The sequence below is a fragment of the Erigeron canadensis genome, chromosome 5, assembly GCF_010389155.1.
Source record: "Erigeron canadensis isolate Cc75 chromosome 5, C_canadensis_v1, whole genome shotgun sequence".
Lineage (NCBI taxonomy): Eukaryota > Viridiplantae > Streptophyta > Magnoliopsida > Asterales > Asteraceae > Erigeron > Erigeron canadensis.
Window position 1 is genome coordinate 9,277,874 of NC_057765.1, and position 72,089 is coordinate 9,349,962.

Consider the following 72,089-nt stretch of genomic DNA (forward strand, 5'->3'; position numbering starts at 1 on the left):
GAAAATTGATGAGGCAATGAATGACCCAAGCTGGGTGATAGCTATGCAAGAAGAGCTTCACTAGTTCGAACGAAATAAAGTTTGGAATCTGGTTCCTCCTCCAGTTGGCAAGAAAGAACCAATTGGAACTAGATGGGTCTTTAGGAATAAGGTTGACGAAGATGGTCATGTGATCAGAAATAAGGCCAGATTGGTGGCACAAGGGTACGTCCAGACAGACCTTGAAGAATCATTTGCACTAGTAGCAAGGTTAGAAGCCATCAGAATGTTTTTAGCCTTTGCTGCTCATCATAAGTTCAAGGTCTACCAGATGGACGTAAAAAGTGCATTTTTGAATGGAGAATTAGAAGAAGAAGTTTTTGTCAAGCAACCTCCAGGCTTCATTGATGAAAAGCATCCACATTGAGTATATCGTCTAGACAAGGCACTGTATGGCCTCAGACAAGCCCTTCGAGCCTGGTATGATACTCTGACCAAACACTTATCAGAAAATGGTTTCAAAAGAGGTGCAATTGACAATACCTTATTTATTCTTCGTGAAAGAGGTAATGTTCTGTTGGTACAAGTTTATGTTGATGATATTATTTTTGGTTCTACTGATGAATCTTTGTGCAAGAAATTTTCAAAAATCATGTCTTCAAAATTTGAAATGAGTTTAATGGGTGAATTAACATTTTTTCTTGGACTCCAGATTAAACAAACCAGTGATGGTATTTTTATTAATCAAGAAAAATATGTTAGAGATATTTTAAGAAAATTCGATATGAATTCTTCACCTTCAAAATCAACTCCAATTTCTGCACCTTTAACAATAGATTCAGATCCTGATGGGAAGCCAGTGAACACCACTGCCTATAGAGGCATGATTGGTTCACTAATGTATTTAACTGCCAGTAGACCAGATATAATGTTTGCAACATGTCTTTGTGCCAGATATCAGTTTAACCCTAAAGAATCTCATCTGGCGGCTGTAAAGCGCATTTTGAAGTACCTTAAGGGTACTCCCAGTTTGGGTCTTTGGTATCCCAAAGGCTCAGGCTTAGATCTAATGGGTTATTCAGATTCAGATCATGCAAGTTGTAAGATAGACAGGAAATCCACTACTGGTGGATGTCATTTCCTTGGTGGCAAACTGGTGAGCTGGACCAGTAAGAAGCAAACTTCAGTTTCTTTATCCACTGCTGAAGCAGAATATGTGTCTGTAGCCAGTTGTTGTGCTCAGATACTCTGGATGAAGCACTAGTTGCTTGATTATGGTATTAAGTATTCAAAGACTCCTATCTTTTGTGACAATACCAGTGCCATTGCTATCTCAAACAATCCAGTCATGCATTCCAAGACGAAAACATATTGATGTCAGGTATCATTTTATTCGCGATCATATAATGAAAAATGATGTTGAAATCCACTTTATTCCTACTGATAAACAACTTGTTGACATTTTTACAAAACCTTTGGATGAGAAAACTTTTCAAAATCTTGTCAGTGAGTTAATCTGGAACCTTGTTATGAACGCCTTTGTGACACTGGCAGGGTTCTTTGATTCCAGATTTATAAATCTATACCAGTAAAGCTATCGAACGCCTTTGTGATACTATCTTTGCACTGATAGATTTATGGATCACCATTCTAGGGGGAAAGACTCAGACTACATTTTTATATATATCTAAGTTTCAGGGAGAATTTGTTAATTTATTTTCTCACTGGACAAATTTTTCTGAAAAATGTTTCTAGTACCTTGTAAATGTGTCCCTCTCATTAATACTGGATAAGTTGATGTGCATGTTTGAGGTGAGTACTCTGTAAATACAACTCATTTTTCAATGTGGAATATCTGAGGGACCTCAACCAGTTGACCTCATCTCCTACTGAGGTCGACATTCCATCGGTGATGCTTTATCAATTTAGAATTCAAGAAGATGCAATTGCATCATCACTTGATGAGGAGATTGCTGGTGAGCCTCATAACGATGAGGAAATTGCTGATGATGTTACTGCTGAAAGGGTGCAACCTATTTCCCAGATCGCCCCAGATCTTCAGCAGCCTGGTGTGAATATTGTTGAAATTCCACGTAATCCCACTAGGCCAAAGAATAGAACTCTTCGTCTTAGGAGAGACGGAGTTCTGGTATCAACCCTTCCAGAATCTACTCATCAAGATTCTGGAGAAATTGTTCAGGAAATTGCCCCAGCAACCACTTCCCCAGTACAAGTAGAAGGAAGTGGTGAAGAAGAAAGAGGGTCTGGATTACCTCTTGTCATTCCAGTGGCAACTGCTGAAACTGGGGACATCATGGCTGCTGATGGGTCCCTAATTGTTGAAGAGGTTGAGGGGGAACAAGTTAGGCAGGTTGAAGGAGATGATCTGGAGCAGGTGGCTCAGATTGATTTAAATGTTGGGGTGGAGAATGTACAAGTAGAGGACCAGGCGGGTGGAACCGGCCCAGATTGGGATATGGTTGATTCTCCACTGTTTGAGGATAATGATTTTGATGTGAATATGAGTTTTCTGGAAGAAGAAGAAATTGATCGCACCATCCACTCTGTCTCCCAGTCAATTCTATCTGATATGCCTTCTCCACCCCCAGAAAATACACCAACACCTCTTCCAGAACAAACAACAACAACACTTGAATCACCGTCTGCACCAGATATTCAACATTCTGAACCACTGGTAGTCACCTAACCAACTGAAAATATCACAAGGGTGTTTCCAGTATCATCAATCACCAGAATCACCAATCCTTCCAGTGGTCTCTCCTCTTCTTCTTCAACCGAGGTCCAAGGCCTTTTTGATAAGGTGGCGGACCTGGAGAGATCACTTCAGGCTGCTTCTCAGGTTATTTCTGACTTCAAAACTCTAATTTCCAATAATCTTATGTCAGAAATGAACATTTTTGCTGGAAATGAGAAGATAGTCTTTGAGAAGCTGGATGAACTTGTCATGGCAACAAATAGAAATTCTGAATCAATACAAGTTGCAGTCCAGGGAATCAAGGGGGAGTTGGTGAGAAGTGTTCAGACTGCCATTCAAATTGAAGTTGCTTAACCTCTGGCAAGTCTGACTGGTGATGTTCAGAATTTGACCACCAGAAGAAGCTCTCCGTAGAGCAGGCCAACCCTGGAGAAAAACTCAGTGGTCAGCACCCTCAGTGATGAAGTTGTTAGAAAGTTCAGAGGCGATATGTTGAAAGAAATCACTGAGGAGGTGTCTGAAACTCTCCTTAGAAATCTTCGTGATGGGTTGTTGCCTGAAGTAATGAAGATGATCGACGCCCAGTTGCCTTGCCACTTTCCTCATGATCTTGAAATAATTAAAAAGGAAGTGATGCAGTTGAGGAAAACTGTGAACAACATTGCTCCAGTGTCTGGTCGAACTTTTGACTCTGCTGACAGACATAAGCTGGATCAGGTGTGGAATCATCTTCAATCTGGAGATGCTTCCAAGGGGAAGGTTCTGGTTCTGGTACAGAGAAGGTTGTTGATCTTAAGAAGAAGATTGAAGTATGGAAGAAGGTTATTGGAGAAGATGTCACTGGTACTGAAGCCAGTAGACAAGTTGAGGAAGAGGCTGCTAGTACTGATGCCAGTGAGCCAGTTTTTGAAGAGTTCTCAGACATTCCTAGCACAATGAAAAGTCTCAAAAGAAAGAAAGTGGTGTCTGGGGAACCAACAAATGAAGCAGAAAAGGAATATGTGTCTGCTGATGAGGCCAAGGCAAAAAGACTGGAGCAAGAGTGCATCTTAATTGAAATTTTCAAGAAAAACTTAAAAGATGACTTGATTGCTCACCAGTTAGATATGGCCAGGCGTGGGACTCTGATTCTTACAACGCTGGCAGGTTGGGCGTACAAATTGAAGTTTACAAGAAGATGAAGGATGATCCCAGGCTGAAGAAGTGTCTGGATGCCTTGGATGACGTCTATATTCGATCCATGTATGCTTAGGATGAACAAGTATATGATTCTGAAATTTATGGTGTGAGCATACTGGATCTTATTGTCCAGAGAAGAGAAGAATTGAAAAATCTCCAGTAACAAGTAAGGAGTAATGCAACTGCTCTGGAGCATGAATATAGGAAGAAGGTTAAGGGTTTGCCCAAGGCACCAGCCAGAAAATCCAAAGCTGCCAGAGATGCAGATCTTAGCACCTTCATTCCCTTGAACACAACTGAAAGGATAAACAAAGAAAAATTTCAACAAGTTGCTGAACAGAGAAAAGTGTCCAGAGAAGTGGATGAAATGGTGAAAAAGGGCTCAAACAAAAGAAAAGTATGAACATTTGTCACAATTTAGAGTTGATGTCCGATCAATACTAGGTGCCGAGATCCATCTGGCAGAAAATCATGACAACTTCTCTAAGTTCCTTGTCAAACTCTTCAGAGAAGGGAACTTTACTGATGAAAGAAAAGACACTTCAATCAGGGCTTTTGGGTGGTCAGAATTAAGAGAGATTGGTCTTTCATTCAGGGGTAAAGATGTCTCCCAGGATGTTAAATACTTTATGAAGAGGATTGGGAATGGATGAGGAAGGAGTTGATGGAGATGGAGTTGGGCCTAAGGACTTCTCTTACTTTGTCTTCATCTCCAGGTGTAAAGAGGAAGGCCACTGAAGAGCCAGCTGGGCATGCTGAAAAGAAACAGGCCTGACTCTGATATTGTACTTGTATTTATTTTAATGTTGATAAAATTGTAACTTTCCTCCAGTTGATGTCTGTAAATATAAGTTGCAATTCCTATTTTTTTTTACAAGTACTTATCCAGATTAAGTCTATTAAATAATATGTACAAACTGGGAACACTAATGATCTATAAAGTGGCTCTCCAGAAATTCAAATTAGACTTAGTCAAATTTTTCAAGGATTCTTCAAGAACAAACTTGTATAGATAAAAGCTTGAAAATTCTTGCATAATTTCTAAACAAATAGGGGGAATTTGTTAGGTCCAGATTTACTGGACTCGCTCCAGACGTAACTACTGGAGCCCTATGAAGATTTGTCCAAAAACTATGTGAAGACCAGTGAACAACTTACTTGTATAGAAATCTGGATTCCACCAGATTTGTTCACTGGACTTCACTCTAGTCAAGATCTTTCCACTGAAGAACATTCTCACTGAAGTCGAAGACTGAAGTCTGAAGAAAGAAGTCTGACAAATAGTGGAGCTCACTGGAAGACTTACCAAATATCCTGACTGGAGTCCTTGTCAGTGTGTTCTAGACCTTACAAGTCTGAACACGGATTACGAGGAATTGACTTTATGCCTTTACATGCCTTTAACCGGACAATCCATTTGTCTTTTCCTAAAAGCCTTACACGCATGTAAAGGTGGTTGGTTAATTAGAAGACAAGTCACTATCATGTGACTTTATTCTTGTACTTTAATCAATGCTTTTAAGGAATTAAAGTAATTTCCTTAAATGTATGTAACCATATTTGTACGGCAAAAAGAATATTATATTTATTCTTTTTGCCTATAAATACCAAGTCACTTCCTCGTTCAAATTACATACTTTTACAATTTGGTGTCTTTGCTCAAAAACTCTCGATCTAAACAGTCATACTTCACAACTTTAAGTATTTCGATCAAAGAGTTTATTTAGCAAAGATTAGATCACTTGTAATTCATAGGTTGTTTAGATACTTACTTTGTAATATCTTGTTCCGCAACAACCTTGTATTTTATCTAACATCAATAAATAAAATACACTTGAAAATTACATTGTGTCTCACTATTTACTTACTTGCTTATCTTTATATTGTTTAAGTACGTATTACTTTATATATATTATTGCATTTATATTTATCGTAATACTAGTCCAATCTAGTGCTTACTTGACTTGTTATTCTACACTTGTGGGTTAAACCATCGAGTGAGGGACTTCACATAAATGTCTGAATACCTGGGAGGAAAAGGCGTTGAAACTTATAATCGGTCCAACAATATAAAGCGGTGCGTAAAGCAAATAACACAGGTATAAAGCGTATGAGAACTTGTCGATGCCCACACTTCTCTCCTGATAAAAGAAACAATATATTTAGAACAAAAATGACATCGATATAGATATATGATTTCCATAACCATTATTTACTTGCCTGTAACATTCTGTAGCATATTTTTCCTGAAGAACAAGTGGTGCATTTTCGAATGTGCTTCTACAATCATCAGAAATACCAGCTACTAAAATCATCAAAATTTAAATGGTTGTTCCCAATTAAGGTCACATGATTAAAGGGAGAGTCCTGCAGGAAAAGAAAACTTGCTAACACAACAAATATACCTCATGATCAACATAAGCATTATGATCTGACCAATGATAGTCATACCCAAAGCTTATCATGTGCAAAACAACTGCCATAAATAAATTAAAAGGAAGTTTGTGATCATTAAAAATTTTGGTGGAATCTGTAACAGGCGGCGGTGGTGCTGCAGGAGGGTGGTGGCCGGAGGATGGAGTAGAAAGGGGGAGAAGAAGATGAATAGTTGTTTTAGTAATGCCACGTAAGCAAATTAACGATTTTAACGGCTGAATGGCGTCTAAAACTAACGATCTTCCCCTTATTAGGAAATTTATGAAAACTGTATTCTTTAAATAAAAGAAAACAAAATAGGTTCCCTTTTTAGAAATTTTAGATAAATAGGTTACCTTTTTATGTATTTTGCCCTATATATAATAACAAATAGATTTGCTTTATTTGTTGGGTTAGTTTGTTCGACAACAACAAAAGTTTTTTCACAACGGGTTTGTGAGTTCGTGATCGGGTACTAGCATACATCAAAGAGGTGTCTAGTGTGCGATCGTAGAGGGATTTACTTTAAAGCCTTTTAAAGGTTCTTTATTTTATCATCTACATCAAGAGGTATTTTTGAATTCTATTTCAAGGTTAATTATTTGATTACATGGTTTTATTTGCTTCCGTTGCGTACTCGTGAATAATGATATTTAGTTATATATTCCAACATATACGACTATAAGATAAGAAGAGGGTTTGGTAACCACTCGTCTCGTGACACACAAATTTTACGATACCTACTCGTGACCCACAAAAAGGATTGAGAAACAATGAGGTCGAACAGGACGTCCATTCTTTAAGAACCCGGAGCGAAAACTTGTTCATTACGATGTTTTCAAACTGCCCAAAGCATACAAAAAATGATGGCCTCGATACATGGTTTCTTGGAGATTTTAATATGCATATCATCAATGGATTTGAAAATATCCCCCAAATTTTCTAGCTCCACAATAGGGAGATCCAACCAAGTAGAAATTAAATCCCATAAATTAATCGCCACTCTACACCTTAGTAAAAGATGAGTTGTAGATTCCACCCCACTTGTACATAAAGGACAAAGAACAGAAGGAATGTCAATTCCTTTATTAGATAAATTGCAATGAGTAGGAATTCGATCAAGAATCATTCTCCACACTAAAATATTAACCTTTTTAGGGACCAAGTTATTCCATCTAGATTCAACCAAGGGATCGGTCAAAGATTTTTTGTCAATAAATAATCTAGTTTCTTTGACGGAAAAATCAATAGAGTCTGATAAAATCCACTGCCACATATCCTCACTTTCAACCAGGGCGACGTTATTAATGATAGATCGAAGATCCATCATGTTTTTGTCAAAAATCACCTAAGATAATCTACGTCGAAGACTTAGATCAATTAAGTAACCAAACTTTCGTTCGTGAGGTTGTGCTTGTAAAATATGTTGAGTTACAAAGATGCGTTGATAAAAAAACTTTTGAAAACAGATTATGTCGACTAAACAATAAAGAAGGACAATGTAATCGCAAACTAATGTAAATAATGCAAGATATGTTAAGATAAACAAGATATTGAGCAAGAATCAAATAAATAATGCGTAAAGTAAAGAGTAAAAAGCAAGAACATCGATATTTGATGACAAGGAAAAGCCCTTAATCCTTAGAGGATCGCCGGCATAAAAACCCCGAGAGGAAACAATCGTTCCTGCCTTGTTTTTTTATTAATTATCGTTGAAATGAATACAATTGGTGAAAGCAGGTTGATCGATCTTTCTAAGTGTGTGAGTAGCGAAAAGAGTAAAATGCAATGTGTGTGAATACAAGTGAGTGATAGCAGGTGAAAAGTAAGTGCCCAGGATCGATCAAGCCTCTTCTATTAATAACGTTTGAGATAAACTAACTATCCGATATTGTAGGGATCTTCCACGTCTTCAGTTCTTGAATGTTGGTGAAGATCTTGACTGGTCAAGTGACCGTTAGTGTATATTGCCTCATGCTGAATTCAACTTGAAGTCCGATTATGTTGGGGACTAAGTCTTCTTTGCGTGTTGAAGAGATTCTTCACGTGTATTCTTGATTTCATACCGTTAGAGGTATTTCTCCATGTGAGATATTGAATAATATCAACCCTGTATGTATAAATCAAGAGAAAATAATAATAACATATGTAACAATACGTTAGTAATCTTCCAGATGTTCCGCTGTGTCAAGATCCTGAGATGTCAAGATCTTAGGCTTTCAAGATATTGGTACTTGAAATTTTCCAGGCATAACACTTCCATTGGGACTCCTCAACCCCCCCCCCCCCTAACTGGGCGGCGCCATGAATGAACAAAGGTTGACCCATTCCATCGATCAGAATAAGTCTCCTTTTAAGCCTTCATCTATTCTTGCCATAAAAATTTCTCCATCACATCAACTTTTCTTTCTCCTAGACTACCCCAAGAACACCTCACTCCTTATAACCCCCTATTCTTCACATTTTCTTTTAATATTTTATTATTTCCATTTTTTACACAATATTAAATAACCAAATTTTTTTATTAAATTAAAAACATAAAACGCCCCAACCATTTTAAACCAAAAATCATAAAACAAGTTGCCACATTTTATACTTAGAAAAATACGGCCATTTTTCGTGAAAAATCAAAATATTCCAAATCAACAAAAGACACTTGAAATGTTATTAAAATGATATAATAAGACTATTATACAAGTTTCAGGACTCAAAAAGGTCAAATGAAAGCTCCGGGAAAAAAGTAAGGGTCAAGGTCAGAAGAGCACGACACTTGCAGTTTGCAAGAGTCGTGCTCTATGACAGAGAAGTCGTGCTCCTAGCTGCACCCCAAAAGTTACCCCTTTAACGTTTTTCAGCTTTTCGACTAAATTTCAATCTATGACAGAGCACTTGATCAAGGAGAATTATCCACCAACATTAATCATAACAATCACCTACCAAAAGATATTCAAATCACTTCACTTCAAATACTAGCTTTACCCTTAGAGCTTGATCCTCCTATAAAAAAAAAAAAAAACATAACAACTAAACGTATAAGTGAAAAGCTTAACCAATACTAAAATCCTTAATTTTTCCTTTACACAAGAAGCCAAATCTCATTACATGAATTCTAGGTTAAATTCTCACATTAATCGGAGAAATTAGATTTAAAGGACAGGAAATTCACAATTTTCATCTTTCTCTTCTTGTCCAAATCAAGTCGCCCACACCTTCTCACACCCCCGACCTAAAACTTTTATGAATTTGCTTGAGATGATTGAATGATAATCTTGATTTTTGATAAGAACCATAGACACTTGCATGCTAAAAGATTTGAAAAGACATGAGTGGGAGAGGTTGGTATTAATGGAAAAGGATGAACCATAAGAAGAGGTTGGCTAGCCTTTCTTCCCTTTAGCCACGTTTTTTTTTTTAAAAATAATAAAAAAAGTACTATACTCGCTAGCCACTAAAGTTTCATCTAATTTAACTCCGTTTTTGAAATAAAAGGCTAGGAAATTATTTTATTGCTAAAACTACAATTGTGTTAATTTAATTTACCATGTTGGAAAAAAAGGTGTTATAAAATAATATTTTATTACAAAACAAATAAAAATATTGTAAAAAACAAAAAAATAAGTGTAAAACATTAACCTCAAGAAATAAAGTAAGACGTTTTCAAAACTAATACATTTATTTCATAAATTTGATATTATTTCAGGGGCTAAATTGAAATATATATATATATATATATATATAGACACACACACATAAAACCCTGACCTACCAAATACATCATCATCTTCAACAATGAGATACCTGCAAACTTGAGTGAGTAATAAAATAGGAAATTCACTGATATAGACTTAACATATAACTTTTTTTGTCACTTTAGTCACCTACCTTTTATATTTGTTAAATGAGATGCAATCTTTCACCACCACTTTAGTCATTTATCTTTCAAATTTTTACCACTTTAATTACTCAACTTTTATTTTTGTTAACATGGGATGTAACATTTAGATAAGTTTTTACATGAAACACTCACATTGTAATAAAATGTTGAAAAACGGTATTCAAGTATACTTAAACACCAACATGTAACTAGATAACCTACAAATAGTTCATCTTAGCTTCCACGTAACTTGTCATGTCACTTAAAAGAGCTATTTTAGTCATCAAAACTTAGGATGACACATCAACACCATTATTAAATTCATCCATACCCATTTACCTTTTTCTATTTTTAACCTAAAATTCCTTTGTAACTAAAGAAATCTAAAACCTTTTAAATATCCCAGGATATAAAGTCATTGTTGTTGTTGTTTTTTATATAATATCTTTTAACTTTAATTAATGAATAAATGAAATAAAGTAGGTATTAATTTCATGTCAAAGAGAATAAATAATGGGTAAATATTGGTTATCATTTTTATAAAAATAAAATTTGGGTAACTAAAATGTTAAAAAGGTGAAAAGTTGCATCATATTTTAACAGAAGTAAAAAATGAGTGATTATAGTAGTAAAAATAATGAAAGGTTATGTCATGTTTTAATAAAAATAAAAGATGAGTAACTAAAATGACAAAAGGATAAAAGGTTGATTCTATACGAGTCATTATTCCCTAAAAAAACAACAAACAAGCTTGAATATTATATTATATATATAAACATAATGAAATTATAGCTTTTCTACAACAACGAGAAACCTGCAAATTTGGATTTTTTACTTTACAACGGCTATTACTAAAAAGGACCCCACAAGTTCACTTCCGACGTGAATCCCGCATTGGAATAAACACCTCGGACACCACCTAGGACACATACTCTGCTAATAATTTCTTCTTCGAGCTCGACGTCGGATGATGTCAGATGCGAACATGAATTCCTTATAAGGAGCGGCCTTGATGATTTGAAATCTAAAATTACTTATTTATTCGATGTAATAGTTTTTTTATGGCCTTTACAAAAAATAAGTTATGATAAAGAGTAATAATAGACTACAAATTATAAAAATCAAAAATAAAAAGGGGTAACAAATTACAAGTTAGTTTACGGTTAAAGTTTGAAATACCAACGTGATTTTCAGTTTATACACAGTTTCACAAGGATTTTTTATAGACTTAGATGACGGATGTAATTGGTTTTTTTTTCGGTTCTTCTAATTGCCTCTTTTTGGTACAGGCGATTAGGTCATCTACCACTTTTCGCTACTTTTTGGTTTTGGAAAACAAAAAAAACAAATTTGCTAATGAACTTTGGAATCAATGAAACAAACAAAAAAGGACATGTGCCTTTTGTTATATGATTTATTTAAAAACAAGCAAATGGACTTTCTTTGATTTAAGTAAACCACACCCTTAAAATTGGAAAGCGATTCCCTCAACTTCCCATAGGCTGCATTCTTGAGTTTTTTTTCCAAAGGAAAAGAAAGGGAAAGATTAGAAAAATCACCTTTTTGCATTCTTGAGTTTTTTTTCTAAAAGAAAAGAAAATGAAGGGAAGGAAAAATCAAGGTTTTTTTCCCCAAAAGTTTTCTGGTCATTTTGGCCTGATTTGGAATGAAACTCGTGGAAGTGGTGGTTGCAGGTGGTAGTTGCAAGTTTCCGGTGGTGGTTGCGTTGCAGGGGGTGGTTGCAGGCGGTGGTTGCAGGCTTCCGGCAGTTGTTGCAGGTGGTGGTTGCAGGTTTCCAGTGGTGGTTGCGTGGAAGGGGTGGTTGCAGGTGGAAAGGGTGGTTTCCGGCGGTGGTTGCAAGTTTCCGGTGGTGGTTGCAGGTTTCCGGCGATTGTTCCGATTATTTTTCTTTCACTTTCCTTTCAAACTCAAGAATGACTTTTATAAATCTAATCTTCTATCCTTTCTTCCCCTATCCAATCTTCCCCTTTCTTTTCTTTTAACAAAAACTCAAGAATACACTCTTAGGGAAATCTTAACCATTGAATTAAATTCAATGGTCAAGATTTAATGTTAAATTTTAAATCATGACCGTTGAATTTAAACCAAAGGTTATGATATTTCTAACTTGACCCCTCAAGTTAATTAAAAAATAAAAACAACTTGAGGGTTCTCCTTCCCTTGAAGTAGTTAGCACATTTCCTTAACACATATCTAAATAGGCGACAAACATCGGTATGTATGAGTCCAAGTAGGTCTTTAGCCCTCTCTGGTTTATGCAGAAAAGGTTCCTCCACGTTGAAAAACACCGGAACCACAAGACACACATTTTTCAAATGATTCTTCATCATTTGATAGTAAGATTCCTCCACGTTGAAGTTTTTCAATGCGTTTCTTGCCAACATGAGCAAAACGACAATGTCAAGGATAGGTAGAGTCCAAGTTAGGCTTGACTCTTTTGCTAATATTATACATTGAATTATCATTTAAATCACAACCATGCATATCAATTTCATAAATACCATTACAAGCAATAACATTAAAATAATGAACATTATTTTTAGAAACTAAAATACCAGAATCATTAAAAACATTAATGAATCCGTTTACACCCTAGTATATATTCCTCGACAGTCTTTCAACAATGAAACTGAAATTACAACTCTAGTAATAGATGGTGCATAATGACAATTGTCTAACACAATAACTAAACCAGTAGGTAAAACTAAATGAAAGTATCATATTTCTTCCATAACTGCCAATAGTCCATTGCCCATGAATGGTTGTAAAGTTCCTGGCTTCAGTTTCTTCCTTCCTCTAAGCCCCTGTAAAGTATTACAGATATGAGTTCCACAACCAGTGTCATAACCCACGAATTACGCTTAGAAAAGGAATATAATTCAATTGTGAAGATACCTGAAGAACTGGCTAAACCAACTTGTTTCTTCTTCTCGTTCAACTTAGCTAGATCTTAAGATAAATTCTCTAACAGTGTCCCACTTCAGTACAATGATGGCAAGCCTGGTCCTTAGCCGGATGCTCCTTTTTCGCCGGAGGGGTCTTTTCAGGTTTGGAGATTGAAGCACTTTGCTTTCCCTTACCAACGTTCTTGCCCTTAGCATTCGGTTGTTTTCCTTTCTAAACCTCCCCCCTGATTATAAGAACTTGGGGTGTCTCGGATTTCTTAGGAAGGTTTTTCTAATACTCAATTAACATGGCATGAAGTTCAGCTATGGTTTTGCTCATGCTGTGCATATTGTAATTGCACACAAACCTCTGAAAATCCCTTTTAAGAGACTTAAGAATCATGCCAATAGCTATAGGCAGAGGATACGCATAGTTTAGCCTTTCCAAGTGCTCAAAGTAACTCTTCATCTTGAGTACATAAGGACTCATTGGTTTCCCATACTCGTGTTTCAAATCATGGAGTAAATCAACAAGTTCAAATAATTCAACTCCAGCTTGCTTTTCGTATATAGACTTGAGTTCTCTGATCATATCATACGAATTATACGTCCTGAATTGCTTTTGAAGCTTGGGAGTCATGCTCCCTAGCATCAAACAAGAAACCTTATTATGTCTATCGTTGAGTATTAAATTTTGCCAACTGTGCAACAGTGGCACTTGCATCTAGGATAGCGGGCATCTGATTTTCAAGGACATCGGTTTTCTTTTCAAATCTTAGGACAATCCTCAATTGACGATACCAGTCATGAATATGGTTCCAGAAATTTTTCTCTTTCTAGCATCGATCTGAAGACTGATAGGTGTATGTTTTGTGAAGGATTTGTTGTCATCCACAAAACAGATATAAGTTCAAAAATCAGTATTTTTGATAATAAATCCTTAATGAATATAATTACCCAATGTTAAATCATTAAACAATTAATTTCATTAAGGCTAAGATCCAATTGACATACCATCATTTCATCAGTTGATCAGCTAGAAATGACAAACTCAAATAGTAACTGACAATCAGTAATTGCATTACAAGTACAATTCCTAGATTTATGGGACTTACAATGACACTTCTAGGGGTATTAAGTGTTTTGTAATCATGTTTTGTCTCATCTTATGCCACGGGTCAAGGTCTCACCGCTTAACTCGTTTGAAGTCACCCAATTAATAACTTGTAAATAGTCTACCACCGTCTCACGATGAGTAGTAATTTACCTTGGAGTTTCAATTCACATACGTCTAACGTAGAGCAAAAAGTACTTCCAAGTGTTCTTAGCAAAGTAAAGGCTTGCGATATACGCAATTAAGAACCCACTTCTTAGAGGATGTTCAAATGGGTGAGCCGGTATATCTTTTGATTGTAAGACACCAATTTTATTAAAACAAAATAATATTTTGATATTTATTAGTCAAGTTTATTCTTTTCTTAAAACAATTTTGTATTACCATTTACAATAATAGCAAAATAATATGGGGGAAGCGAATATGAGGCTGTTAGGTACTTAAGTTGGGTGAAAAACCTCTCACATAATTTTTTTTAAACCATAAAAATTATGGGGGCTAAACATTTATTCAAAATATTAAAATATTAGTATGTGAAGGGTCTTTCATTCAAGTTGAGTGCATAACAGCCTCATACTCACTTTTCTCAAATAATAAATTTAGTAACTAGTAATAATTAATCATGCAATGATTTATGGTGGGCAACCTAAATCATGGTCACTATGGTTAATGTACATGTTTAACAATGGTTCCCCCTTCAAAGAAGAGGATCACATACATCAAGTTGTCTTGGTTGCATAAGCCCTTAAACAATATACCAACATATTATACCAACATATTATCAATTAAACACATAGACGCTGACTGGAAATTTTCAGCAGCCTCAAGACCAGATTCGGCCTGTTTAACAAGAGAATTGTCCTTCGAGCAGAACTACAAAGTTGTAGCCCTACGAATCGTGCATCTACAGTCCAAAGGAGAGCTCCTAACTCATTACGGTTTATTTTATATGAATTTCTTAGTGAACAGGTGTTAAACTGGAAAAATCACACTAAATATTCACATAGTCATACAATTATCAAATAATTAACCCTTATTATGGACCATTAAACTAAGCAATTCACATTTATATATCAAAGCAATAATGATAAAGAATTTGCATGAATTCCTTATGATTTTACTTCTATTTAACAACATTAAATTGAAAGATACATAAAACATGCAATTTATCATATAAACATGTCAATTCACATAATCAAAACTTGCTTAGAGGGTTAAATTTAACCATTAACATTAAGTGGGTTTAATTAATGATAAAAAAACAAACCCTAATCTTATATTTTATGTTTTTCAATTTTATTTAAAAAATAAATAATGAAAACAAATTTTATTATTTAATTAATTAATTAAATCGAACCAACCATAAAACCCCGCTCAAGTTTTGAACTTTGTAACTAATATATCACATATTAAGCTCGTGATACCACTATTAGGATTCATAACTATTATCAAGAACAATTACACGAGTACGCAACGGAAAAATCATATGTAATATAATTAATTACCAAAGTAAGAGTGAATGTGTAGCTTTTAGCTTAGCTTCCAATAAGTAAATAATAATGAGAATTATTATTATTTAGGGTTTAAAGTAAAACCCTTCAATAATCGCACACTTGACACCCCTATGAATGTATGCTAGTACCCGATCACGAACTCACAACCCCTTGTGTTTATCCATTGAAGTCGAAAACCAAGAAACCCTAAACCCTTTTTCTTTTTGTTGTTGTCGAACGAAAAAAGAAGAGAGAGATAGAGAGAGGAGAAAAAATAGTTAGAATTTTCACAAATCTAATTGTCCTGTATTGAATGAAAAACGCTTAACCCTTAATCCGGATTAATTGTAAGGGTTTTAAACTTGCTGAACAAGTTTAGTCAAGGCCCTAAAAAGCCTTTAAAATTTTCGGCCCCTCACCCTAATGTAATTAGGAAACAATTTCAATTCCTAATTTACATTTAAGTCATTCTCTTTTAATTAATTAATAAACATATATAATTAACTTTTAACAAATATTTATTAATCATTTCGTGACCATATTTGCATAGAGTATACGTGTCATTTCGTATGATCCCGAAGGGTTAAATATTTTATGGACATACGTTTATATTAACGTGATCACATACCAACAACTAGAAGGTGTCCAATTAACAAAACTTCCTATATTTATGTTTTCAATTATACGAACGACCTCTTTAACGTCAATTTTTTGTTCTGTTATTGATGTTAAGTTAATTTTAATACTCCATATTGGTGAATTTATCTATACATCACGTTGTGATTTGATCGATATCTCATAGGTTCATAACATAAGTCTTTATTAATTTGTGTATTTGTAACACCGACTTTGTATAAAAGTTTACTTGTAATGATATGTGGTTCAAATTTTAGTTGCTAAATCATTCAGCAAATAAGCTGTGTATGTATTCCCAGTCACAACAAAGTCAAGCGGCTTTGAGTTGTATCTTTTGCCCTTTTGTATTGACTCGACCATATTAATATATGGGGTTAACTAATAGGTTTTGATCATTTGAAAACTAAATTTTTCGTGAAAACTAAAAAACTGTCAAAACACATTGTGTTCTGAATTTAATACAATGTGTTTTTAATATGTTTTTCGAAAACACATTGTGTTAAATTCATATCACAGCGTGTTTGAACAATTTTCTGATTTACAACACTATAAAAAATATACTGTGATTTAAAACTTAACACAACGTATTTTAGATTACACAATAAAAACACGTTGTGTTTTATAAAAACACAATTAAAACACAAGTAAAAGACATTGTGTTAAATTCAGATCACAGTGTGTCATGGCAACTTTCTAGTTTTCACAGAAAATTTAGTTTTCAAATGAACATTTCACGTTAACTAATATGTTGTTAACAGCATTTAGTTGGTTGCTCTTGCCCTCACATTCAGGGGGATGATTATTTATTTATCATGTGGGAAATTTAGGGGGGAGGTGTTTGTAAGAGTAACATGAATGATGTTAACTAACATTTTATATTTTCCCTTAATATATATGTTCTTAAACAACTTTCGAATCAACTCATCAAGGTTATCTATCTACCAATAAACTAAAACAGAATTGCAAGGCCGGTTTAGGGGTAGGCCAAAGTGGACGACGGGCTGAGGCCCGATTTTTTAAGGGGTCTGTTTTTTTTTCCCCTGTATCTATATAAAAAAATGTTTATGTAATCAACTTAGCTTATTACAAATCCTAATAATTAACCATAGACTAAACCATATAATTTAACTTACATAAAAAGTCCACTTACATTTTTTTATGGATAAAAAAATTTATATTTTTCAATCTTAGAATGTAGCTCCAAGCTACTTAATGTCCTTGTAGACTAGACTCATCTTCAATAAAGTAACAATAAAAAATGCTATTACATCTTTTAGTTTGATGTATACAGTGTATAAGTGTATCTAACTTATATGTATAAATGTATTCAACTTGTAATATTTTATTGTTCCGTTAAATATGATTTATAAAATGATATATATTTTTGAAGATTATAATCCTTATAAAATACAAAATGATGACATATGTTTTCTACTAAATCTTATTATTGATTTTATTTCTTGATTTTTTCACATGTCAATAAAAATTAACTTTTGTTATATATGTTTATTAATATATAACTTTTTTTCGTTATTTTATAAAAATAGTTAATGTACAATAGACCGTATATAAATTTATACTCGATAACTTAATAACCTCAATAAAATTAATAATACAAATTGTTGTGTCTAATTTAGGGATCCTGTTTCTGGCTCGTCCGTGGTCTATAAATATTCTCAGAGGTGGCACTGCAGGAGTGTAATATTGTTTAAACGACATATAGCGTATTTTTTAATCGACACGTGTCTTTTTTATACATTAAATAATGTATTATTTTGAGTTAATTTATATGTCTATCGGATATATATTCATTATTTAATTAAACAAGTTTGAGATAATTGATCAAGTTTGGTTTTCTTTTTCTATTTTGCCGTCAACACTGAAAAATAAAAATAAAATTGTTATGAATATTTACGGAATGGATGTCCATATATGGTAATTATATTTGTGTAATATAATAGAGAGATTTATTTCTTTGGGAATAATCCATCTTGTATCTATATATACCTGTTTATGAGATGAATTAAATAACTTTCTCCATTCTCCCTACATTCTTGTTCTTTCATATTATTCTTGTTTTATAGTTTCATAACACGTTATCAGCACGCTCTTTTAACAATCTGTTAGAATATGAGCACACAAACATACATAATCACGAGTAAGCGCAACGGAAGAAATCGAAACAAATATGCAATCAAATTATTTAACAAATAATAGAATTGAGTTGTGTACCTTATGCAAAGCTCCAATAATATAATAATAATAATGATATTATTATTGCGTAGGGTTTAAAGCAAAACCCCTCTACGATCGCACACTAGACACTCCGAATAATGTATGCTAGTACTCCGATCACGAACCAAAACAACCATTTGTTTAACCCCAGAACTTAGAACCGAAAATCCCTATGGAAAGGGAGGTTCGGCCGAAACAAGAAAAGGGGAGAGAAAAGGAGAGAATTGCTATGTGAAAGAATGAGTTAAAACCTGGAATTAAGTCCTCTATTTATAGGGGATAATTAGGTTAAAATTAGCTTGGAAAACAAGTCACATTAAAGCTTACAAAGCCTCATTATGACCGGCCCCCTTAGATTTAGGGTCCAATTTTTTTTCTTCCAATTTTCACATCTTAATCCTGCTCTTCAATTAATTAAATACAATTAACCCTTTAATTATGTTTAATTAATCATTTCGTGATCTAACTAAATAATATATTACTTTAATATATCAATTAATATTATCGAGTTATCGTGTTATTTCGTGTGACCACGTAAGCTTAAACTATTCCCGGACATGCGATTTATAATAAAATGATCACACTCCAACAGCTCCCACTTCAGCATATTATTATAAAGGCAATAACATTGGTTGGCGTCTAGCAACACTACAATGCTCCCGGAAATATTTAATAATAGATTCATAAATTTCCAAGTTGAAATGATTTAGTCTTTAATATCCCTTTGTTTAGATACCCTTGTTCATTATGAATATGAATCAATGTCATTTCATAATTTAACGATTATGTTTCTCATTTCTACAATTAATTAAGATTACCAAATTAGTCAAGACAACTTCTTGAGTTCATTTGGGTGTAGCCACTTAAACATCTTCAATTAATTAATGAGGGCGCCAATTGGTATCATACTTCAGTTGCAAATTGAAAGAACAAATCCTGTATTGACTACAAGTGTCTGGCCATGTCATTTCTCAACATTTCTGAAAATAGCCCTTTATTACTGCCTTGTTCAGGACAGTTATGAACTATATCAAGAAGTGCAATCCACACATGCATAACTCACTTGTATCTCAAGTCAAAGGATAAATAAAGTAACTATTTCACGAATTTCATTTAATGATGCCGATCCATAAAATGATAATTCGTTCTGTGGGGTAAGTCCAATATTCAGCTTTTGAATATCATATGAGTTTGGTACGATCCACTATCTTCAAAATATTCCCTTAAATATTTTCACTAATCTCTCACAATTGCCTTACTTGAATTATATTCTCATATAATTAATCGACAATAAACGTTTAGAATATTCAACTAATATTCATGGATTTAAACACGCAAATATAGGACACAATTATCATAAAATGAAATTACTTATACCGCATATAAAAATTCATTTACTAAAATAACAATTATTTAACATCCCATTATCCAAATACCAATCACAGATTTACATGATATAACTTAGTAATAACCTATGCTAATGGCATACTTATTGAGCTTTTCTTTTGACAATGCTTTTGTAAAAGGATCCGCTAAGTTACAATTTGTGTGAACTTTGAGTAATTTGATTTCACGCGATTCGTTTTGCTCACGAACGTAGTGATATTTTCTTAGGTAATGTCTGGCACCTTTTTGAACCCAGGTTCATTGGCAATGACAATATCTCCCGTATTATCACAGTACAGATCCATAGGTGTGTTATTTAAAGATTATTATATTAAAATCCAAAAATAGACTTTCTAATCCAGACAACCTTCATGTCGTCTTCTCTAAGACGGCAATATACTCAGATTCTGTTATATACATAGCAACTGTGGTTTGCTTTTAACTCAAAGCATTCCACCGTGTCTTCATTTAAAATGAAGACATATCCCGACTAATATTGAAAAATCTTTATTAGTCCAGAAATCCAATACCACAAATTCTATTACCATCGAATTTTGGATCGGGACTTCAACCATACACCAAGAATAATTCTTTAGTAGCCTACATGTACTTAAGAATATTTTTCACAGCAGTTCACTGATCCACTCCGAAATTTTGCTGATATCGGCTAACAATACTTTGAGCAAACACAACATCAGGTCTAGTGAATCTAACCGCATACATGATAGATCCCACCGCCGAAGCATAAGGAATTCTTTTCATATGCTCCACCTCTTCAGGTGTAGAAGCACCGTTCTTGCTAGATAAATTAAGTCCTTTTTGCATAGGCAAGTTCCCGCGCTTAGAGTTTTCCATCTTGAATCTCCTCAAGATCTTATCTATATAAGCACTTTGACTTAATCCAATCAACCGTTTACTTCTATTTCTATAGATCTTGATTCCAAGTATGAATGTCACTTCACCCAAGTCTTTCATAGCGAAACACTTTCCAAGATAAGATTTAACGTCTTTCAGCATTGGAATGTGATTTCCTATTATCAATATGTCATCGACATACAAGACAAGAAAAGTAACATTACTCCCACTAGCTTTGCGATATACACATGGCTCATCAGTATTCTGAGCAAAACCAAACTTTTTGATCTTCTCATTAAAACCTTTTATTCCAACTCCTTGATGCTTGCTTCAATCCATAAATGGACCTTTGAAGTTTGCACACTTTATTGGGATATTTGGGAAAGACAAAACCTTCTAGTTGTACCATATAGACTTCCTTGTCTATAAAACCATTCAAGAAAGCGGTTTTGACATCCATTTGCCATATCTCAAAGTCATAGTACGCTGCTATGGCTAAGATGATCCTAATAGCTCTAATGTCCGCAACCGGATAAAAGGTTTCCTCATAATCAACTCCAAAAAGTTGAGTATAACCTTTCACCACAAAATGAGCTTTATAGGTGTGTACATTTCCATCCATGTCAGTCTTCTTCTTAAAGATCCACTTACACCCAACGGTTCTACCATTTGGTGGAAGATCAACCAAGCTCTGTACTTGATTATCTTTCATGGATTTCATTTCCACATTCGCAGCTTCAAGCCATTTGTCAGATTCCAGATCTGATAATGCAGCAGTGAAATTAGGAGGTTCATTTAAATCTCCTACTACGTGTTCTTTAGACTCAATCATAAGATTTAATCTTTCATGAGCACGTATTGTCCTTAAGGACCTACGAATTGGAATTGCTTCATCTTATAATCTTCAACTTGTAGTTCATCTAGAGATTCATCTCTTTGAACATTTCCGCCCCCCCCCCAAGTTGAAGATTGCTAGTATCTTTAGAAGTTGACACATCTTCTTGATGCTCATCAAGTTCAACAATCCTCCCACTGTCTTCTTCAGATATGAGTTTCTCTTCAAAGAACTCAACATATCGTTGGACCTTGATAGTGTTTTCCATAGGAAAGTAGAAGTAGTAATCCATTGTTTCCTTTGGGTATCCTACAAAGATGCACTTGACAGATCTGGATTCAAGTTTGTCAGGCGTGTCTCGTTTCACGAGTGCCTCACATCCCCAGACCTTTAAGTAAGACAACTTAGGAACACTTTCCATGCCACAATTCATGCAGTGTCTTGTCAACCTTCTTGGTTGGAACCATATTGAGAATGCATGCAACAATCTCTTAAGCATAATCCCAAAATGAAATGGGAAAGTCTTAAGGTTCATCGTTTTATCTCACCATGTTCAACAAGGTTCGATTCCTCCTTTCACATATACCCTTATATATAGGAGTAAGCTCTTGGATAAATCCACAAGCTTTTAGATAATCCTTAAACTTTTAGCTTAAGTATTCTTCATCTCGATCCGAACGAAGAATCTTGATGGTTCTATTGACTTGATTCTCTACTTCACTTTTAAATTCGTTGAATATTTCGAAGACTTCATGTTTATGTTTAAGAAAATAAACGTAACCATAATGACTGAAATCATTCTTAAAATAAAATGAAGTAGCTAGTACCTTTCCTTGACACAAGCCTAAACATCCAAAGTATTAGTCCAAGTAGTTTCTTAGCCCTTTCCGGTTTTATGCGGAAAAGGTATTCTTGTCATCTTGCCGAAAATACAAGGCATGCATTTGTCAAATGATTCATCATTTGATTTAACGATCTCTTGTCAAATGATTCATCATTTGGCTTTAAGATCCCTTCAATTTGAAGTATGCATTTCTTGCTAACGACAACACATTTACCGAATGATTCATCATTTGATTTCAAGATCCCTTCATTATGAAGATTTCCAATATGTTTCTAACGACAATCCCAAAAACACGCATTTTATCAAATGATTCATCATTTGATTGTAAGATCTCTTCATAATGAAGATTTCCAATGCATTTCTTGCTTATGATAATGTCAAAACCATGCATTTATCAATTGATGAACATTTGATTGTAAGATCTCTTCATAATGAAGATTTCTAATGCGTTTCTTGCTTATGATAATGTCAAAACCATGCATTTATCAAATGATGAACATTTGATTGTAAGACACCGTCCCTTTGAAGTATTTAAATGCCTTTCTTGACAAAATTAAACAAGATGACAATGTCAAAGATAGTTAGAGTCCAAGTTAAACTTGACTCTTTTGCTATTAAATTATTATTTGTGTAACAACACACATAGTTCAATTATGAAGATATTTGAAGCACTGGCCGAACCAGCTTGCTTTCTCTTCGCATTCAACTCAGCTACATACTTTAGCATTATGCTCCTATTGCCAAAAAAGGTCTTGTAAGGTTTTGAGGCAAACACAACTTGTTTTCTCTTACCAAAATTCTTGCCCTTAGCTTACGATTGTTTTGCTTTCTGGACCTTTCCCCCTTGATCATAAGAACTCGGGGTATAGCAGATTTCCTTGGAAGCTATTTCTCATACTCAATTAATATGACATGAAGTTTAGCTATGGTTTTACTCATGCTGTGCTTATTATACTTTCACACAAACTCCTCAAAATCCTTTGGAAAAGATTATAGGATTTTCCCAATTGTAATAGTCGGATAAGCATAGTACAACCTTGTAACACCCTGCTTATAAAAATGTGGATTTCAAAAATTTTTCCAAAATAAAACATAACTCCGTTAAGTAAAGTGCGGAAGCGTCGTTCAAAAATCCCATTTGATCCATAACGGAATCAATAAAAACATATGAAATGTCTTAAAAGGTGTTACTAACAATATCATCACAATAGCCCAAATGAAATCCACAATCAACGTAAAAGACAACCGACATAATAATGGCCAAACGGCTAAATAATAAGTCTACTTAAATAAATGCAACTATGGGTAACTAAAGCCACAATCCTCAAGCTCCATAAGTAGCTACCCATCTCACCATCTACTGATCAGCTTCAAGTCCTAACCTGAGGGCACAACATTTTTCCACAAAACACAAGTGTCAGCTTAAAAGCCGAGTAAGATAACAGGTTAGTACAAAACAAGGATTGCCAATTAAAACATTTTTATAAAGAAATATATCTCACACATATGTATAGGCACAATCACCCAATTCCACGTTCACAACATCATAAGGATATTTGATCCTATTAGCAATCCTTATTATTCCACGTTACAACACAATTTCCACGTTCCACGTTATTCACGTATAGTTATGCCATTATAGTCAACAATAAAATATTTGTGTGTAGGCGGTCATAAGACCTTGAGGAACCTCACACCCGACATGATGGGTAACCTTTTGGGGTCCATTGGCGTCGTTATGGATAGGCATAACCAAATCCATGAGCAAACCGTTTCCGCACGTATGGTGGTCAATCACTCCACCCGGTATACTCTTTCCACGATGATTGAGTCACACGGGAAGCATGTACATTGCCCCCGAGTGATCCACGTACACAAGAGTCCGTAGGACTAATGTGGGTTAAGCTTAACACTTTTCCACGTTGTGCTCGAGACTTAAACACACGATAAATTCCACGTTAACACACGATAATTCCTCGTTAAATTATTAGGGCCCTTAATGTGCTTCGTGACATGGCAACTTAAATAAGTCTAGTGTACTATGTGTACAGGCCAACAACAAACAACTATCACACAACAAACCATTTATCACAAGCATAAATACATAATCATGCATAAAATGTCCACATGTAACCCCCACGAACATCCCATACCCAACATACGCATGAGATAGTTAAACATCATAAAATGGGGAGTGATCATCCCAAGCACCACCGAACTCAATCACACAAGATCTCAACATATCCTCTAAAGTCTGAATGGTCCTTTCACTCTGTCCATCAGTCTGAGGATGATAAGCGGTACTCAAATGAATTCTAGTGCCCAACTCTCGATGTAAACCCCTCCAAAAGTTAGAATTAAATTGACTGTCACAATCTGAAACAATAGATAATGGAACCCCATGCTTCGACACAATCTCATCTACATATAACTCGGCTAACTTATTCAGCGAAGCTGTCTCACGTGTAGCTAAGAAATGAGCACTCTTGGTCAATCTATCCACTATGACCCATATCATATCATTACCCTTAGGCGTCCTAGGTAATTTTGTTATAAAATCCATGGTAATGTGATCCCACTTCCACTCTGGAATCTCTAATTGCTGTAACTTACCATAAGGCTTTTGGTGCTTAGCTTTGACTTGAGCACAAGTTACACACCTCTGAACAAACTCCGCCACATCTAACTTCATAACTGGCCACCAATACAACGGCTTAAGATCACGATACATCTTAATTGCACCCGGATGAACGGAATATCTCGACCTGTGAGCCTCCTCAAGAATCAGTTCTCGAATACCCCCGAGTTTGGGCACCCAAATCCTACCATTCAAGGTCTGAAAACCACGACTATTCACCTCCATTTCAATTCTATTCTTTTTACCTATTCCTTCATCATCAACGTTAGCCGGTAATAAAGCCTCAACTTGGGCTGACTTGATACGCTCAAGCAACCCAGATTTCACCTCGGTAATCATGGAATGAAGTCGACATATTGGACCCTGTCCTTTTCTACTCAAAGCATCAGCAACCACATTAGCTTTCCCTGGATGATATTTAATTTCACAATCATAGTCTTTCAACAACTCCATCCAGCGCCTCTGTCTCGCATTCAAGTCTTGCTGGTTAAAGACATATTGCAAACTCTTATCATCAGTAAATAAAGTATATTTTGTGCCATATAGATAATGCCTCCATAATTTCAAAGCAAAAACAACTGCTGCAAGCTCCAAATCATGAGTCGGATAATTCTTCTCATGTGGCTTCAACTGGCGTGAAGCATATGCAATAAGCTTCCCACGCTGCATCAAAACACAACCCAAACCGGTACCCGAAGCATCACTATAAACCACCATATCCTCTGTACCTTCAGGCAAAGCAAGAATAGGAGCTTCACACAATTTCTTCTTCAAAATCTGAAAAGATCTTTCTTGTGAATCAGTCCACAAGAACTTCACCCCTTTTTTTTTTCAACTCAGTCATCAGCTTAGCAATACGAGAAAAATCTTGAATGAACCTCCTGTAATAGCCAGATAAACCTAGAAAAGACTTTATTTTCGTCGGCGACTTCGGCTGCTCCGATTTCATCACAGCTTCAATTTTTGATGGATCAACTTTCAAACCTTCACTAGAAATGACATGCCCAAGGAAATGAACTTCCTTAAGCCAGAATTCACACTTGGAGAATTTTCCATATAAATTATTCTCCCTGAGAACCTCAAGAATAGTCCTTAAGTGCTCACGATGGTCTTCAACAGATTTAGAGTAAATAAGAATGTCATCAACGAAAACAATGACAAAATGATCAAGATAAGGCCGATAAACACGATTCATGAGATCCATGAAAGCAGCTGGAGCATTAGTCAAACCAAAAGGCATGACCAAAACCTCATAATGCCCATAACGGGTACGAAAAGCTGTTTTAGCAACACTTTCTCCATCCACCTTCAACTGATGATAACCAGACCGCAAATCAATCTTAGAAAAATAAGAAGCACCCTGCAACTGATCAAATAAGTCATCAATACGAGGAAGAGGATATTTATTCTTCACTGTTCGCTTGTTAAGCTCACGATAATCGATACACATCCTCATAGAACCATCTTTCTTCTTTACAAACAGAATAGGAGCACCCCAAGGCGAGGAACTCGGACGAATAAACCCCTTATCAATCAAATCTTGGAGCTGAGACATCAACTCCTTCATCTCAGTAGGAGCGAGACGATAAGGTGCTTTAGCAACAGGGGTAGCACCAGGAATAAGATCAATATGAAACTCTACTTCTCTATCAGGAGGAAGACCAGGAAGATCATCTGGAAAGACATCAGGAAACTCAGCTACAACATCAATATCAGAGATAAAAGGATTAGCTTTCCGTGAATCAATCACATAAGCCAGAAAATGATCAGAATGATTCTTAGTCTGTCGAATACACCTAAGAGCTTTCACAAGAGAAACAATCTTCACACTACCCTTTTGTTTATCACCATTGACAGAAACTACATCACCATCTGGAGTAGTGATACGCACAATCTTCTTAGAACAGAGAATAACAACACCATTTTTAGACATCCAATCCATACCCACGAAAATATCAAAGCTAGAAACAGTAGTGGGCAACAAGTCAATAGAAAAAGAATGACCCTCTATCTCAATAGAACAATCAAAGAAGCCATTGCGAACCATAGAAGTACGACCATCAACTATCTCAACCTCAAATGGTGTATCTAATGGGCGAGTTACTGGACACAAAAGATCTATTTGCACCAGAATCAAATAACACATTAGCAAGAGAAGAATTAATAATAAAGGTACCGCTAACTACCTCATCATCTGATCGAGCATGTTCAGCTGTCATGTTGAAGGCACGAGTTGTAGTCCTCGGTCGCTCATTCTTTTTCTCACCCTCTTTTGCTTGCGGGCAATCAGCAATTTGATGTCCAGTCTTTTTACACCTATAACAACGAGCCTCCCCAGTACAATCTTTAGCCAAATCACCTGTAGCGGTGCACCTATTACAACGAAGAGTGCTAATAGTACACTGCCCAGTATGCTTAGACCTGCATCTATCACACCAAGTCCCAATCCTCTTATCATTACTGCTACTGGAAGAGTTACCCTTAAACCTTTTATTCGGCCCTGAAGACCTGTCATTGCTCCTTTTAAAACCAGAATTACCGTCTTTCCTAACCCTAGACCCCAAGTCATACTCCACACACTTGGCCTCATCAACAGCCAAACTCAAGGTAGTCTTACTCCTACAGAACCCACGATACTCAACTGGAAGCCCATTTTACAAAACGGGTAACAGTAGCTGCTTCAGTAGCACACAAGTGAGGGCAGAATGTCATCTCTACTATAAACAACTTAGCTGATATAACACGATTTCTGCTCTTGATTCAATCTCAACAATGGTGGATCAAGTGTGTGTGTTCTTGGTGTATTTAGTGTGTGTGTGATTTCTAAAGAGAGAGAGATTGGAACGATCTGGATTAAAAATGTATGTAAAAATGGATCAAAGGCTTATGATTTCTAAGGAGTTGAGGGTATTTATAGTCTAAATCTAAAATTAAACTAATTAACACTCCTAGTCCCTCAACCTTAGAAATCATTTCACCATGTCTTAACAACAACTAAGTCCACTAACTTAAATTACAATTTATCACTATTTTTGGATTTCTAACATTCTCCCCCTTAATGATATATTTTAATGAATGAAGTACGTGTTATTTTGTCTTGTAAGAATTAAGTTGATGAGCCCGATGGTGAAGACAATTGGTGTGATGAAACAAGTCTTCAAAGCTTTCTCATCGTCTCTGGAGAACTTGAATCAATCTTGGTCTTGGACTTCTTGAAGTTAAAACATGATGAAATTCTCAATGTTTTTTTTGAACAGAGAATAAAATGAATGAGTCTAGAATCTTTGGAAATTGTTGAACCATGAATCAGAGTTTTCTTTTGAAGTGCGGAAGGTATAAACTTGGTTTTGGTTCTTGTTAGGTCCAGTTTAAGCCAAACTGGAGCTCTCCAGCGACATCTGGAGAGCATACGGAATTGTCCGAAATATTAGAAGTCCAGTTGCATTGTACAGGTTTAGCAACTGATGACTTCCTCCAGTTGAGATCAGAAGACTAGAATCTGAAGACCTTCCAGTTGAAGTCTAAGACAACAAATGGAAGACAGAGATTGGCAATGGCAGCGAAGCCCAGTTGACAATCTACCAGATCAATCAACTGGAGAATCCTCCAGTGTAAATGCTCTTACAAAGCTTTACACTGATTACGAGGAGGACCTTTTTACTCTACATCCTTTTAACCGGACAATGATATTGTCTCTGGATAAAGGTGCAAACATGTAGAGTGGTTGAATAAAGTAAACTTTTGTCTTACTTTATTTAGCACACACAAAGGATTATTTAAACAATACTTTTGTATGCTGTCAACCATATTTGTACGTCGAAGTTGAGATCCCCATGCTCAATCTTCGACTATAAATAGAGGTCCTTGCACAAGCATTTTGAACAACTTTGCAAATACATATATTCTGCAATATTGGTGAAATTGTGCAATATTCTCTCAATCGCAAAAAGGAACATTTCACAACTCTAAGTGTTTCGACTGTTTAGGAGAATTTCCAAGTTTAGATCAATTGTAATTCATGGGTTGTTAGGATATTTACATTCATGTATTATCTTGGTTCCGCAACAACCTTGTATTTTATTTAAAACAATCAATAAATAAAATACACTTGAAAACTACATATTGTCTCACCAGTTTATATACTTGTCATTTATATTATTGCATTGTATTAATTTACGTATTCTGTCACCTTAATACATTTACTCCAGTTAACCTAGTACACGATCAATCTAAACTGGTCATATCCAGATTAATTGATTGTGTTGCAAAGTTCACTCACCATCGACATAGAGGTGTCTTCAGCACCCATCTAGTAATAGTTGGGACTTACAGTTCTTCAATCTTCGATTCTTGAATGAAAATTTGTTTCCTTGGAATGAAGTATCAAAATGAAGTATCAAAAGGTTATACTCTCCCCCTTGATATATGCATTGGAGCTTCTAGATCAAGTATTATCATATGACTTTGAAGATCTTGAATAAAATGTGTTGATGAAGACTCTTTTAAAGCTTTACTTCTTTGTCTTGAATCTTCCAATCAATCTTTCAACTTTTGTAGCTTTGATCTTTGTCATTTTGACTTAACCAATTTGGAGAGCAACTATGAAAAATCAAGTCATACACTCACTTTGTAATTATCAAGTCAAGAACTCAATTCTAAAAATGAATAACTTAAATCTGAAAATCTGAGCTCAATTGACTGAAATTTCATTAATTGCAAGTTTCCCCATCAATCCCATACACTAAATATTCTCTCTTATCTTTTATTCGTAACCTCCATACACTCACTACAACCTTCTTACTAACTCCATGTTTGCACAAATCAAGCTCAAAGGTTTTGTTTCTCAATCAATCATAATGTCATTATGCAAACATTGATTGATAAAATACGAAAAGAAAAAACACAAGCTAAAACTAGATTTTCATGGAGAAATATCAAACAACAACACATCAACCCAATTCAATAGTCCCAACCCAAAGAATCCTAAGGGTAACTAAAATATAAGGTTGAAGTTGTTGGTACAAACGTTATAGTATGGTGTTGGTGGTTTTTGTGTTTGTGAGATGAGAAATGGAAAAACCGGATAAGGATGATCCGTTTAACATGTTCAAAAATCAAAAGGATTAATGAAATGACCGATAGAAATGTATGACATTTTTTGGATTTCCTATGTATCATTGAATTATGCACAAAGCAATTTTCTAACATAGTTCGGTCTTGTAGCTTTTCAACTACGAGATTGCTTCAAAGAATAGAAATCATGGTCAGTGTCACCTAAGGCGTTCGATAACCACAATCTATTATCCTTAAAGACTTTTTTTTGGAAACATCCGAGGTCACTGATAGACTTCTCGTTCACTCAATAATCACATAAATGTAATTATGAGACCTACGATCAACGTTGGAAAAGATGTTAGCATTGGTAGGATTTCCATTTGATCATTGTGGAATATCAATTAAGATATCACTACAAATGTTCCCGCTATATCACATAAATATGCAATAGTATCACAAAGATATGACTCAAATGTGTCTTAAGAAAATGAATAAGGATCAAATTAATGATCAAGCAAGATAGCTCTAGACACAACGTGATCAAATGAAGTCGGGGACTGGAGCAAAATGTCTCCCTTTTTCAATATCAACATCTTCCAAATGAAGAGTCAATAGAAATGTGGAAACAAATCTCCGTGATAAATGAAACAAGTATTTGTTAAGAAACACTTGAGTGGTTAGGTAAAGATGTGCATCGCTTCACTGGGTCCATGAAGTCTTTATCAAGATATCAACAAATGACATCCGATATAACTGTGTTTTACCCGGCGATTTTGAGAAATTTAGGGAAGGTGTCATTTCTTTTAACCCTTTTCTCACAACATATCACCATAACCTCTCACTTTTCGACTTTACTCCCTCCAACCTATTTGCACGAAACCATCATCTCTCAAAATAGAAGAGAATACTCCGGGGTTAGAATTCATCGGTGATGATGAAGTTCATGGAGTGAATGAATTGCTCATGTGCAAACTAAACACCGAACTTCAATTGATGAAAAATCATTTGAAAATCATCAAATGTGTAAGAAAATGATTTGAAAACACATTTGAAGTTTTGAAATTTTTGAAATCACAAACTCCCCCTTAATCTATGCAAAGGTAGATCTTTAAAGTTTTCATAGAAAGGTAGAGCAAAAATTGGTTTTTGTGAAGTCAAAAAGAGTAAAATCTTTGTTGTGATATATACATGGGAAAAAATTTGAGAGTCTAAAAGTGAACAAGATTTTAAGAAACACAAAGTTTTGCGTCAACAACAATGTTCATAGTAAGACTACTAGGGAGTACACAAAGGCGTTCAATCCTTCGCATCTTACATCAACAAATTGGATGCAAATAAAACATTTAAGCACAAATTTAACTCAATCAATTGTTCAGGATGAGACAACTAGGGAGTACACAAAGGCGTTCGATCCGTCGCTTCTCATATCAACAATTGAGAGTAACAAAATCGTTTGACAAGAAAAATAATTCTTTGAAAATAAATAAAACTTCCTTTTTTTTAAGAACGGGTTATACACAAAGTATGTATAAGCCATAAAGTAATAAATAAATCATTTAAGCACGGGTTACATACAGAGTATATGTAAACCACAAAGATATAAATAAAACTATGAAGCCCGGGTTACATACATGTAAGCCACAAAAAATAAAGAAAATCTTTTTGTTATTTTTCAAAGTTTTATATTTTTGTATTTGATTTTTATCTTTTCAAATTTTGTATTTTGTTTTTCAAGAATGTATCAAGAACAAAAAAAAATTAAGGTTCAAGATTTAACATGCCAAGCTTAGAGATAAGAAAGTTAAACCTTTTCTCATCCAATGATTTGGTGAACAAATCTGCAAGCTGATAGTCAGTTCCCTCAAAGTAGAGCTCGATGTCACCTTTCTCAATATGATCTTTGAGAAAATGATATCTCACATCAATATGCTTTGATCGAGAGTGGTTTACCGAGTTGACTGCAATAGCAATGGCACTTTGAGAGTCACAATAGATGGGAATATGATCATATTTCAGACCATAATCAGTAAGCTGAGTCTTCATCCATAACAATTGAGCACAACAACTAGCCGCAGCCACATATTCAGCTTCAGCTGTTGATAGTGACACACAGTTTTGTTTCTTGGAAGACCAACTCAAAATTTTATCACCCAAAAATTGTAAAGTACCGGAAGTGCTCTTGCGATCAAGCTTACAACCTGCATGATCTGCATCTGAATAGGCAGTTAAATTGAATCCAATATCCCTTGGATACCAGAGACCTAAATTGGGTGTACCCTTCAGATAACGAAAGATTCATTTCACAGCTTGATAATGTAAATGAGTAGGAGCAGCTTGATACCTAGCAAACATTATATCTAGGCGAGATGCTGTAAGATACAACAATGAACCAATCATACTTCTATATCTCTTTTGGTCAAATGGTTTCCCATTTTTATCAGCATTAATATTTGTACGAGCAGCCATTGGAGTTGAAATTGAAGAACAAGTAGTCATATCAAACTTTTTCAACATGTCATGAATATATTTACTTTGTGATATAAAAATACCATTTGGTAGTTGTTTGATTTGGAGACCCAAAAAGTAGTTCATTTCCCCAATCATGCTCATTTCAAAATGATTAACCATTAGAGATGAAAAGTTTCGGCAAAATGTTTGACTGGTTGACCCAAAGATAATGTCATCAACATATATTTGGACAAGAAGAACATGTTTACCTTGTTTATGAATGAACAGGGTAGGGTCTATTGTGCCTTTGGTAAAGCCACCTCTAATCAAGAAAGTAGATAAGGAATCATACCATGCTCGGGGTGCTTGCTTAAGACCGTAGAGAGCCTTGTCTAACCTGTAGACATGGTTTGGTCTTTTGGGATCAACAAAACCTTCAGGTTGTTCAACGTAAACTTCTTCATTGAGGTCACCATTCAAGAAAGCTGTCTTCACATCCATTTGAAACACTGTAAAGGTTCTGAATGCAGCATAGACTAAGAAGATCTGAATGGCTTCCATTCTTGCAACTGGAGCAAAAGTTTCGTCAAAATCAACACCAGGTTGCTGGCAATAACCCTTTGCAACTAATCGAGCTTTGTTCCTTACTACCACTCCATTCTCATCCTTCTTGTTCTTGAAAATCTACATTGTGCCAATTGGTTCATCTTTTCTTGGATTTGGAACTAATCTCCATACTTTCAGTCTTTCAAACTGAGCGAGTTCATCTTGCATAGCTTTAACCCATTCTGGATCTCGAAGAGCTTCAGAAATAGTTTTGGGTTCAATGTTGCTAAGAGAAAGTGCAATAAGACACTCATTCACTGAAGTATGAGTAGTTACTCCAGCTTGTGGATCTCCAATAATATTATCAACAGGATGATCTTTTCGCATACGTGACCATTTGCGATCATGGGGAAGCGGATCTTGTTGATTGACATCAACATCATCATCATTAAAACCAGAGTTTTGCTGAGAGATGAAATCATAGCTTGGTAGAACAGCTTCCTCGTAAGATGGATAATCAAAATCAAGAGGCACATATACATTTGGAGTGTTCATTGGATTGGTAGTCTGGATATATTGGGTAGGTTGTTCTTGAACATTCACAGGAGAAGAATTATCAGGAGAGGATTGAGAAGAAGAATCATTAGAAGAGGATGAAGAACTACTACTTGAAGAAGTAGCATTTTGCTCAGAAGAACTTGATGATGATTCATGATAGTTGTCAGGAACTAGATCATGGTTCGGAATTGGTTCAATGAAGACTCGAGGTTCTTCATCATGAATCGGTTTAGAATTGTAGAATTCTTCAAAAAGAATATCTAACTCATCACTTGTTGGAACTGGAAACTTCTTGAACTTAGATGCCAAAGTAGAAGTCCTTGATGAAGTATTTGAATCACTTGGATAATTACTTGTTGGTAGCAAACTTTCTTGCTCAAAGATCATGCCTGACATCTCATCAAACCAAACATTCATTGTTTCTTGAATTGTATTTGTTCGGCGATTGTAGATTCGGTAGGCAATTGATGTCTTGGAATAACCAACAAAGTAACCTTCATCACCTTTCTTCTCGAACTTTCCAAGTTTCTCCCGATCATTCAGAGTATAACAAACACACCCAAAGATATGAAAATAGTTGATGTTGGGTTTTCGTTTGTTAACAACCTCATAAGGAGTCTTCTCAAAACGCTGATTAACAATGGACCGATTTTGAGTATGACAAACAGTGTCAACAACTTCAGCCCACATGTTGGAAGGCAACTTGGAATAAGCAAGCATGGTTCTTGCAGCTTCCACAAGCGTTCGATTTCTCCTTTCAACGACACCATTTTGTTGTGGGGTACGAACCGCAGAGAATTGGTGTGTAATGCCTTTGGATTTACAAAATTCATCAAACACGGAATTTTTGAACTCAGTTCTGTTATCCGAACGAATGTAACGAACTGGAAGTTGAAGATTTACTTGAGTAGAAGTGATGAAATTGATCAAAATTTGAGTTGTTTCATCTTTGGAGGCAAGAAATTTGACCCAAGTATATGTTGAATAATCATCAACAATAACCAAGATGTATCTCTTCCCATTTCGGCTTTGTACTTTCATCGGTCCACAAAGATCCATGTGAAGCAAATGAAGAGGTGCTAACGAATTTGGAGATTTCTTAGGTTTATGAGAAGCTCGTTGAATCTTCCCAATAGCACAAGAAGGACACACATGCTCACTTTCATACTTATAGTCTAGCAAGCCTTCAACAAGATGCTTGTTGACCAAAGTATTGATGGTAGGAAAACTTAGGTGAGAAAGCCTTCTATGCTACAACCAAGAATTCTTTGATGTAGCTTTCGAAATGAGATAAATATTATTGGTTGGTTGGTTATCATCGAGATTAACGGCAAAAAGGTTATCATCGCGGTCGCCACACAAAATGTCAACTCCATCTAGAGTTTGAACTTTGCAAAGAGATTGTCGAAAAAGAACATGAAGATTGTTGTCACAGAATTATCCAACACTGAACAAGTTATGACTTAATCCTTCAACATAGTGAACTTTCTTGATGACAATTCCATTGCGTTCAATGTCTCCATAACCTAAGATAGGAGCGAAATTGTTGTTACCAAATCGAACAGTTCCCATGAATCGTTCGATAAAGTTCTTGAGCAATGCTTTATTGCCAGTCATGTGTTTTGAACACCCGGAATCGAGTATCCAAACACAGATGGTTATTTCCTGCAATCAAATAGAATTAACCGACTTTAGGGAAGACGGGTCCTTTGTGGTTAGTTAAAACAGGCAGGGTATATGACTTAGGATACGCATACAAACATGCTTTAGAATCAACAAGCACATTATCAACAAGCACATTTGGATTAAACAAACGAACATTAACACATGAATCAAAAGTAACATGTCTACCAGCATTCAAACCATACACACGAGAATTAACATTGTTTACAACATCATAAGGCATAGCCTTGGCACCATTAACATTGTTTTTCAAAGAGGATTTAAAAGATAAATTGTTTGACACATTAGAAACAAGCTTCTTCTTACTACCCGCTTTTCTCCTTTGCCTTTTCTTCCTTTTCTCAACTTTAGTGATCTTAGGTACTAAAGACTTAGCTACCCATTTAGACTCACTAATCAAGCTCTTTCCACATGTTGGATTGACACTAAGAAGATTAGAACGAGAGTTTTGAAGCACTTTTATCTTTTTAGACTCTTTTGGAGGTACGGAAACTTCTAGTTTCTTAGGTTTATCATGAGAAAACCAGCCATATCTATCCCTATACCTAGTTGCACCATTTGAAGCATCCCTAGTTAGCAAAACTGAGCTAGATTTAGACACTTTAGGTAATGAACTAGATTAAGAATTAGATGAAGAAACATTTGAATTGATTTCCAGAAGCTTCCCTTTGTTGTATTTGATTTTGGGAATGGTCTCAACTTGTTTGGTTTTGACATGCTTTTCCGGGGTAGGACACTTTGTTTTTAACTTATTGATTCTTGGTTTTGTAACAGTCTTTGGTTCAGTTTTGACGAGTTTGGGAATAACTCGTTTCTTTGAATAATATGAAGTTGGAGTTTTGGGAAACGATTTTGGAGATTCCTCTTCTTTTGGTTCAACCTTGATTTTGGTAGATTCAATCTTTTTCTCAGTTTCAGAATCAAAAACGATTTCTCCCTCCATGAATTTATCAAAATCATCTTTTGTGAATGGTTTAACCGGAGAGATTTTTAAAAAATCAGGGATCTTAGTATCCAACTTCACACTATGGGTAGTCTCAGGAATTAGATCAACTTGAACTGACACATCTTTGGTTTCACAAGAAATTTGAGTAGAAGTATCAACACCTATACTAGCACTAAGCTTAGGGTGAACAACTAACTCTTCAAGAGAATTACAAGTGAAAAACCTATAGTAGTACCATATCAAAACTAAACTATGTGCAAGTTCGTCATTAGATAAATCAGTTTGCACATAATCATCAGCTATAGTAGCAGCAGTTTGACATGAACACTCAAGAGAATCAGTCAAGGTCTGGGTGGAGGAATCAGTAGATGAAACACAAGTAGTCTAAGTGGAATGGTCTACTACAGCACTTAGATTAGTTTGAGTAGAAACATTGACACAAACTTTCTTGGTGTCTACATCAATTAATGCATTCTCTGAACTTTGATTTTGAGACTTAAGATGATCAATGACTTGTTGTTGAGAATCCACCTTTTGTTGTAAACCTTCTATTTCTTTTTCCAATATTGTGGATGGAACATACATTTTAGTAGGTTTAGGTGAAATACCAATTGACTCTTGGTTTTGAAAAGTTGATGCTATTTCTTCTAATTTAAAATTACAGGAAGCATTTATAGCATCATAGTTAACCAAAAATTCAGTTTGAGGTATTTTCTCAACATCATCAGTCTCAAATTCGTCATCCAGTGGACGAATAAATTGTTGTACCATACCAAGACGAAGAAATTTTTCATCATACAAAGGTTCTATTTCATCCTTGGCTTTTTGCAATGGTTTGGTATTCTCAAATCCCAACCCGAGAAGAAGTTCCGATTTGTCAATTTTCGAATTGTTAAAATAGGCGGTAAAATCCAAAAGAGGGTTTTGTTCAATTTTATATAACTTCTCTTGATAGAAAAGTATATTCTTTTTATATTCCTCAATTTGGTTTTTAAGATTTTCAATCTCAACACCTTTCAAAAAACAAGTATGATTTAAATCAGAAATTTTTCTTTCTAGTTCAACATTGTTTGGTTTGGATTCTTGAAGCTTTTTATTAAGAATATCAACATCCATTTGTCTAGCATTTTCTCGAAGCCACTCATTGGTCTTTTGAACTTCAAGATCTTGATTGGCTTTTTCAAGATCATGAATGGTCTTTTCAAGATTGTGACATTTATGCAATAACTTAGAATCAGGAGAGACATTCAACTCACATTCTCTAACCAACATTTGATCTTTGTATGTTTGAAAATCTTGTTTAATAGTATCATAATCAAAAAGTAATTTTGAATGTTCTTCAAAGAGTTTTGAAAATTCACTTTTAGAAAATGAAATACTATTTTTCAACTTCTTATTTTTGTTGGTTAAAGACGTAATATGAGTTGTCAAATTTGATAAAGCTAAATCAAACGACTCTTTATCTTTAACTATTGAAAAAACAGAGTGTAGATTTACCTCATCATCCGGGTACTCATCATCAGTGCTTTCAGCCTCAAAAGCTTTGTCCTTGGCCAACCTCGCCATGAAGCACACATTTGCAGAGAGATCTTCATCTTCATCATCCGAGAGCAACAGCCATTTGTCATTTTCAGCAAGCAATGCATGACCGGCTTCCACTTGCTTTGCTAACAACATCTTCTGCTTGTAGTACTCATAGTTCCGCTTACGAGGTTGCTTGCAATCAATTGCAAAATGACCAGGAATCCCACAATTGTAGCACTTTTTGTCTGATGTTTTCCCTTTCTCAACAACTGGTTTCTCAAATCCTTCTTTCTTTTCACCATGTTTTGATCCACTTCCTTCACCATGCTCATAACTCTTTGAATGATATTGTTCCTTCTTGGGAAATGCACTTGTGGAAGAAGTGCGGAGATTATTGTTTGTTGGCCTCGCTTTGTAGAACTTTTTCTTGAAGTGCTTGGTAACTGCGGCAAGAGCTTGATATAATTCATCAAAAACACCATCTCTTGGAGCCAACATATCATCTCCCTCCTCATCAGACAAAGAAACAACTACCATTTGCCTTTTAAGAGCTTCAGAAACCTTCTTTTCAACAATTAATGCCAAAGGATCAGAAGATACAACTTCTGGCATTTTGTTTGATGAAGCTTTGTTTAGAACTTGATGTTCATTGAGTTTGAAGGATTCATGAAGATTATGGATGGAGAACTTGGCCAGATTTTGATGTTGCTTAATCTGTGTTCCATAATCTTCCCATTTAGGACCAAGAGCTTTAATGAATTTGATGTTTAACTCAATCTCTGATTTCTTGACATTGTTCTTCCTAAGTTCATTTATGACATTGCAGAATCTACAGTAGACAGCCTCTAGAGATTCATTTGGCAATTTGCTGAAGTTGTCAAACTCAGTCAACACATTTGTCAATCTTATTGTTGAAGTCAGGTCAGATCCTTCCATTTGTCTTGCCACCTCATCCCATATCTCCTTGGCTGTATCATAAGAATCAACAGAACCATAGATTTCATCTGGTAGTGCTTTGTATAAGCATGATCTAGCTCTGTTATCTGCAGTTGTTCGATCTTTTTGTTCAGCATTCAAAAGATCAAGAGTGAGTATTGCACCAGTAGTGGGATGGCGATGAACTGTAAGTCCATTAAGGATGGAATCTTTAAGTAGGTGACCATTTGGTTGACATTCCACATAGTCCATGAATCTTTTCTTCCATAGTCCATAAGAACCACGGTAGAGAACTGGAGGTCTTGTATCGGAACCCAATGCCAATGCTTCACGAGAAGCCATATGAAATTGATTTGATTTGAAAAGAGATTTGAATTAAGATTTGAAGAAACTGAGAAATGAAACGATCTTGGATGAGATCGTCTTGGGCAAGATCGTCCTAGAAGATCGTTCTAAGATGAAGATCGTCTTGAGTGAAAGACAGTTGAAACGATTTGGAATGAGATCGTCTTGGAAACTTTGAAAGAATTTTGGCTAAGTATGGAATGAAATTGAAATTGAAGTAAGTTTTATGTTTTTGGAAATGGAAACTGAAATTGAATTAAGGAAATTTGAAATAAAATTGAAGAATAAAAGACTTTGGAAATGAAACGATCTTGAATAAGATCATTTTGGAATTTTGAAGAAGAAAAATAAGACGGTCTTGTTGAAGATCGTCTTGGGTGACTTGAGAAAATTTCTAAGTATTTTTGTGAAATTTGGACAGAGTTTGGTTATGAATTGGTAGGAATGAATTTGAGCAAAACCAATCAAGAATGATCAGTTACCTAGGAAGTGTGTGATTCCCAATCACAACAACTTCAATTAAACAACCAAAACACACCAACTTTTAACAGACACTGAGACAATCTTGGGCAAGATCGTCCTAGAGTCAGGTAACTGAGATGATCTTGGCAAGATCGTCTTAGTTTTCTGTCTTAATTTTCAAAGTAAATCACTTTGAATTGACCAAAACCGATCCTTTCGGATTAGTTAGCCACAATCAATACTTCACACCACAACCACTTGCTAGAACGATCTTGTGAGGATCGTCCTACAAGCCATAACACAGAAAGTATGAATGAATGAAAATTCAAGCACTGAGACGATCTGAGAAAGATCGTCCTAGTGAAGATCGTCTGGAGGTCATCTTCTTCATTATAATAGTTTGCAAAAACTCCATTGATGACTTTTAAAGCTTCAATATCTTTCGAATTACTTGGAGTTAGAACTTGAAATCACTTGCAAAATGTTTGTAATCACGTCCGCAACAAATCCTTGAACAAAATTCAGCTAATAACACAACAGAATCAAAATCCAAATTTTAAACGCCAAAAACCAAAAAATTCAATCTTGAGAATTCGATTGAATTGGAACTTAAAACTTGACAGAATTATGTTTTGAGATATGAGGAATCTATTGGTGAACAAAAATTGATGATTTTATGTGATTTGAACGATGATTGATGATGAAACAGGGACGGTTTGTGAAAAACGGTTTTTGATTTGATTTTGGATGAAAATTGAGATCAGAATCAGTTATGGATCGATATCAAAATGATGTTTGCTCTGATACTACATGATATAACACGATTTCTGCTCTTGATTCGATCTCAACAATGGCGGATCAAGTGTGTGTTCTTGGTGTGTTTAGTGTGTGTGTGATTTCTAGAGAGAGAGATTGGAACGATCTGGATTAAAAATGTATGTAAAAATGGATCAAAGGCTTATGATTTCTAAGGAGTTGAGGGTATTTATAGTCTAAATCTACAATTAAACTAATTAACACTCCTAGTCCCTCAACCTTAGAAATCATTTCACCATGTCTTGACAATAACTAAGTCCACTAACTTAAATTACAATTTATCACTATTTTTGGATTTCTAACATTAGCATATTCTTCCACATATTTATCCCCCTTTTTGAGAGTCAAGAACGATTGCTCCAATACCTCTAAGTCCCTGTCAGTACAATACTCCCTTTCAAATAACCCAACAAAAGACTACCAAGTCATGCTAGAAATGTAAGCTGAACCCAAAACAATGCGACAAGTATTCCACCAATCCAAAGCACTATCCTCAAACATTCTCGAGGCAAACAACACTTTCTTATTCTCCAGACAATCACAAGATTCAAATACAACTTCCATTTGCATAATCCAACGTCTATTGGCCACTGGATTGTGACCACCCTTGAAAAACTTTGGCTTGCATTTCATAAAATTATTATACTCATGAACTGTATCACGGTTACCCCTACGATCACGATTATATCTGTCAATAATCCTATCACCATCATCCGTATGCCTCCTATTAGTATCACCATCCCAACCATCAAGGGTCCTGTCCTCCTGTCAATGAATAGAGTGAATCGAAGAAGTATTACCCATGAAAGAACGGGTGGGAGATGGTTCCTCATTTTGGCGGTTCCGGCGAGGGTAACTCTCTCCTGACCTTTCAGGCTGATTCAACAGATAATCCCTCTCATTTCTGATTTCAGTCAGCTCAGCTCTTGTCCTGGTTAATTCATTGGTGACACTACGAAGCAATTTTGCCATTTCAGCTTCAGTGGGACGAGGATTCACATTGTTATTCAGGTTACTGACACCCACTCCATTAACACCATTCATGCTCCTTGTGTTCACCATAATTCTATAAAATCACAACGACGAATTTAGCGACGGATATAGCGAGAAGTCAAGAAAATAAGGCTAAGCTACAAAAATATGCATATACACCACAAATACATATAAGCCTTAATCCTACTCTCACTCTCAACCCAAACCCGTCCTAAAGTAATCATGTTAAAGCTCAAATGCGCAATATATCACTAGTTTTAAGTCCAAGACCTACACCTATGGCCAATGGTTCACTTAAACCTGGCTCTGATACCAACTTGTAACACCCTGCTTATAAAAATGTGGATTTCAAAAGTTTTTCCAAAATAAAACATAACTCCGTTAAGTAAAGTGCGGAAGCGTCGTTCAAAAATCTCATTTGATCCATAACGGAATCAATAAAAACATAATAAATTTCTTAAAAGGTGTTACCAACAATATCATCACAATAGCCCAAATGAAATCCACAATCAACGTAAAAGACAACCGACATAATAATGGCCAAACGGCTAAATAATAAGTCTACTTAAATAAATGCAACTATGGGTAACTAAAGCCACAATCCTCAAGCTCCATAAGTAGCTACCCATCTCACCATCTACCGATCAGCTTCAAGTCTTAACCTGAGGGCACAACATTTTTCCACAAAACACAAGTGTCAGCTTAAAAGCCGAGTAAGATAACAGGTTAGTACAAAACAAGGATTGCCAATTAAAACATTTTTATAAAGAAATATATATCACACATATGTATAGGCACAATCACCCAATTCCACGTTCACAACATCATAAGGATATTTGATCCTATAAAGTGCCTAGCAATCCTTATTATTCCACGTTACAACACAATTTCCACGTTCCACGTTATTCACGTATAGTTATGCCATTATAGTCAACAATAAAATATTTGTGTGTAGGCGATCATAAGACCTTGAGGAACCTCACACCCGACATGATGGGTAACCTTTCGGGGTCCATTGGCGTCGTTATGGATGAGCATAACCAAATCCATGAGCAAACCGTTTCCGCACGTATGGTGGTTAATCACTCCACCCGGTATACTTTTTCCACGATGATTGAGTCACACGAGAAGCATGTACATTGCCCCCGAGTGATCCACGTACACAGGAGTCCATAGGACTAATGTGGGTTAAACTTAACACTTTTCCACGTTGTGCTCGAGACTTAAACACACGATAAATTCAACGTTAACACACGATAATTCCTCGTTAAATTATTAGGGCCCTTAACGTGCTTCATGACATGACAACATAAATAAGTCTAGTGTACTATGTGTACAGGCCAACAACAAACAACTATCACACAACAAACCATTTATCACAAGCATAAATACATAATCATGCATAAAATGTCCACAAGTAACCCCCACGAACATCTCATACCCAACATACGCATGAGATAGTTAAACATCATAAAAAGGGGAGTAATTATAACATCTATGTTTTGTTGTGTCCCTCGTGTGTCAAAAGTAAGTTATCTTACCTTGAAAGCTTCACAACAACCACAAATAACAATAGTTTACCAAGCTTGATATGTATTCCTAATACTAGCCACACACAAGAAGGCAAGCCAACTCATGATTTACAAGCATCACCTTTCAACTCACACCTCCCCCCTTGTATGTTTTAAGCATACATCTTAACATACAAGGGGGATCTTGGTATAAGTGACATCATTGGTCTTACATAACACAACGCGTTTTGTGCGTATTGGCTGTGGATGAGAGGAGAACTCCACAGTTAAGCGTGTTTGGGCGGCAGCAATGCCAAATGGGTGACCCTTCTGAGAAGGTTGCCCGAGCAACCAGAAACAAAGCCGTGAGCCTGCGGGTAAAGGGGACAATATTGTGTTATGGTAAGGCGGGGTGTTACAAACCTTTCCAAATTTTCATGAGTACCTCTTCAACTAGAGTACATGAGGACTAACCGATGTTCCATGCTCGTTTCGCAAGTCATGAATTTGATCAACTAGGTCGAACAACTCCACTCCGGCTTGCTATTCGTACAAAGACTTGAGCTTGTTAATCATATCACGAGGAAAATAATTTTCAAATTGCTTTCGAAAGTCGGCATTCATGCTTCCCAACATCAAATAAGCAACCTCATTGTGTCTATCGTACCGAGCATTGTATGCAGCCAACATTCAAGTTGAAGCATTCACTTCCAGAACAATGGTTTCTGCTCATCAATGACTTGAAACCAGTTATTGAAGTTTGGTTCCATAAAGTCTTTCCCTTTCTAGCATCGACCTAAAAGCCAATTGGTGTATGTTTTGAGAAGGATTTATTGTTGCCATCTTCAAAACAGACAAAAGTTCAATTATCGGTATTTTCGATAATTAATCCTTAAGAAATGTAATTTACTCTTGTTAAATTCATTTAATAAATTACTTTCACTAAGGCTAGGATCCAACTTGACTTACACTCATTTCATCAGTTGATCTGCTAGATATGACGGTATTCAAAAGGTAATCGAGAATCGATAATTGCATTTATGCAACTCCCAGAATTATGGGACTTACAACAACACTGTAAAGGGGTATTAAGTGTTTTGTAAACATGTTTTGTCTCATCTTATGCCACAGGTTAAGGCCTCACCTCTTAACTTGTTTTAAGTCGCCTAATTAAGAGCATGTAGATAGTCCACCGCTGTCTCACAATGAGTGGTAATGTACCTTGAAGAGATACAATTCACCTACGTCTCACGTAGAGCAAAAAGCGCTAGCAAATATTCTTAGCAAAGTGGGTGGCATTGACTTAACTTTAAATGGGTAATGCATTTGATGTGAATCAAAAGTTTATGTTTGAAGACTCATGCATAATCTTCGAAACATAATATTTAATAAAATCATTTGTATAGTCTTACAACACAAGAGAGCTCGGTAGCTTCATTTGAACGCACAAAGAAGCGCAAGGGTAAAGGTTTGCGATGGACGCAATTAAAAACCCCCCCTTTTAGAAGGCTAGCGCACTCCAACTTATACCTTTATTATGATGCAATCGAAATGATGCAATCGGAAGGATGCAATCGACCCTCTAGTTATTCTTTTATTATGATCTTTGTTTGTGAACAATTGATTACAACGAAATGAAGAACTGAATGAATAATAAACTGCTAATATTCTCTTAATTGTTGTTGTTGTTGATGATTGCTGAGTGAGTGTTGTAGAAGTGAAAATGTTAATGTGTATGTTCATCCTCTTGTGCAGATCGATCTTCCTTCTATTTATAGAGCTAGACGTTGAACGGTATCTCTAAAATATCCGGGATCTCCCTTGAATCACTCTTCTTTGCTGAATTGACTTGTATGACCATTGAGAACTATTCTTCTTCAAGTAATTCTGTTTTCAATCCCGATTCTTGTGGATGAAGTGGTAGACTAGCCGTTGTAACACGTTTTTAATATAAAATGCGTCTTTGACCTAATTCCTGCAAATAAGATCTAATATACTAGATGTATATTCGTTAGTTCGATCATAGATCTTGAAGATATCAAGATCCTCATATATCCGGATAACATTGAATTAACGGTTACATTTACCAATATAGGATCAAGGATCCTCTAATTTCATACGGCATTACGAAGTTATTATAAAAGGACTTAAACTATAAAATATATTCAGGATCCTAGTAGTGAAAATTCTACCCCAAACAATTGTCCCCAAAACTTATATTTCATTGTAAATAAAGATAAGTTTTCTACTTCATTGTCGGCCACTGAAATCTTTAACAAGTGTTAGGTTTTCACTCTTATGTCCCCTTTTATTTTCTTCTGCAACGCTGAGTTATCTCAGAAAGTAAAAGGCAAGTTATTTATCATCGATCTGCGATTAAATTTTCTTATTTCTCTTTTATTCGATTAGTTTTGTCAACTTCATTATTTGTAGAAATCTATAACTAGATCTGATTTCTTTATTCTTAGGTTTTTGATATTGTTTTTGATTACTTTAGAAATGGACAAAGAAACCAAAAAAGTCGATAGGAAGAAGAAGAAACATTCTGTGAATGTCAGAAAACTTCTCAAATTAATGGAAATTCCAGCCACCGCCCCATTTACCGAACTGGTTTCCAGATTACCTGAAAATGTCACTTTTGGGAGTTCCGTTGAAGATATTTCTACGGTAAAATTATCCACAATTAATTTTTCAGTCAAAAATATTTTATTGAATTCCCTTTAAAATTTCAATTTATTGTTGTTAGGCTATCGAACATTTAATTCTTAGTTTTGGAAGGTCTCTAAATGAATGGGAACTAGATGTTGAAGTTCAAAAAGAAATGGTTAATGTTGAGAAAGCAAAAAATAATGATCTATTCGCTAAAGTTAAAGGTTTAAATACCAAGATTGCTAAATTGAATTATGAATTTAAGGAATTTAAGAAAGAACAAGAGGAAAAATTTAGAATCCATAAGGAAGAGGCCATTCTGAGCATATCCATTGTTACTCTTAGGGACAAAATTGAAATGGCGAAACTGCTTAGGAGATGGGTTGTGAACCAGAAGGTTGGAATATCAAAACATGGGAAAAAACTTTGGCTAACTTGGTTATTAAGGGGTTACCAATGATATTTCATCTGCAATTCCTAAAAAATCAAAGAGACTAAAGAGAAAAGCTTCAGGAAAGAAGGAGTCTTCAAAGGATGATGAAGATGTGATTCTAATTAAATGAAATTATTACTTATTGTTAAATCATTTGGTTTTGTATGAACACTGTTAATGCCATTTGACTTTTTACATTCCTATGACTAATGTTTGATTCGTATTGTGTTATGTTGTTATTTCGAAATGTCAGGAGACTATTTCATTGATTGTCTGCGTGTGACCAATTTTAGATTAACTTTTGTGTCTTAATTTTTCTTTTTCAAGAAACGTCGTTTTGATTCATCGTGAAAGGTCACGACTGTTTGGAGTTAATTTCCAACTACCAGGCAGTAAATTCCTATTACTCCCTATTTATACCCTTTCTATTCCTAACTCATTTTCTTATCTCATAAAAGCATTTTCCCTATCTCATAGAATCTTTCTCTTCTTATCATCATGTCAATCCCTTCTTCTGTAAGGATTTTTGCTTATTCTTGATATACAAATTATTATCTGTTTCTTAATTTTATTATGTTATATGTAGGTTGTTGAAGAACTTGAGCGACGATCAAACGAACTCGAAGAAAAACAAGACAAACTATTCAGAGATTTAGGGGGTTGTATGACACTTTCTGCTGAGATTCGTGAAGAACACAAAGGACTGACTCTGGAGACCATTGGCCGTTGGGGAGAAGATATGTTGACTCAGAAAGAAAAACTAGTGACATCCTATGAAGAGCTAGCTGAGGTTCAACAAGAACTTCAAAAGGCTAAAGGGAATGTTCTAATTCTTGAAACGATGGTCTCAAAATTCAAGCGACTTCATCCAGAGATCAATCAGAGGAACGGAAAATAGTGTTTTTTTTTTTTTTTTTTAGTTTTCATGAAATAGATTAATGTTTTAGTTATTTTGTTTTTCTTAATCATCTTTATTATGTAAGACTTTATGCTTTTAATGAATTTCAGTTGATTTTCTATCAGATTTATTTGGTCGTTTTGTTATCTTCTTTATTCAATTGTCCCCAGTAATTGAGTAACTACTTCATAATGTGGTTGAGATAATTCCGGGATCTCAGCCTACTTATATCCCTAATTCTTTTGTTATTCATTATTTGTTATTAACCATGAATCGTTCTAAACCTACTGATACTTCTAATACCAAATCTGAGTCTTTGAATCTCAAAAGTCATGAAGATGAAAATTTTCATCAACAGCTTACTGAAGCTAAGGAAGAATTTGATTTGGTAAGCATATCTCTTTTTGTTTCTATTTATTAGTTTTCTTTATGTTCTAATAAGTTCCGTTTTTATTTTAGAAATTAAAACAATTGATTGATTGTTACGAACATCAAATAAGAGAAAAGAACCTAACCATTGCTCGCCTAAGCAAAGTTTCTATCCTACGAAAGGAAGCTTTAGATAATGCAGTCGCTGAGACATATAAGGCTAGATCTAAACTACATGAAAATATAGCATGGCACTATGCAGAACACGAAGCATTACTAAAGACATTTCACATGAATGCAGCCATTCAAGTCCTAGAGGCTAAGTTACTAATGGCAGCAGAGGCAAATACTATGGGCTTTGGAAATCCTAATTGGGATGTTAACAACTGGAGTAGCACATTATCTAAATTAGAAGAGTCGTTTACTAAAGAGGCATTTGCTAGTAAACTAGACCAACATAAGAAATCGTTGCAATTATTTTAAACAATGTACCTTTTGCTTTATTAATTGTTCACGATGGCATCCGTCTTCCATAAGTCAAGATTTTCATATCTTCACATTATAAACCTGCATTTATGACATATCTTCCAAGAAACATCTATTTAATGTTGTTAGTTTCCCAATGTGTTCGCGTTCATACTCACGCTTTGATTAAGATTTAATGCATCGATTTATCTTTCCTATTTGTCCTATTTATATCTAAGATAATAAAGCCGGACTCGTATAATTTTATGTCTAGAGAACGCATCAAAATTATCTTTTTTTTTCTATCAACATCTATAATTATTCCATGGAAAATGAATCATCATCTAGACACATAACTCAAAAAAGACTTAGGGACCAGTCTATTTCAGTAAGTATTTTTCTTAATCATATATTCTGATCTTCTTTCATTTTTCTAAAAACTTTTATTTTATTTTTCCAGCTTATCGAAAAATTATCTAACGCTTATGAAGAAGAAATCTCGTACAAGGATGAAACGATTAATAATGCAAATCGACTCCTGAACTCAATTATGGACACCAGAAATAAGACCTTAAAAGAGATGGCAAGTTTGAAAAAAGAGCTTAACGATACTAAAGAAGAGGTCAGGAATTTAAAAAGCTTTTTGGGGTGGTTAAAAATCAAATATCCTCGGATTTTTGGTGAGAGTGAAGCGATTGAAGAAAATAAAGTAGGGATTGATGTTAAACCCCCTTCCCATAATCGTCATAATAGGAAGCCTATTCCTTAATCCCAATTGTAATCATTCAACTATTAATGAAAACTTCTAATTTCATACATTTCCTTGCTAACTATGCTTACTTGGATCTTCTTTTTGGTTGACTTCTTCCTTATTTCCTATGAGAAAACATTGATCACAACAAATAATAATCACGTAATTCAACCATTTATCCTTTGTTTACTTTCTTTCATTAATCATTTACTCCTCTAATAGAGATATTATCCCTATTCTCGTTTGAGTGACCGTAGAGATCACGAACCCGTTTGAGCTGACTGAAAAGTCAACAACCATTTGTTTAAGTCCTAATTGTGAGGTTCTTCCCCCAATTAAGAGTTTTTTTAACGTGCGACCCGGGCAAAATGAGGTGTAAATGTTAAACCTCAGTCGTTTGGGAAGGTGTACCCTTCAACCTAGGATTGAAATGTTCAATCCACTGTAACCTAACTACAGAATTCAAACTTTGTAAGAAATCGTCTCGACTTGTACCTTGGGTAGCAACTCATGATCCTCATTAGCCAAGATCCTGCAATTGATTATCCAAACAAAAATACATGCTAATGCTTCATGTTAGCCCTGATGACTAATCATGACTCATTGCCTCAAGTTAGTATTAAAGTGTACCTACTTAGAAATCAGTCTTTGTTAAGTTTCCAATTTTTGTCAGGAAGTATTGCGTCTAATAATCCTTTATGTGTTAATCTCCATATTTCATAATTAAATGCCACACATTCCTCAGTCTCATGACCAAAAACTTTGTGAAAAACACACCATTTAGTTCTTTCAGCATGAAATCTTCTAGGTATTGTTTTTGGCCAATTAACTTTGTCCCCCAGACCTTTCATTATAGTTATAAGGCCAGACAAATCAGTTGTAAAATGATAATCAGAAAATTGTAAATATTTTCTAAAATTCTTACCTTTATTATTTGTACCTGAATCTCTCTGGATTTTGTTAAGTGGCTTAATCTTCAGGATAGCCTTCTTGACCTTCAACACCGATTCCTTCTTGGGTTTAAGCTTCGCTGTATAGTTTACTACTGATTCCTGTGATTCTTGAATCTGCTTTTTGATTTTTACTCCAGAAACCGCTTCATCAATTCGATCACAGTATCTCTTCCATATCATGACGAGATAAGGATCTACAAATGGTATGCATTCAGTATTTCCCCTCAAAGTTTGCTCAGCTAGGTATCTTGCATTCTCAGGAGGATTTCTTAAGCTTTCTTTCACGTAAGGATAATCATACATTGAATTAAAAGAAAAATAATTTTGAGATTGGTTAGACATATTTTCGGAAAATGATTTTTGACGAAGATGTAAAAATGCTTTTTCAATGATGATATAAAAAATTGAACTTTTAATGATACTGAATCTTTATTGGTAAAACACTTTTTGCCCCACGGAGGGCGCCAAATTGTTTCGGTCAAAAATTACCTAAGATAATTTTAGAAAGGATTTTGGACAACTAATGAACCGAAGATTTGTAAGTGGGGTTTGGTGTTCAAGGATCTTCAAATAAAAAGGAAAGTTTTCTTATCAAAAATAAATAAACTAAGAGTTTGTACTAAAAACGAGTTTGAAAAGATCTTTGAGATCGAAATACTTTGAGTAAATAAGAAAACGGTTGAAGATAATGTAAAGCAAAGCAAAATAATGTATAAATCTTAACTAAATGCGAATAAAAGTAAAGACACCAGAATTTTGTTGACGAGGAAAAACCTTTGATCCAATTGAGTGATCTTAGGTAAAAAACCCCGGAAGGATGCAATCGACCCTCCAATTATTCTTTTATTATGATCTTTGTTTGTGAACAATTGATTACAACGAAATGAAGAACTGAATGAATAATAAACTGCTAATTCTCTAAATTGTTGTTGTTGATGATTGCTGAGTAAGTGTTGTAGAAGTGAAAATGCTAATGTGTATGTTTATACCCTTGTGCAGATCGATCTTCCTTCTATTTATAGAGCTAGACGTTGAACGGTATCTCTGAAATATCCGGGATCTCCCTTGAATCACTCTTCTTCGCTGAATTGACTTGTATGACCGTTGAGAACTATTCTTCTTCAAGTAATAATGTTTTCAATCCCGATTCTTGTGGATGAAGTGGTAGACTAGCCGTTGTAACACGTTTTTAATATAAAACGCGTCTTTGACCTAATTCCTGCAAATAAGATCTAATATACTAGATGTATATTCGTTAGTTCGATCATAGATCTTGAAGATATCATGATCCTCATATATCTGGATAACATTGAATTAATGATTACATTTACCAATATAGGATCAAGGATCCTCTAATTTCATACGGCATTACGAAGTTATTATAAAAGGACTTAAACTGTAAAATATATTCAGGATCCTAGTAGTGAAAATTCTACCCCAAACAGCCACCTAAACATGGTCACTATGGTTCATGCATATGTTTAAACCTGGCTCCCCCTTCCGAAGAAGAGGACCACATGCATCAAGTTACCTTGATTGCGTAAGCCTTTAAACAAAATAACTAACAATTAGCACATAAACACAAAAAACATGCTAACTGGAAATTTCCAGTAGCTTCACGACCAACTTAAGCCTGTTTCTGGTCTGATTTAGATTTCGACCAGAACTACAAAGTTGTAGCCCTATGAGTTGAAAATCTACAGTTTAAATTTAGACTTCCAACTCATTACTGATTAAAAGATATGAAGTTTTTAGTGAACTGTCGCAAATCAGAAAAATCACACAAAAAATTCACATAGTCACATAATTATCTAATAATTAACCCTAATTATTAGATCATCATGCTTTGCAAAATATATCTCTTATGTATTCAGTAAAATCACAATTAATTTTGCATGAAGTTCTTATGATTTTACTATTATTTAACAACTTTAAATAGTTAAGATACACGTAATCATGCAATTCATCACATAAATCATGTCAATTCACAATTCAAAACTTGCTTGAGGGTTTCAATCTCCATTGAATTAGGTTAAAATTTTAATTAAACAAAAACCATAATTTTATTTAATTAAGATCCAATTTTAGTTAATTAAAAATAAGAAAACAACCTTTTAATTATTTAACAATTAATTAAAATCAACCAACCCTTAAACCCCCTTCAAGTTTTGATCTTTGTAAATAATAGATCACATATGTGGCTCGTGATACCACTGTTAGAATATGAGCACATAAACATACATAATCACAAGTAAGCGCAACGGAAAAAAATCAAAACAAATATGCAATCAAATTAATTAACAAAGAATAGAATTGAGTTGTGTACCTTATGCAAAGTTCCAATAATAATAATAATAATAATAATAATAATAATAATAATAATAATAATAATAATATTGCGTAGGGTTTAAAGCAAAACCCCTCTACGATCGCACACTGGACACCCGAATAATGTATACTAGTACTCCGATCACGAACCAAAACAACCCTTTGTTTAACCCTAGAACTTAGAACCGAAAATCCCTATGGAAAGGGAGGTTCGGCCGAAACAAGAAAAGGGGAGAGAAGAGGAGAGAATTGCTATGTGAAAGAATGAGTTAAAACCTATAATTAAGCCCTCTATTTATAGGGGATAATTAGGTTAAAACTAGCTTGGAAAACAAGTCACATTAAGGCTTACAAAGCCTCATTATGGCCGGTCCCCCTTAGATTTAGGGTCCAAATTCTTTTTCCAATTTTCACATTTTAATCCTGCTTTTTAATTAATTAAATAATTAACCATTTAATTATGTTTAATTAATCATTTTGTGATCAAACTAATTAATATATTACTTAATATATCAATTAATATTATCGAGTTACCGTGTCATTTCGTGTGACCGCCTTAAACTATTTTTAAACATGTGATTTATAATAAAATGAACACACTCCAACACAATTATTATACAAGCTTGGAGGACGGTTTACAATTTGACAAAGGCGAAAAAAGTGATTCGACTTCTAAGATTGGAACACAAGTCTGACAATCAATAAATCTTGAACTTTTGTTAGATATTAATTAGTTATTTAATTCATGAATGGCGTGAAGTATATGTTTTAATCTGCATTCTATAGTTTATTACTAATATTAATATACGTCAAAGAATTTATATATGAATAAAATAAACATAAAAGAAAAAAGAAAAAGAAGAAGAAGTTTTAAACTCGCTTAATCTAATTCAATATCGAATTGAATATATTAAATACATTATTAGTTGATAGAATACAATTATGGAGTCCAGGATATGGAACACTGCAGATTGCGTTACGATTTACGACCGCTTCAACGAAAAACTATTACAGTTCCTGGATTTATTTATTTATTTTTGACATGCCGAAATTTATTTTAGAAGGATGAGATCTCAATGAGTTGTGATATGTCTAGAGAATTGTGGAATCGAAAATTGATAAAACGACGTCGAGATTGAAAGAATATGATAGCGCTAAGAGTATTTGTGGTGAGGATCTTGAAAGCATGCATGCATATAAAATCGATATGATATGATATAGATAATTGATCAAAGATGAAAAGACGCTAGTAGTTTGAGACATGAAGTCCAAACACTTGAAGGTGTAGAAATATATATATATGGTGGAAGCAACTATAAATAAATTAAAAGTCTGACAATGTGAGATAATTATGATTCGCATCTAAAGGATATAAAAAGAGCTCGTTTAATATTGAGATTCCATGAAGGATATAAAAGGCATGAAGCATGTCTCGTATCTAAAATGATTGAAACACGTGTGAAAGATTCTCGAGAATATTGTTTAACATTGAAATTATTATGGTTGAAATTTATAAAGAAAACCGGATATGAATATGATATAAGTTTCAAGAAGTTTGATTATTTGAATATTAATGAACTCCGAGGGAGTGTCGATGATGATTGAATTGATGAATTAGAGATAAAAGATAAAATATGTCTTGATTTATTGAATTAATATCTTGAGAATGAATCAATGTGCATCATGTAAGCTATTAGAGAAAGATGTTAAAAATACTTGGTATTGATAAATGATATTCACACTTATAAGGTCACATGATGCTAATGATCTCCTTTTGATTTCCAAAGATAACGATCACAGTATTGAGTGGTAAAGTGTCATCTTAACACTAATTATTCTCGCGTTTCTGGGATAATACATACTTTACATTGAGTTTGTTGGCAGTGTGGAATTTCAGAAGTATGGCATTGTACTTAAATGAGATACGTGATGTATGATTAATCCTCAAACATGATATGTGAATTATATTTGAAAGGAATAATATTTGAGGATTTTATTGATGCGAGGAATAAAAAGATTTATTTATTATAAGAAGTTTAAGTGATGTGATCATGAGGGGGAGAAGATACGCGTTGCACTCTTTTTCCCTTGAGCAAGGCTTTTTCCCACTGGGTTTTCCTGTCAAGGTTTTTCATGAGGCAACATCCCCAAACGTATCAAAAGAATTATGTACTCTTTTCCCTTCACTGGTATTTTATCCAATGGGTTTTATCTAGTAAGGTTTTAAGGAGGCATAATGTCTTTAGTTGATGAAAATCCAAGGGGGGGAGTTATGAATATTTATGGAATGGATATCCATATATGGTAACTATATTTGTGTATTATAATAGAGAGATTTATTTCTTTGGGAATACTCTATCTTGTATCTATATATACCCATTCTCTCTATATACTTATTCTCTCTATATTCTTGTTCTTTCATATTGTTCTTGTTTTATAGTTTCATAACAAAAATAACTTTTTTTTACCCATAACTCCATAAGCTATAGAACAACAATGAAAAACTCCGGTTTTTTTTCCTCTGGTCCCCCCCACCCACCGAGGGCTTGTTCCTGTAGAGACGAGAGCTTTGATTTTATTTTTTTTGTTTGTTAAATAACGGTCCATTTATGGGGAAGATGACAAAAAAACAACTTTCAACTTTTGGCAAAATATGTCCCTCTAACGGATCCTTTAACCAAAATCAGTTCAAACATGTTTATTGTTTTGGCAGATTTAGATCCTAACGGCTAATTATTCTAAAATCCTATATATATATATATATATATATACAGCCAATTCATAAAAATTCACACTACTCTTTCATATATTCAGCTATGCTTGTATACACACACACATTTTTGAAAGAATCATGACAAACATCATGTCAATTATGATCATTTTCGAGGAAAAAATGTTGACGCGAAATCACATGCTTGGCGACGCTAGACATATATCAGAGGTGCAGGCTGTGATTCAGAGCATAACGAACGATAAGTCGGCTTACGTGGTAGAAATCCAATAACTTCAAGATTTGGGGCGCCATCCTAATGTCGTTGAACCCGATATGTTACTTACTTTTAACAGAAGATCGCCTGGCTGGATATAATCCTTGTCAGGCTTAACAATGCCTCTTCCACATTAACGACCACACTTGATCACGCGGAATATTGGCAAGGCAGTGTCGATAGTTACGAGACATAAACGACCACACGAGGTTCTCTAGTCGCCTGAACGCTATGGATACATTAATCGCAATGACGGCGACAGTGACGTGGACTCAAACTATTTTGAATGTTAGTAGTATCTATTTTAGTATTATGTAATGTTTTAGTGAGTGGTGGGTTCGTCGGTCGTGTTTTTTTATTATTAATGTAAAATCTTTTCGATGAGTATGAGTTTTATTAGATTTTGTTATTAATATGTGCTTTTTATTAATGAAGTATGTATTTTGTTAGATTTTGTTATTAATCAAGTATGTAATTTTTATTAATGAAGTATTTGTTTTGTTAGATTTTGTTATTAATCAAGTATGTGTTTTGTTATTAATGAAGTATGTGTTATAGATTTTGTTATAATTTTGGAGGGTTAAAAATGCAAAGTTTAGAGAAAAAGTGTAGAATTAAATAAATGGTATAAGACTAATTCTTTGTATTGGATATGTTTTTCAGGGATTAGTCCTTAGATAACTTTTTGCTGACGTGACGCTAAAGTTATACTCATTATAAATGACAAAATAAAAGTGTAAATTATACTCGTTATTAGGTTTGTATAAAAAAGTGATACTAAAGTTAAGAATCTAAAAGTTAAGTAGTTTACAAAAATCTAGACTAAAGTTAAAAAATAAGAAACTCTAAATGTATACAATCATAAAAATAATAAGAAAAAGGTCAAAATAACTGACGTTAGCATGTTACTGTAGCTAAGCCTTCAAGAATTGTTATATATATATAACTAGCTAATAATCTTAATCCGGGCACTAACTAAAATTTAAAAAAAAAAAAAAAAAGTTAAAATAATATATGTAGTTTTTGTAATTGATATATCATAACTTGGTTTAGAAATATTAATATATGTATAAGTATTTATTGCATTAACAAAACATAAAAAAAAAATTCACAATCAAAAAATAAAAATTTAAAATAAACATTTAGTAAGCTAGCTATTTATTTTTACATATATTAAAATATTAAATATGATATATAACATCATAAATAAATAAAATAAAACTTTTTTGAAAAAAATTATAAACTTGCTTTGTTGAATATATGACTTAAGTTGTTATATGTCTGCCACTTATTATAGGAAGGTGATTTTTACACTGTAAGTTTTTATTCATGTACATAAATTGAATTTAGTTGACTAATATACCCTTACATTTATTTTATTATTTATTTAATTATTTTTCATCATATGGAATTGATCACATACCACATCGGCACATCCATACTTTTCAACAATGTTTTCAAGACAGGACCGGACCGGACCGGACCGGCCAGTTGGATCGGTTGGGCCGGGGACCGAAGGTGCTAGCGGTCTGGCTATGGGTGTTGGATCGGACAAGCACTCGGCCGACCGGTTGGGCCAGAATTCGGTGGTTGGACCCAGTAACCGTCGTTTGGCCGGCTATTCACAATCTCGGTCATTGATTTGTGTTGTCATTCCGTAGGAAAAGAAAAGACAGAATCTCTGCATAAAAGATTTCCCGATGATTTTCCGGCGAGATTTTGAAAAGAAAGAAAGTTGGCAGTTAGATCTAGAAAAAGTTCGGCGAAGGAAGGAATTTTCGGCGACCATGGATTCCAAAACAAGCATATGGCGGTGGTATAAAATATATGGCTTTTTAAATGGAAATTGAGAAAGATGATATATGTCAGCTATATATAAATCGAGATTTGAGAATAATCGGATATTGAGTCCGTTTGTGTAGGCAAAGAAAAAGGAGAGTTAGATATGAATGATTTATTGATTTGTGTGTTTCTATCCTATCAAAGAAAGCCGACAATTTCAATACCATCTATCTAAATTGTTTACTTTATTAGTATTTTTTCTAATTGTACAACTTGTTGGATGACAAGTTGACAACATAAAGAGAAATTGTATTAAATTATTATATATATCTATCAGATTTTTCACTTTTTAGTATTTAATATATTATATGTTCCAATTAGATTTATATAAAGTAAATAAAAATATATATGCATATAACGGTTCTTTAATCCGGTCTGATCGATCCAACTGCTCCAACCAGTAACCAGTAAGAATACCGGTTCGCCGTCCGATCCGGTTATGAAAACATCGCTTTTCAATGATTTTAATACCATTTCCATAAACCGACTTCCTCCACTTTTTTTCCTTATTTCGGTGACACCTAATTATCCGGTGACCTCACATTACAAACCTCATATATATATGGGGTTAACTAGTTTGCTTTTTGCAGCATGCTTCCACCATGATTTTTAGAGGGGGGGGGGATTTTATATTCAAACATGTGATTTTCATGAATGGAGTTTGTGAGGGGGAAGCATGTTTCTTCCATGCTTTTAGCAGCATATTGGTTTTTCCCTATATATATATATGTATCACAATTATATCTCTTCTTATGCAAGATCTGCAAGATCAAATATACAAGATTTTTAAAGAACCTCATCATTTTTACAAACCTTTAAAATGGAGAACCAACTAAATGACAACCTCTCTTTTCCATTTTTTCTGCCCAACCATCAATATATGTATTTGGGTAATATAAGTTAGAAAATATACAAAATATCCATAAGCTACAACTCAATATTTCATTATCTTGAAAGTGGCATCTATAAGGCCGTGTTAAAATATATGAACATAAACATATACTCCGTAACAAATTACGAGTACGCAACGGAATAGGATCGTATATGCAATACTATTAATTAACAAAGTAACGAATATAATATATGTACTTTTGCGCAAAGCTTCCAATAATGTTATTAATAATAAGTTTATTATTATAAAGGGTCTAAAGTAAAACCCCTTTACGAACGCACACTTGACACCCCTATGATGTATGCTAGGTACCGATCACGAACTCATAACCCTTTGTGTATCTCCATTAATTCGAAAACCCCATAAACCAAAAGCATGTTGGTGTCGACTTTCAAAACAGACTTTAAATAAATGTTATGCATTAATTATGCAAATACCATATGCATATAGTTTTGCTTTAAACGAATGGGCTAAAACCGAAAACCGTTTCAGTCGAATGGAATATAGGAGAAAAGAGAGGGTTTTTGTTAGGTTTTTATAATTCTAATTGTCATATAAAACTCTTAAACCTTAACCCCTATTTATAAGGATTAATATTTAGGATTTAATTACTTGGTGACCAAGTTTGTAAAGGATTAGGAAACCCTCTACAATTTTCAACCCACCCTTTTCTTTTAGTGTAATTAGGAAACTTCCTTATTTTCTAATTTACACTTTAATCATTCTCTTTTAATTAATTAATAAACACTATTAATCTTTTATTAGTTATTAATTATTTCATGACCAAATTAATCAATATATTACTTTAATACATTAATTAATTACATAGAGTTTACGTGTCATTTTTGTGTAGCCCCATACGTTTATATGATTTCCGGACATGCGTTTATTATAACGTGATCATATTTCAATAGCTCCACTTGAGCATGTTATTATAAAGGCAATAACATTGGTTAGCGTTTAGCAACATGGCAATGCTCCTACGAAAATATTTAAGTATAGTTTCTTAAAGTATCATTTGAAATGATTTAGTCTTTAATATCCCTTTGTTTCAGATACCCTTGTTAATTATGGATATGGATCAATGTCATTCCATAATGTAACGATTATGTTTCTCATTTTAGAAATTAATCAAGATTACCAAATTAATCGAGACAACTTCTGGAGTTCATTTGGGTACGGCCGTACAAACATCTTAATTAATCAATGAGGGGCCCAAATGGTATCATTTTTCAGTTGCAAATTGAAGGAACAAGTCATATTTTGACTACAAGTGTCAAGTCATGCTACTTCTCAACATTTCTGAAAGATCCCTTTATTACTACCTTATTTAGAATAGCGTAGAACTAAATCAAGAGAATGTGATCCATACACACTTAACCTACTTACATCTCAAGTCTAAGGATAACTAAAGCAACCATTTTACGAATTTCATTTAATGACGCCGATCCATAAAATGATAATTCGTAAAGTGGGTTAAGTTCGATATGCACCTCTTTAGATATCATGTGAGTTTGGCAGAACCATCTTCATATATTCACCATAATATTACCAATCTCTCACGTATGTCTAGGTTTAACAATATTCCCATATAGTTAATCGACAATGGACATTTAGAATATTTTAAAACATTCATGAATTTAAACATGTAAATATAGGATACAATCATTATGAAATGAAAGCACTCATTTATTGAAGTAACAATTGTTTAATATCCCTTATTCAAATACCAATCACAGATTTACATGATATAACTAGCTAATTTTAAGACCTCTGCCCTCGACATGCTTATTTGAGCTTTCCTTTACCAATGCCTTTGTAAAAGGATTAGCTAAGTTATAATCTGTGTGAACTTTGAATATCTTAATTTCTCCTAGTTCGATTTGTTCACGTGCAAAGTGATATCGTCTAGGATAATGTCTTGCACCATTCTGAACTCCAAGTTCATTGGCAATGACAATAACTTTCGTATTATCACAGTACAGATCCATAGGTGTATTATTTGAGGGCATCACGTTAAAACCCAAAAATAAACTTTTTAATCCAAACTTCTTTCATGGCGGCTCCTTGAGGCGACAATATACTTAGACTCTGTCACATACATAGCAACTGTAGTTTGCTTTATAGCTCGTGCAATCCACCATGCCTTCATTTAGAACGAAGACGTATCCCGACTGAGATTTTGTATCATCTCTATCAGTCTCAAATCCAATATCACATTATCCATTCACTTTGAGTTATGTATTGGGATTTCAACCATACACCAAAAATATTTTTTTAGTAGCACACTTGTACTTAAGAATATTCTTTAACAGTAGTCCACTGATCCTCACTAGGATTATGTTGATAGCGGCTAACTATATTTTGCACAAACGCAATATCAGGTCTAGTGCATCTTACCGCATACATAATAGATCCCACAACCAAAGCATAAGGAACTCTTTGCATACGCTCCACCTCCTAAGGTGTAGAAGCACCGTTCTTGCTAGATAAGTTAAGTCCTACTTGCATGGGAACTAAATTACGCTTAGAATTCTTCATCTTGAAACACTTCAAGATATTATCTATATAAGCACTTTGACTTAATCTAAACAACCGTTTACTTTTATCTTTATAGATTTTGATTTCAAGAATGAATGCTACTTAACCCAAGTAACATTACTCCCACTAGCTTTGCGATATACACATATGGCTCATAAGGATTTTAAGCAAAACCAAACTTCTTGATTCCCTTATCAAACCTTTTATTCCAAGTTCTTGATGCTAGCTTCAATCCATAAATGGACTTTTAAGCTTGCATACTTTGTTGGGATATTATATATCGAAAAAACCTCATGCTTGAATCACATAGAATTCCTAGTCTAGATGATCATTCAAGAAAGCGGTTTTGACACCATTTGTCATATCTCAAAGTCATAGTACGCTGCTATGGCTAAGATGATCCTAATAGCTCTAATGTCCGCAAGGGGAGAAAAGGTCTCCTCATAGTCAACTCCGTAAAGTTGAGTATAGCCTTTTGCCACAAGACGAGCTTTATAGATGTGTACATTTCCATCCATGTCGGTCTTTTTCTTGAAGATCCATTTACACCCAACGCTTCTACCATTTGGTGGAAGATCAACCAAGCTCCAAACTTGATTATCTTTCATGGATTTCAATTCCACATTCGCAGCTTCAAGACATTTGTCAGATTCCGGATTTAATAATGCGGCATTGAAATTAGGAGGTTCATTTAAGTCTCCTAATACGTGTTTTTCAGACTCAATCATAAGATTTAATCTTTCACGAGCACGTATTGTCCTTGAGGACTTACGAATTGGAATCGCATTTTCATTATCTTCAACTTGAGATTCATGAGATTCATCTCTTTGAATATCCCCCCCCCCCAAGTTGATGATTGCTAGGATTTTCAGAAGTTAACACATCTTGCTCTTGAACCTCATCAAGTTCAACAATCCTCCCACTGTCTTCTTGAGATATGAGCTTCTTTTCAAGAAACTCAGCAAATCTGAAAACTTAGACAGCATTTTCGGTAGGAAAGTAGAATAACCCATTGTTTCCTTTGGGTGTCCTACTAAGATGCACTTAACACCACATTCATGCGGTGTCTTGTCAACCTTCTTGGTTGGAACCATATTGAGAATGCGTACAACAAACTCTAGAGCATAATCCCAAAATGAGAATGGGATAATCTTAAGGTTTATCTTTAATCTCACCATGTACACCAAGGTTCGATTTCTCCTTTCAAATACCATTATATAGAAGTAAGCTTTGAATAAATCCAAAAGCTTTTAGACAATCCTTAAACTTTTTGGCTTAAGTATTCTCGACCTCCATCCGAAGAATCTTGGTGGTTTTACCGAGTTGATTTCCTACTTCACTTTTATAATTCTTTGAATGTTTCGAAAACTTCATTTTTATGTTTCAGCAAGTAAACATAACCATAATGATTGAAATCATTCATAAAAAATGATGAAGTAGCTAGCACCTTTCCTTGACACATATCTAAATGGGCCACATGCATCCGAATGTATTAGTCCAAGCAGTTCCTTAGCCCTCTCCGGTTTTATGCGGAAAAGGTATTCTTGTTATCTTGCCAAAAACACAAGACATGCAAATGATTCATCATTTGTAAGACCCCTTCACTTTGAAGTCTTTCAATACTTATCTTGCTAACGACAATTCCAAAGACACGCATTTATCAAATGATTCATCATTTGATTGTAAGATCTCTTCACATTGAAGACTGTTAATGCGTTTTTTTTTTGACAAAATAAAACAAGATGACAATGTCAAAGATAGGTAGAGTCCAAGTTAAACTTGACTCTTTTGCTATTGAATTATTATTTGAATCTAATCAACACTTATAATTCAGTTAAAAAGATACTTGAAGAATCTGGTTAAACCAGCTTGCTTCTTCTTCTTTTTCAACTCAGTTAGATACCTATGACAATTCCTCTTCCAGTGTCTCACTTTAGCATGGTGATGACAAGTCAGGTCTTTAGTCGTATGCTCCTTTTGCCAAGGGGTCTTTTAAGGTTTTGAGACTAAAACACCTTGTTTTCCCTTACCAAAGTTCTTACCCTTAGCTTACGGTTGTTTTGCTTTCTAAACCATTCCCCCTTTGATTATAAGAACTTGGGGTGTCTCAGATTTATTAGGAAGTTTTTCTCATACTCAATCAACATGGTATGAAGTTCAACTATGCTATGCAAATTTGTAATTGTGCACAAACTTCTCAAAGTCCCTTATGCCAATAACAATAAGCAGAAGATAAGCATAGTTTAACCTTCCAAAATGCTCAAAGTAACTCTTCATCTTGAGTACATGAGCACTCACCAGTTTTCCATACCCGCGTTCAAATTATAGAGTGACTCAATTAACTCAAGTAATTCAACTCCAACTTGTTTTCCGTACATATACTTGAGTTCTCTGATCACATCATATGGATTGTGCAATCCGAATTGCCTTTTGAAGCTCGAAAGCCATGCTTCTAGCATCAAATAAGCAACCTCAATATGTCTATTGTACTGAGTATTTTATGCTTCCAACTGCAAAGCAGTGGCACTCGCATCAGGAATAGCGGCATCAGAGTTTCAATGACACCAGTTTTCTTTTCAACTCTTAGAACAACTCTCTATTGACAAAATAGTCATTGAAGTTTGGTTTCAAAAAGTTTTCCTTTTCTAGCATCGACCTGAAAGCCGATTGGTATATGTTTTGTGAAGGATTTTTTGCCATTTACAAAACAGATTCAAGTTCAGTTATCGGTATTTTCGATAATTAATCCTTAAGAAATGTAATTTACCCATGTTAGTTTTAACAATTAATTTCATTAGGGCTAGGATCCAATTGGACATACCATCATTTCATTAGTTGATCTGCTAGAGATGATGATATTCAAAATGGTAAGTAACGATTAGTAATTGCATATCTAATGCAACTCCTAGAGTTATGGAACTTACAACAACACTTAAAGGTGTTTAAGTGTTTTGTAAACATGTTTTGTTCCATCTTATGACACGGGTCAAGGTCTCACCATCTTAACTCGTTTTAAGTCGCCCAATTAAGAACGTGTAAATAGTTTGCCGCTGGTCTCACAACGGGTCGGTAATCTACCCTGAAGAGATACCATCCGCCTACGGTCTCACGTAGGGTCAAATAGTACCTGGCAGGTGCTCTAAGCGAAGTGGGTGGCAATGACTTAACTTTGAATGGGTAATGCATTTGATGTGATTCAATAGTTTATGTACGAAGACTCATGCAAATGTTCATAACATAATGTTTAATAAAATCATTTGTATAGTCTTAACAACACAAGAGAGCTCGGTAGCTCCATTTGAATGCACAAAGAAGCGCAAGGGCAAAGATTTGCGATGGACGCAATTAAAAACTCGAACTTTTAGAAGCCTAGCGCACTCCGGCTTATAACTCTCTTAGAGTTTGTTCAAATGGGTGAGTCAGTGTATCTCAAGGTTGTAAGAATCCAATTTTATTAAAAAAATCTCTATTTCGATATTGCTTAGTCAAGTTTATATTTTCTCAAAACTATTTTGCATCACCATTCATATCTCAGTAAATACGCAAAACAATAAACTTATTAATCTATTAACTATTAAGCATGCAACGAGTTATGGTAGGCCACCTATACATGTCTCTATGGTTTCAATTAAGTTTAAGTCGGCTCCCCCTTCAAAGAAGAGGAGCACATACATCAGGTTGTCTTGATTGCGTAAGCCTTAAACATATATAAAACAATCAATTATCACATAAGCAAATAGTTGCTGACTGGAATTTTCCAGCAGCTTCACAACCTGTTTATACCTGTTTCTGGTCCGATTCAGATTTCGACCAAAACTACAAAGTTTTAGCCCTATGTGTTGATCATCTACAGTTCAAAGCACAGCCTCTAACTCATTATGGATCAAAAGATATGAATTTTTTAGTGAACTGTCGCAAAGCAGAAAAATCACACGAAAAATTCACATAGTCACACAATTATCTCATAATTAACCCTAATTATTGGATCATAATGCTATGCCTTTTATATCTCTATATCTCAGTAATAATCACAAGGAATTTTGCATGAATCCTTTATGATTTTTACTATTATTTAACAATCTTAAATAATTAAAGTACACAAGCATACAATTTATATCAAATAAACATTACAATTCATAATATCAAAACTTGCTTATAGGGTTTCAATTAACCATTAAATTAGGTTGACTTTAATTTATTGACCAATCACAAATTTCGATTCTCTGAAAAATGACTCTAGTTTTTTTTTTTGTTTTTAATCACTAATTTATACTTTTTAATCAATAATTTCAATATATTTTATCAATAATAATAACTAATAAATATCTAATAAAATAATCTATTGTATATCTTTATCTACACATTTCTAAATTGATCTTTACAAACCAAACATATGTTATTTCATATATTTATTTCACAATTTGTCATAAAATTATTTTAGTTTTGTTTAAATATATAATTTTATATATACCCGTATATATACGGGTCTAAAATCTAGTTAACTATTAAATCAGGTTGAATTTAATTAAACAAAACCCCAATTTATTTAATTAAAATTCGACTTTTATAATAAATAAAACAATTAAAACACAATTTTTAATATTTAATCATTAACAAAACTGAACCAACCTTACCCTCCCCCCTTCAAGTTTTGATCTTTGTAACTAAAAGATCACATATTTGGCTCGTGTTATCACTGTTAGAATATATGAATATAAACATATAACAAATCACGAATACGCAGCGGAATAAAAATGTATATGCAATACTTTTAATTAACAAAGTAATGAATAGAATATGTGTACCTTTGTGCAAAGCTTCCAATAATGTTATTAATAATAAGTTTATTATTATAAAGGGTCTAAAGTAAAACCCCTCTACGATCGCACACTTGACACCCCTATGATGTATGCTAATACCCGATACGAATTCACAAACCTATTATGATCTCCTTTAATTCGAAAACCCCATAAATCAAAAGCATGTTGATGTCGACTTTCAAAACAAACTTAAATTAATGTTATGCATTAATTATGCAAATAACATATGCATATAGTTTTGTTTTAAACAAATGGGCTAAAACCGAAAACCCTTAAAGGGTTTCAGTCGAATGGAATATAGGAGAAAAGAGAAGGTTTTTGTTAGTTTTTACAGTTCTAATTATCATATAAAACTCTTAAACCTAAACCCTTATTTATAAAGATTAATATTTAGGGTTTAATTACTTGGTGACCAAGTTTGTAGAGAATTAGGAAACCCTCTACAATTTTCGGCCCAGCCCTTTCTTTTAGTGTAATTAGGAAACTTCCTTATTTTCTAATTACTTTAATTCTTCTCTTTTAATTAATTAATAAACACTATTAATCTTTTAATAGTTTATTAATTATTTCATGATCAAATTAATCAATATATTACTTTAATACATTAATTAATTACATAAAGTTTACGTGTCATTTTTGTGTAGCCTCATAAACTTAAATGATTTCCGGATATGGATTTATTATAACGTGATCATATTCCAACATACCGGCCATAAATCTGGCATCCACGTAAAATTCGGTCATTCTTCGAATTACTGCCGCCACTTCACCAACCCCACCTGGTTTAGTGTTTATTTCCACCAAAGGGCTTAAAATAAAACAACAAAGTGGTGATTGTGATTATGATTGAAAGTCGTTTATATTAGCTTTGATTATATATAGGAGATGAATGGATCTTGCTACTTGTCAAACGAGAGAAAAGAAATTCTGGAATTTTCATATATAGATGGAGGTTTGGTGATGTTGGAGAACAAAAAGTAAAATTATAAACATTAAATGAGAGAAAAGGTTGCCATAAACTAAAGAGATATGGAAATTGTAAAGTAAAATAAAAGTAAACGATAGTTAAGGGTATAGTGGTAAAATCGTATCTAATTTCCGTACGTAAATCAAAGGTTTCCGTGTAAATATCAGTTGCCCTTATTATATGCCACTTGTTATATGTTACGTAGGGTTGGTTTTGCTACCAAAAGCACCTTGCGGCCTCAGCCCACCATGGTTAGTTGGTTACCTTTCAAGTCCACCGGTATTTGTTCATTTGATAGATCAATTTTCATTTCACAACTAATATTAATATTAATGATTAGTTAATGGTTATTAAATGGATTATTATAATTATGCAATGGTTATGTTTTTGATCGTTTGGTTGCTCTAAACTTTAAATAAATAAAAAAACTATCTAATAATATAGTCAGAATAGTGGCTGAGGGAATTGGGCCCCTGGGGTTGCTCAACTTGCTTGGTCCCTAACTAGTCCAGTAAGTTGATTTGATTTTCAATAGTGTATAAAAGATTATATGGGCCCCTGCTAATTGTATTTTATGTCCAGTCCAAAACAAATTTGAAGTTTAGTCAGTTTCATACTTTTAGCTTATCTTAATTCAAGTAGGAAATTAATATCATACTCACAAAACTGCAAAATACCATAAATGCCAAATAATCCTTTGTTCTTACAAATTGTGAACTCACAGTAAGTAGTTTTCAGGAGAGGTATTAGGTTCTCGTCTTGCTAAAGGCAAACTTGAGATAATCAGGGGATTATTAAGTGGTTGAGATTCATCTGAACACTAGTCTGGCTCAGTGATTAGTGGGTACTAAATGGTACATGGGATCAGGGGGTTTCCTTCCAATTACTAAATTTTTTTTTCACCTTTATTATATCTTGAAATTAGATAATTATAGTTAGAATTTGTTTAGATGTTCTAATTTCTAGTAGCATACAAGTATACAACTACTATTTTTGTAGTTAAATTAAGAAAATTAATCAACATATAGCTAGGAAGGTGCTATAGCCCAATGACTATTACTATCCTTACTAACTATTGTGATTTTTTTTTTTAAAACAACAATATCCCTGTAAAAAGTGGGTATGAGAAGATAAGATATCGAGATTCATACTGGCAAAGTGAAAACACTACTTCAAACAATTTTTCCCACAAATTGAAAGGATATGCATATGAATACACGTGTACGTACAAAATCAGGTTGAATGGTTGGTTAAGTTTGACCAAGTGAGTCATTGGCCTTTTTTCCCATTATATTCAAGCAACACAACTCTTGTGTCAAGTCCATTCTATCCTTCATGGGAAACAAGTATGAAGACCCCACCTCAACTTCATGAACCATAAGTTTAACTTGACAGGATCGTAGACTTTGCGTAACGAGTCAAAGGGGCTCAAATGGGTTTGGCTCTACCAAAACTATCTTTTCTATTTGTTTCTTAAAGTTTCAGGAGAAGTAACTATCTTTTGTAATCATACATTAACATTTCAGGGCACCTCAATTGCTTCATCCTAATCTTGTTGCTCTTTATAACTTGTGAAATAGTAATCTTTATGCTTAAAGGAACCAACTTTCTCTTACTTTGAAGAAAGATCTTCATTTATATGACTACTAGGTTAGTACCCGTGCGATGCACGGTTTTGTTATTTGATAGGTGAATATTGAAAATAATAATAAGACGAATTTTGAATTCATTATCGATGCCTTCAGGTCGAGTTATCTTTGCGAAACAACGCTTATACAATAACACAAAACGAAAACAAAGTACTTTGAACTATATTCTACGGGTCAAACAAATATGGGATACCCGTTAATGTAATTGATTCCAAACTTTTGAAAGATAATGCTAATAATAAAACTTATAAAGAAGTACTTGTGTAAGTAAATGATAAATGAAAACTACCATATTGTCAAAAACTATTAAAAATCTTTAAAAGTAGCCAAAAATCCTAAAAGATCACTAAAGTTAACAATTTATTCGATATCGTTATTTTACGTCAATATAAGGACAACGACAAAAAATTTTGTGCTATCCATTCCTTTCGATCCTGGTTATGCCACTGTTTTCAAGGCATGATTTCCACCTAATTAACTAATTTTAAATTTTGAAATACGATATTTTAAGTTCTAAGGAATATAACTTTCAATTTTTATTTTTATTTTTTATTTTTTGTAAACATTAAAAACGAAATTTTATTAATATAAACTTTAGCGAGAAGTTAGAAGAAGCATACAATGGTAAGAGAAACATATAAAAGTAAGAATTACAAATTGAAACTACTCTATTGGGATCAGTTGATTCCTAAAGAGGTCGATATATTAGATAACTATTGAAAGTTTGTGCTTTTGATTTGTCTTTGAAAAATTTTGATTTGTCTTTCAAAAGGTTAAATATTAACTAATTTTAAATTTTGAAAGTTACATTAACTACACTGTTTTCAAGGCATGATTTCCACCTAATTAACTAATTTTAAAATTTGAAATACAATATTTTAAGTTCTAAGATAAACCCATTAATTAGTTACAACCAAAAGGCAACATGTTAGTATACCACATTTTGATGGATGTAGCTATATGCCACAACTGATCATGATTCGATCACAATACCTGATCTCTAGTATTGAGGATTAAGGAGGATGAGAGAAAGTTAAAACTTAGAAGATTAGAGAAGATCGAAAGAGCCTCTTCAACCAGGATGGTATGTTGATCTTATTTATTCGTAGGACTTACTTTGTATAGTGACCTTCATGTGATTATCTACGTGTAACATTGTAACAACTATTGTTTGATAGCTTATATTTCATGATATGTGGTGCAGCTACTTAGTTCATTGTAGATAAATTAAAATAGTGTATGAATCTCATTTTAGGTTAAAAAACATCTATGAACATAACTATTTAAGAAGGTAATCAAGAATATATATTTTCTCAGTTTACCATTATTTTGGTTGTTGTGTTTGCAAATTTTATGCTTTTCTGGTTATTGAAAATTTTTGTTTGGTTCGATATATATCTCTAATATACGGGCATTTTGTATATTGCATTGGATTGTCAATTTTGTATATGAGTTGTGAAATAGTAATATTTTTGCCAATGAGAATTAAGTGATCATCACCCCCTTACCGCACTGTGGTTACCCTACGTTTGGATTCTCACTTAAGTACGTTAGTCCTGAATCAAGTTACTTATGCCGGATCATATATGTAGCGTCACCCATATTATGCTTAATCTCCTTTGATGTTTTAGACAACAATGACAAGAAGTTAGAAGTCTTGACATAAATTTCTAGTCACCCAAGATTTATTCGGATATGTAGTGGCATGGCCATAGATATTGACCTCGGTGTAGATCATGATTGTTGTTGACAAATATACCATTGCCGGCCCAATGTTTGAAGAATAACAGATAGAATTACTTTTACTTTTTTATTTAACGTAATAAAAGACCGAAATAAACAACTAATGTTAATGATGGTAGTGTAGACCTTATTGAGAAATTTCTAAGCAACTGTTGGTAGATTATTCTCTAGTGGATGATTAATTATTGTAAACATGAAATTTGTATCTTATTATCTTGATATATTATAGTAGTTAAAGTTTGTTTAGATTTTCTAGAAGCATTAAGCATACAACTACTGTGTACGTTCTGTAGATTAGAAAAGTAATCAACATATTGCCAGGAAGGAGCTATAGCCCAATCTCTATTGAGAAAGGACCCAGGAGTTCTGGTATCTTACCAACACATGTGCATTTTAAAAGGATTTAACAGAAAATTGAAAGGGTTTGTATATGAACACACTTGTGTTAGTGAAGAATTCGGTTGACCGGTTAACTTTGACCAAGTGAGTCATCCTACCTTTGCCCATTTAAGCAATACCTTGTGCCTACAAGTCCTAACTATCCTTCGTGGGAAGCAAGCAAGAAGGCCCCGCCTCAACTTCATGAACAAAAAGTTCAAAGATATAGGATTGTAACGGGTCAGAGGGGCTCTAATCAAACAGATTGGCTCAATTGAAAGTGCTTTTTGAGGTCGTTTTCTAGATTTTACTGAGAAATAAATATAGTTAATAACCATCAACTACCGTTTCAGGAAACTTCAAACCAATCGCTTCGTTCTGATTTTTATGACTTGTAGAATAGTAGTCTTTATCCAAAAAAAGAACCAATTCAGCAAGCCTTCTTAGGGAGCGCACTTGTTGATACTGTTTCCAGTACCAACTCATTCAGGCCAATACAAGTCTATTGAGGTTCTACTATAAAGCGAACTATTGGAGTAGCCCGGCCCATAAGCTAATATAATTGCTGAAAGTTACTACTCTTTCGATTTAACTAGTAGAATAGTTCGCTCGGCCTTGTACAACAATTCTTCCCACCTTAGCCAACTTTGGTTACCATTCAAGTTCACTATGTGCACTTGTCTCTAAAGGTTTTCGATATACAGATTTCCACTTCAGTACTTCATACCTGAATCAAGTGAGTTATGTTGGATTGTGCAGAGTCAGCTATATTATGCTTGGTCCCTTTTGAGGTTTCAGACAACAATAATGGGAGCACACAAGTCTTGCTATAAATCTCTAGTCACCTAAAATTTCTTCCCAGATGTTGGGCCACGCATATAGCTGACCGAAATGCAGAAAATTGACACTAATTTGACCTCACTATAGATCATGATTGTTATTGACAAAACTAACCATGGTTGGCCAATGTTTGAATAAAGATACACATTTCTTTCACTTTTTAAGGTATATATGATTGGAATAACCATATTGCTGGACCAATAATATCAGTTTTGCTCATAAGGTTTAATTTAACTATTAAGAGAAAAATAAGGTCTTAGGGAAGCTAAGATCCATGAAAAGTAATCTTAAGACAAAACTGTGGCTTGACCCACTGCCTTATTAACCATATCATGCCCCAGTGAAGTAGGAATAAGAAGAAGTTTCTTCTGCAAAGAGGTAATAAGCTTTTCATGACAGGAAGCTGTATAAAATCTGCTATTTCACAATTCTTGGTTAAAACCCGATAATTTCTAAGGGACGGGCTTTCAGCATTAAGTCAGATATCAAGAATAAGGACTAGGACACAAAATCAGTAAATGCATGTTATCAGAAGGGACACGTCGAAAGATTTTGATCCCCAATCTAGCAATAGTAATCATGAAATAAGGTAAGGTTTGGGTGTGGTCAAGTAAGGTATTTTCCTCATAAGGCGATAATATTAATGCTTCAAGATCTAAATCTTTCAAGCCTTAATTTGTCGCTCTTTGCCACAAAAATATGGCCTCATGTTCATGTACTCTCAGTTGATCTTTTTACCGCTTGTCTATGTATTATTGTTTTGGCTGTAGAAATAGCTAGTTTAGGCTCTTTAATCAGGAGTTTCTGTTTGATGTTATACTAATCTCTAGTATGCGATACTGCATCTGTTCTATTATCTGATCAACCATATGAGTCACGCGCTAGCATCTTTTTTCCGATAAAGAATCCACTATCTGCTACTTGTATCATACACATAAGGTGTTAATCCTGAATCATACAACTTTTTTCCGAGAGAAGAATGCACACTGCTTATCCGTGACATTCAAAATTATTATTTCCCCTTAGCCAACTTCAGTTCTAAAGAACACTAGCTTATGACCCTTAGTTGACTAGTGGGTATGCCTTTGGGCTTCTAAAACTTTTCCTTGTTTGAATTCTCAATTAAGGTGTTAATCCTGAATCATACAACTTTTGCCTGGTTATGTAGAGCCAGCAAATTATGCTGAATCATTTAGACAGCCTAGCATGTAAACAATCTTGCCCATACTCAAAGGTATGGTGGAAGTAAAATGTAGACAGTTTTAACCCCATCTAAAGGTACCGAGCCAAATTCCAAAGAACCTCTCAGAGAGTGAAAGTTGAACCCTTAATAAGTGGTTTTCAAGCTGATTCAACTCAGCTTGTTAACAGGTAGGTTAAGTCACTAAGTGTAAATCTCAAAGGTATATTGAGTCATATAGATTATAGACAACGGAGCATGTAAACAGTGTTGCCCATTCTCAAACGTATGGTACAGATGAAATGTAAATAGTCTTAACTCTTAACTCTTAACTCCACCCACAGGTAGCAAAATGAGATCGGCCTATTTTGCAGAAAATAAGGATTGAACCCTTGGTAAGGTATTATCTTGACTGATTGATATACTTATTAAAAGGTAGGTTAAAAAACTAAGAGTAACTAGTCAACCAAAACAAA

The 72,089-nt window shown here is 34.3% G+C and overlaps 1 protein-coding gene across 1 annotated transcript; it reads right to left on the bottom strand.

Annotated features, from left to right (window-relative positions):
* Window positions 1-25,904: 25,904 nt before the first annotated feature.
* Window positions 25,905-41,486, bottom strand: LOC122601150. The gene is made up of 5 exons (XM_043773918.1): window positions 41,293-41,486; window positions 40,846-41,181; window positions 27,282-27,724; window positions 26,336-27,223; window positions 25,905-26,215 (listed from the first exon to the last, which is right to left on the bottom strand). The coding sequence occupies exons 1-5, from the start codon at window positions 41,484-41,486 to the stop codon at window positions 25,905-25,907; spliced, it is 2,172 nt and encodes a 723-aa protein (XP_043629853.1).
* Window positions 41,487-72,089: the final 30,603 nt, after the last annotated feature.

What these genes read in the sequence shown, in the direction of transcription:
- LOC122601150 (XM_043773918.1), bottom strand. Translation starts at nt 41,486, where the DNA reads ATGGTGAACACAAGGAGCATGAATGGTGTTAATGGAGTGGGTGTCAGT. An exon ending in TACATTTCTAGCATGACTTG is followed by an intron (nt 27,725 to 40,845) that starts GTAGTCTTTTGT and finishes TGGGTTCTGTAG; the next exon opens with GAGTAAGACTACCTTGAGTT. An exon ending in AGATGATGAGGTAGTTAGCG is followed by an intron (nt 27,224 to 27,281) that starts GTACCTTTATTA and finishes TGGTGCAAATAG; the next exon opens with ATCTTTTGTGTCCAGTAACT.